Here is a 52,390-nt window from a genome sequence, read left to right on the forward strand (position 1 = left end):
CTATGTCCCCAGATGTTATGGCTAAACGCGCATTTTTAAAGACCGCTCTGTAGGTGTTTCTGTAGACTCATACTTAGCACAACCTTTGGGGAACGGTGGTGTAGTGGTTAGCGCTACGCTGCGCTACGAACCCGGCGACCCAAGTTCGATTCCCGCTCACGGCCAACACCAGTGACGATTATTTGCACCGGTCTCGGGCCTCTCCTAGGGCGACTCAGCCTCAAATGAGTACCTGGTGCGGTGTGTAAACATCGCCACTATGGAGACAAAGGCGGCCGGGCGTGGTGTTGGCCACCCCACCCTCTCGTGTGCCGTGCCGGCCTTCATAGGTGCTCGCTAACAGCACTTGCCCCAACAGCCTGTTAAGGCTATAGGGGAGGTTGGTGTTTCCAGTCTGTTCATGGCCAATTCCATGTAAAGTCTCTTAGGCAGAGAGCACTTGAGTCTGACAGCCCTTTGAAGGATTAACCAAAACCTTTTGGTTTACTCAATTTAGTTGGGCTCAATGGACTTAGAAGTACAGTCCGTTCCTGAAGAACACCGCTTTATAATAAATAACATAGAATATGGGGTAAAGCACAGTCTGCGATAACACGCGAGATGCGTACGCAGGCTGGGCAAAGGCTTGATGCGCGTGGGTTGCATCTAGAAGCATCCAGCAGCATCCCAAATTTGTTCAGTTTCCGACATACGGAAAATTCGGGTTTACGTATCGTGCGCGGGAACGCAACCCCCTTACGTAACTCGGGGACTGCCTGTAAGTAACGAATTGGCCGCGTGCGTTTTGTCCACGTGACAAAGTTGGGCTGCGTCGCGTGGGCGACGGGGTGTCCACACATTAATATATTTATATACATTTTTAAATCCTTTATATTAAGTTCGCTTGCTTGCAAATCTTTCGGTCGTTTTTTAACCCACTTTCCGTGATCCAATCGAGCTGACATTTCCCACACAGACTCGTTGTGCGTGACAATGTTCGTGAAAAGTTTTTTCCAAAATTTTACACTTTTTAGGACAAAAATATTATATTTAATTACCAATTGCTTAATGGTGCCATGCAATCATCTGACCCATAGGTGGCAGCCATCTCAAGCCAGAGAACGAGAGGACTCAAGCCGCCACGCATATAAAGGATTTAGAGTGAAAAACTTTGTTTTTACGGGTTATACTTATTATTTGTGTTACGTGAAACTTTTGCAAGCTGCTCGTATTTTATTATAATAGATTAATAACCGAGCACAGTCTGCGAGCGTGTTAAGCAGTCGGTGGGGGGGGAGGGGGGCTCGTTTCCACTTCCGCATCGGCCCAGCGGGAGTCGCGGCCGCTGTCGGCTCCGTCAGCCCCCCTCCACCGCCGTCTTTATCTCCCCTTTGATTCTTCTTTTAAAAGCGTCGCGTCAGAAGCCCGCCAGGAGCTGTAAACGTTCGCGTTCGCTCGTTTAAAAGCGGCTAAATTTGTTAATAGAGAGAGAGAGAGACGGGGGGGAGGGGGTAACCGACGCTCGTTTGCCGGCCGGCACAAGGCCTCGCACGGCTCCCTCCCCTGAGGCGGTGTCGCCTGGATTCGCGGCCGATATTCGGGCGCCAAAGCCCCGCCGGTGGATCCAGGCGAGGTCGGGGTCGCGGTGCGGCCCCGTAGCCCGTGAGCAGTGCTGACGTGCACATCGTTAAAACAACAGCTCCTCTCGTGAGACGTATTTATTTACGTTTAAAAATAAAGCACGCAGGACTCGCACTTGTTTTGAAAAGAGAAGCTGTACGAAAGCTTTTTCCAGTCAAGAGTGGAATTTCGCTGTGAACTAAAGCATCGAGGATGGCTGTAAGTTTTAATTCATTTGCTACCACCAGCAGACACTTGCACATGTTAAGCCGCCGATATCTTTAATTAAACGTGGATATAAAACAATTAAACAGTGAATAAACGAAGCCTTCTAACGCCACCTTAGTAAAATTACAGGCACTGTGTACTGCGATGCAATTCAAAAGTAATTTGCAAAGTTGGCTCAATGCTTAATAATCCTACCCGTTGACGGTACAGTAATATTTAACGTACACGTGTCTCTCCTAATTAGCACGCCTATTGCCTGTTGTGACATTTAAAATCACCTGTTTCAGGAAATCATTGTTGGCGATTAGATCGCTTTAGTTTTGTACTTTACGCCACGTAGTGCGTGCTTGTGTGTGCGCTTAAACGTGTGGTCCAGGTGTCTTGTGACACTCCACCTCCCCCAAATTAATTGACCGCTAAAATGTGTTTTTTTCATCATATATTTTTGTTATCTAAACCTTTTAAGTTGTAAATAATTAAATGGGGGTAGGGGGTCACAAGACCTCTGGACCACCCTGTACAGCACACGCGGCCTTCGTATCCCACATTTGAAACCTGTCACGCCAGTGTGTTCATTGATGAATGAATTCTTAATTCATCAAGGTGATTCATCACCGCAACATTCATTCACAAACATGTGTCCACGCGAGTCACAAGGGAGGGCAAGATTTGCCCGATGCAAATACCCACAAAGTGCTTTACAATACAGGGCAGTGGAATTGTACAGCTGTGGTTAAAACACACCATCGCATGCCCAGAACCTGTGTAGAAAGAGTTTGTGAAGTTGTTTTTAGGAGGGCAAATACACGAATTGAGGCAGTAATTGAACAGAGGCACGGTAGTCGACAGCACAGATGGCTGCGGGATGTAATGGGAGTTCCTGGCCGTGGGGTCGGCAGAGGAGAGCGAGCTGAGGCAATAAGCCAGCGCGTTAAAGTTCTTTAAGCGGTCACTTCTTTAAAGTAATAGGGGTTTTCCCCTTTTTTTCTGTCAACAAAACTGACACCTTTTGCAAGGAATCATGCTTACATTAACCACAATACTTGTAGTCAAATGCAAAAAAAATCAATACTCTGATAATTTATGCATTGTCTTTGAAACTGATTGGTCCACACCAGAGACAGCTTTCTTTAGAGCCGAGTCTCATATGGTGTTCGACCAGATGACACCAAAAGGCACACAGTTCAAAGACAACGCACTACCAGAGTAATGAGAGCTCGGGGTTAGCAGCTACATTATGGGACCTCCTAATAGGGTTTTTCCCCTTTTTTATGGCCACAAAACTGACACCTTTTGCAAGGAATCATGCTTACACTAACCACAATACTTGCAGTCAAATGCAAACAAACAAAAAAGGTCACCACTTCTTTGTTAAGTTAATAATATTGTTTAGTTTTATGTCGGGTCGCCCATTGAAATAGCATCTCTCAATCGCTGAGGACCCACAGACAAGCTCGAAGGGAGCCAGGTGGTAAGCCAAAGCTCTACAGTCCACCGTGCATTGAGATGTTTTCAGCAAATGAATGAGTGTGCTTGATTGTGTGTTTGTTGCAGCCCAAAGGCAAGCCGGGGACCAAGGGACAAAAGCAGATCGTGGAGGAGAACAAGGAGACGCTGACGTTCTACACGCGTGTCATCATCGGAGCAATTGTGCGTCGAGACCTGCGAACCCGTTGGGTTTCCTTGGCAGCTTTTGAATGCGAGATGCATACAGGCGGTCCCCGACTTAACGAATGAGCGTCCATAAGATTTAAATTTTGACTAAAAGCTTTCGTGACTGCAGGGATTCATATTCTTGGTTCTTTCGGTAAAGTCACGTAGAAGGGAAACAATAAAATAATAAAAAATATAAAACAAAAAAATTATCACGACGTTTCGACTGCAACACCTGATGATGATTGCTGCTTGTGTTGCAGTCGAAACGTCGTGAGAATTTTATTGTTTTATATTTTTATTATTTTATTGTTTCCCTTCTACGTGACTTTACCGAAAGAACCAAGAATATGCATCCATAAGATGTTTATTTTTTAACCATCCGACTTGTGAACATCAACTCGCACTTGCGAACCAAATCGCGGAACTATTTGCTTCAGCTCAGTATTTCTTAATATATTTCTTCTTTTTTATGAGTTTAACAATTGCTTCCATTTTTTTGTTGAACCGTAACACGTTTTATAACACTGACCATATGAGCATTTAAATACGGGAGATTATTATTTCCTGACTTGCGAACCATTCGATCTACAAACGGGTCTCAGGAATGGAACCCGTTCGTAAGCCAGGGGCTGCCCGTATTCGCAATTATACCGATAGATGGAAAAGTAAAATGAATCGTACACACAATCAAATTGGAGACACGTAGAAGTGGGCATTTCTATAATGGATGTGGATTGATAGACGAGACTGGCGATGGAATGGTAGCCAAAGGAGAAACCAGGGAGATGGAGCGATGAAATCTGCTCATGTACAGAAGTAGGATTGCAGCATCACAGTACCGTGACGGATGGTGGCGGGAAGCCTTCATCCAGAAGTGGATAGATCATGGCTGATGTTATATGTGTGATTTATTTGAGGTGTCGTTCTAAATTGTTCAACTTGAATGTAGATCACAAATTGTCAAACAATTCAGGATTTCAATTACCTGTGGCATGAGCGAAATTCGGTGATCTGTAGTTTCATATCCTCGCTACAAACACCTCCGAATAGCTATGTACGGTGTGAAAGAAGTTCAATATACAAACAAACATGTGCATTGACCCAATCTCCTGTCCCATTTCTCTTGCAGGCTATATATGTCTTTGTCCACCTCGTGCTCTTCTATAGTTCTTCAACTTTCTGGTCCTGGGTAAGTAAACGTACATCTATTGCCTGTGTTTACGAATTACACTCGGTTATAATTCCGGTGTGTGTGTGTGCACATGTGGAGCGAGCGTGCAGTGGTTAGTGCACTGAATTTAGAATCCTGTGACAAGGCTCTCCTTGCCGCCTGGACAGAGATCATGTTGGACCTCCCCTAAGTCGACGAGGCCTAAAATCAGTTCCCGGTTTGATAAAATGGACCCTGGGTTGTAAACGGCAGTCATGCATCCATAATGCTGGTTCCACCACCCTATTGTGTCCTGTGCTAGCCTTATTAGGTGCTCACCAACAGATATTTTCTGGCAGTCTGGGGTGCCACGGTGGCGAGATGTTAACTCCCTCGCCTCGTACGCAGGAGGTCGTGGGTTCGATCCCAATCCTGACGCCTGTAGATTTTGAGTTTGCATGTTCACCCCATGGCCGCGTGGATTTTTCTCCGGGTCCTCTGGTTTTTCCCTCCACATTTAGAATCAACATGCGCTTCGAGTATTTGGCTGCTATAAATGTCCACGTGATGATAAGCCACTTTGTTAAGCTGTCATTTGTGATATCCAGGTCGCTTCTGAAAAAGAGCTATATAGCTCAGTGGGCCTTACCTGGTAAAATAAAAAAATTGTTTAGTTTAGTCTGTTCATTGATATTTGTATTTTGTGTGTGTGTGTGTGTATGCAGGCAATGCTTGTGCTGGCACTGTTGGCGCAGGGCGGCTGCAGGTACGTGATGGTCCACATGGCGGTCGCCTCGTACTCGGGGGATGGAGTTCTACTCGACGGAGGCATCGATCTCAACATGGAGCAGGGCCTGGCCGAGTGAGCTGCCCCCCCCCACCCCGTCCGCTCCATTACCCAGTCGGCTTTCACAGTCCATTACCCAGTCGGCTTTTGCTCAATGGCTGGTTGCGTCTTCTCCTCTACTACCCCCAAAGTCTGGAACTCCTTCTCGCTAGTAGTCCTTACTGCTGCCTTGATTCACCAGTTGCAGTCCAGGCTGAAGATTTCCTTTGTTTATTACTCCGCTTGCGTATGATTGACGAGTGACTCCTTCCCCCACCGTGTATCGTCTTCCATGCCGGGGTTTTACAAACTCCAGGCTCGCGACCCACATTCATCGCAGGGAACAAATGAAAATTGGATACATCTGGTAGATTATTCGATTTTAAATCGAGTAATTTAGCTTGGGTCACGACACATGGCTAGAAGAGATGATGACCAGTGGCCGAGACTGGTGATGGAATGAAAGGCAAAGGAAGGAACATTCTCAAGAGGACATCCAATGTGGAGATAGAGCGACGAGGTCTGTTTGGGTGCAGGAGTGTGGGGGATTTTGTAGCATTGTGAGACCGAGGGTTGGTGGAGTTCTGGGTGAGGCTATCATCCAGCAGATAATTACTGATAAATGCAAATTTCCTTTTAGGCTAATAACTAACTATAACTACTTTTATTTTACCAGGCAAGGCCCACTGAGCTATGTAGCTCTTTTTTTTCAGAAGCGATTGGCCACAAATGAAAGCTGAGCGTAGAGGGAAAAACCGGAGGACCAGGAGAAAATCCACACGACCATCTTCAGAGAGACCCAAGTCCAATCAAATGCGACAACGCAAATGAAACAGAACAGACAGGTCACACAAGACAGTTGCAAATTACACAGCGCAGACTACAGACTGCACACAATTATACAGACAGTATAAATGAGAGAAGTGTAACACAGTCATTACAAACAAGACACAAAATACATTACACTACATCATCTCGGTTCATCTTTCCGAGAGATTTGAATCGTGTGCCTAAACCCCAGCAAGCGTTAGGCGGTGTTTACCACGCGATGAACATTTTGCAGTGGTTTTACTTTGGAGAAATTGGCCTCTGCCATGGGCACATGGAAATTCCATCACTGGCTCAGTGCCGCCAACGGAGATGAATATCGCGTCTGTGCTTGAGCCGGGAGACACTTTGATTTTACTCTAAAACCACCAAGACGTGCTGTTTTTTTTGCCAGAAAGTCCAACTGCTGTGGTGCATCCGCGGTTATCAGAATTTGTGTAAGATTAAAATGTCTGGCGTCCATTGCTCGACCGAGCAGTGAAGCGTTTGTGGCGATGAGATGTTAACTACCTCGCCTGGTGTACAGGAGGTCGTGGGTTTGATCCCGACCCTGACGCCTGCTGCTGTATATTTGGAGTTTGCGTGTCTCTCCCCGTGGTTGCGTGGATTTTTTTCTCCGGGTCTTATGGTTATTCCATCCACATTTAAAAACGTGCATTTAGAGAATTTGACTGCTGTACATTTGCACGTGATAAGCCACTTCGTTGAGCTGTCATTTGTTGCCAGGTAGCTTCTGAAAAAGAGCTACGTAGCTCAGTGGGCCTTACCTGGTAAAATAAAAAAAGTGTTTAATAATAAGCGGCGCCAACGTCAGAAGGAGCAGAGCCACTGAGCGAGTGGTTTTTTAGGCGTGGAAATATTCATGTGGATGGGTCTGAGAGTTGGCGAAGCTGCCAGCTCACTATGTGCCCCAGTCGAGCCTCACAGTCATTTGTATGTTATATGAATGATGTATGTTGTATGTATGTTATATGAATGATGTATGTATGTTGTATGTTATATGTATGTTGTGCGGGAGGAGAACTAAACACAAATCATTTTTGTAAACAAATTAGTTTTTCAATCTAGATGATGGTTTAAAAGTGCATGGCTCCAGTGGCTTCCTCATATCAGAAGGGAGAGCGTTCCAGACGGCCGCAGAAGCGCGTCTGAAAGCCCCGCGCGATGCAGTGACCGCCGGGTTTGTTCGATGAGCGGAGTTCACGCAATGGTTTATGCTCCTTGACGAGATCAGCGAGGTCATTGTGGTTCACTTGTGTGGCAGCATTGCTGTAATTGACATTGAGTGCTAATTTCTGTTTCTCTTCTGATGTAGGCACTTGAAGGACGTTATTCTGCTCACAGCGATCGTCCAAGTGCTCAGTTGCATATCAACCTACTTCTGGATGCTTTGGCTATTGGTGAGGCACGTTTGCACGAACACCCGATGCCATTTTCAACTTGGAACCGCTCTCATACGACCTGTATATCTCAAGTCGGATAATAACGTCTGGATATTTCGTCACACTGCGTAGCGATCACTCCTGGCACACTAAGACAATACGGCTTAACGTAGCATAATACATTTCGATTTAAAGCTTTCGTGACTGCAGGGATTCATATTCTTGGTTCTTTCTGTAAAGTCACGTAGAAGGGAAACAATAAAATTATAAAATTAAAATTCTCACGACGTTTCGATTGCAACACAAGCAATCATCATCAGGTGTGAAAACCACAGCAAGAAAATTTTAAAAAAGTGGCGTTTTTTTTCTTAACGTCAGCACCACCGACGTCGTGATAATTTAATTGTTTTATTTTTATTATTTTATTATTTCCCTTCTACGTGACTTTACCGAAAGAAACAAGAATATGTAGAATAATACAGTTTGTCAAATTTAAGTTTTACCTTGATGCGTTGCTCCTCGTAAATATTGAATTCATAATAACGTTACGTTTTGAGCTGCACGACGGGATGACGTCGCGCGGCACACGATGCGTGGCGTCGTGGGATCTTGCCACTCTTGTCTCTGTCGCCGTCTCGTCCTCTACGCTTTCAATCTTCGCCGTGTCTCTTTCTGTTCATCCTCCTCCTCGTGCTCAATCCACGCTGCCGCTCGCTCTCTTCTCGTCCCCTCCACATTAAGCAGTCACCTTCGCTCACTAAGTTTCCGCTCCACACACCTCATTGTTACCCCTAGCTCCCCCCACGACCGTCTTAATCTCCCCCTCATCACCGCCACCGTTCCCTCTTCATGTTCTCACTAGCATAAGTACCCGGCGTTGCCCGGGTGAAAAATATATTTCTTAATAACCTTACATATATACACAGATTTCATTGTTATGTAATGTTAGAACGTTTTCAGAAGATTTTAAATGTATTTTCCCCCCGGGCAACGCTGGGTATATCGAGTTTATACCACAAAGTCGTCGCTTGACACGGGTGGGGTGTCGAGGCCTAGTACCGTGCAGAGCCTCCGGGCTCGCCTAAATTGCCCACCCGGCTGAGGCTGGGTACCGGGGCCGTTACCCCCCCCCCCCCCCCGCGCTACAATAATACTGTCTAATCGCTATAATTTTATTATCTACCGACCCTATAATAGTAATTGCACACATTGGGGTGGCGGGGGAGTGAAGAGGACGTGAAACTTTGATGAATTTACCTCAGAGTCGCGTGTTAATGCGTGCGCATATTTTTAACGGGAATTAAAAATGGCGTCCACCCCGCAGCGAATGCGTCGCTACCCGTTGCCAGGGGCAACCGCCGTGGAAAACCAAACGGACCAATCGCGTCTCGCAAATCCCTCACATTTCGTCCAATGAAACTGCGTATGGTCCGGCGACACACAGACAGACAGATTTGCGATTTTATATATATAGATGACACGGCTCTCACTCATTCTCCCCGTTCATTCATCATCATTTACGGTCATCAATTTCGCTTACACCAAATTCACGCAGCATCACAGATTCTCCCCCATCGCTTCCTCTCATCTATTTCAGTCACCTCATCTCCACCATTACATTCACACGTCGTTGTTGTACCGTTGTTAATTCTTTGCGAAGCGCCTCGGTTAAGGCGCTTAAGGTAAGATGGGATGACGTCCAATTGCGCGGCTTCCAACGTAACGAGATCAGCGCTGAACGAATACCTTTTCGAGGAGAATCCACGCGTGTGCGCGTCGTTTTTCCTCCCTCGTTATTGTTTCAGGCTCCGGCCAGGGCGGGGCAGCTGCTTTGGGTGAACATCCTGGGACCCTGGTTCACGGCGCAGCCGGAGCAGCAGCAGGAAGTGAGCGAGAAGAAGCAGCGCAAGATGGAGCGCAAGCAGATGAAGCGCTTCTGATGCAGCAGCAGCAGCAGCTTCCTCGTCGAAGCAAACGTCTCGTGACACCGCACGAAGCACACGCAGTCACATGCCACGGGTTCACAGAAATACTTTTCCCATTTAGAAGCGGCTGGGTGGCGGCAGGTGTCATGGCGACAGAATGCCGCCACCCCCTTGGGTGCGGTTTCCAAGCCTGGGCCTCGACGTGCCAGGCAAGCGCCACGAGGTGGTGTCGGAAATGAAATGATGATCGCCTTATTGAGCAGATAGCATTGATTGTGTGAAGGAATGTTAACGTTGCGCTGGTAATTACGCTGTTGCCCGTCAAATGCTGTACTAAATTACCAAAACAAAGTAATTCTGGTTCTCTGCGGGATGACGAGGTTTAGAAGCAAAAGGCCTTTATTTAAGAGCTGGGTAAGGCAGTAATGAACTCTTTCCTGTTCCAATGACGTGCACGTACGTCATCAGTTTTTCGCCTCGTTCCGATGACTTACGCGTGCGTCGTCAAAACGGGAAGAAAAAAATAACTTGAACGGTACCAAGGCTTCCACGAGGCCATGCGGGAGGGCGTGGCACAGTTTGGTGGCAGCTATCGTAGAGTGCGGTTGTGTCGCTACAGTTCTCTGCGATGAGTACGTCTTTAACAGCAGCAGCGTCGTGCCTCTAATGGCGGGGAACCTTTTTTCTGCCAAGGGCCATTTGGAAATTTATAGCATCATTTGCGGGCCATACAAAAGTATCAACTTAAATATTAGCCTGTTATATTTGGCCAAACATTTTATTAACTCACCCCGAATGTGATGGCTGGAATTGCCAAATGTTTGAGCGAGCCTTATACGGCCCGCGGGCCGGATGTTCCCTACCCCTAGAATGTAACGCTAACCTCTCGCGCGTTTCGAGATTCGGCGGTGAACGGGACACCCACCCTGCAACTTGCAGACGTCTCGGAACGTGGAAAGGGTTAACGTACCGATGAACGCTTTGAAATGCACGCGAAACCTCGTCGCCTCGGATCGGACTGTTGTTGAATTGGTGCAGCTCTAACAGTAACGGACTGTTTTTTTTAAAGACTTGCTGGATGACGGAATATAAACGAAAACTGATCAATGATTCCAGTGTTCTGTCATCATTGCTCGAAAGGCTGGACATAAAAATCACACTCTGGTGGTTTGCGCGACCAAAATGTTTGCGGTGGAAATTTGTTATGGCCAAGCATCTGTAATTGTGTGTTTTTTGTTACTTTTGCTATGAAAAAGCAAGTAGACTCAATGACTCCCAACAGTCAAGGCTCTGCATTTGCTAAAGCGTTGCCAATTCACGACACGATTTTCACGTTCGCTTTTCTGCTGCCAGTAAGCTCCCGATGAAACCCGATCGCATTTCGACAAAACGAATACCTGGCTGGGGGAAGAAAATGCATCTCAACATCAGGACATTTATAGATTAATTTATTAAAAGTCAAACTGGATAATCGATCACCTATGATCAAAGATTGTCGTCAGTGAGACTCCAACACCTCTTCATTGGCCACTGCCTGATGGAACCGGTCGTGGATATCCTGAAGGCGTTGCCATGTCCCAAGCGCGAATGATCGTGGCCGGCGGTTTGGGAGTTTCAGTGCTTGCGGGCAAATCCAATTTGGTGCACAGGGTGACGAGTCGCGCTGTGGCGACGGCGATGGAGTGAGGGAAAAGGTGTCCGTAGAGGGAGAAAACTCCTTTCTCAAACCGATTAATAGAAATTGAGGTTTTGAGCTTCGATGCCATTTAGCAGAAATATTGATCGTCTCGGGTCGGTTTTTTGGGGGGGATATAGGGGAAGTGCTGGGAGGAGATGCGGACCTTGACAAAGCTGTTCGTGTCGGTGGCATTGAAGGGCAAAGGCTGGTGGGAAGATCAATACAAAATGCAATAATTTTTTTTTCAACTTCTAGCCAAGTGAAACATTTTGTTGGGATCCCGGTCACCCTCACACTTCCGTGATGTTCACGCACAGAACCTGCTGCTGCATCAGCGAGCTTCCGGACTTGCAGCGCCTTGGACACAATAGGAGTACGTGACAATGAAAACTCCTTTTTAGGAAATTTCACCCTCCCCTCCCCCCCAACAAATAAACCAGGGAAGGAAGCGTGTCTTGTACAGACTGATCCAACGTGCAGCCAGCTTCCAATTCAAAACAAAACCCCGAGACCGGGAGCGGTGAATGAGCGATTACATTTTACGATCTGCCCCATTAGTCGTGCGAGGCGAAGCAATCGCATTCAGCAGGGTGTCTCGGGGATTACAGCAGTCAAGCGCCCCCCCTCCCCGCCAGCTACAAAAGTGGTGGAACTCAGAGTGTGCACGCGTGCGTATTTTTGTCATAGGAATGTGGAATTTTCACTGCCAACACTGGGCTGCTGATGGAATGGTGGTGCAATGCACGTCTTTGACCGCAGGGTGGCGCAGTAGAAACACGTGCCTCGCCGCAGGAAAGACTTGCTGCTGGATTAGATTCCCCGACGTGGGCGCCCTTCGTGTGTTTGTGTTCTGCCCCCGCGGTTTCCCTCCGATCGCGAGAAACACAGAACCGTCATTGTTGTTGACCAAACATTTCAACGTAGCGGCACTCCCGAAATTTTTTTTTTTCAAGAGTGACTTTCCTCTAAGTGACTATTATTCGATTTTCGCAGAGAAGATGCACTGAATTTTTGATCCGTCGCCACTGCATTTAGAAAAATTCGATCATTCCGGTTTTGCCCGCACGTCATCTCCCCGTGACGTTCAAGGGGGCTATGGCCAGGAACTGTTCCCTGCAATGGTCACGGAACCAAGATCAAGATCCTCGTCGACACCACCACCACGCCAATGCCGTAGACTCTCCCGCCAGATCCTGCGGCTGCTGCTGCACAGGCAACACGACATCCAAAATCTCCCCCCCACCAGCAGGAAGACTTCTTCACAATTCTGACAAATCGCCCGAAGCTGGTCGTAATCACCAGCGAAACGTCGGACTCGATTGTAAATGTTGTGGGTTTACTCGCCACCACACCGATGGACGTTGAACTTCTTTAGCACCGTACGTAGCCAACCGCGCTAATCGGAGGTTAGGGGGACAAACAAAGCGGTTCTAAATAAATTAGTGCCATATAGCTAATTGCCACGTTTTGTTCACGTGACAAACCATTCCTAATCGGCTGTCGGGCGGTGATGGTGGGTTAACGACACATTTCTATTCCCGCGACTAAACCCAAAAACCTTGATAGCACATCGGATTGCTGCAGTCTAAATATTCTGAGATTATCTTCACGCGTGGTCCCCGGGACTCGTGCGGGTCGGAGCACTCCCAAGTGCAACGAATGAAGAGGCGGCAGTGCACAGAGGAGTTGTATAAATGTCTTTTGTTACAGCTTCAATATCGACTGCAGCGAGATACATGTTAAGCACTTTACATTTCAATAAAGTTCACCGTTAAATACTGTACTGGGTATTGTTGCATGTTGAGTTTTGGGCAGTGTGGGTGGCACTAAGCAAATATCCCCCAAGTGGTGAATATTTGTTGATGTTGCTGTTGTTGGTCTATTGTATCCTGTTGCTATTTTTTTTATCATACAGGGTTAACAAAAATATTTACTTAACATTAAAAAACAACGTTTGGAAAGATCCCAATAGTAAAAACATTTTTGGCAGGTTGTTAATAGTTCTACTTGCTAAGCACATATATAAGCTTTTATACGGCTTGTAGTTGTTTTAAAAAGTGTACAATTGAACAATCGATTATCCCTGGTTAAAATTTCATTTAGAATGCACAGTGACCGCCAAAACGGGGACTTCCTTTTAAAAACATTTAATTCATGGCTTAGATGTAAATTTTTATTGTCTCCCATTTCCAGTTCATGGACGGTTTCCGAATTTGATTCAACGTGTGTTCAGTGTGCGGTCGGATGAAGGACGTTTACCATATTTTAACAGACGTCATTGACACTCCGTCGTACATAATTGTAAAATACTGTAAACAAATTAAAGGCAATTTTTTTTCTATTTTTCTTTCTTCCCCTCCTCCCCCCCGCACCCCCCTCCCTCATTATTGCAAAGGACAGGTTATTTTAAAAAAAGCAGAAAAATAAACCATCATACGGAAAGAGCCCTCTCGTGCGAGTTAAAACGGAGGCTCAAATTTATTTTCTTGGAACGGTACCCTAGTAAAAACTAGTCGGCTGTTAACTAAGAAAAATAATAAACACAAAAACCGCAGTCACGTGAGGACCACATTGAAGATACAAAGCCGTTTGTACAGGCAGACAGATGCTGGAATATTAAAACAAAGAAACGTGGGGGAGTGCTGCTCTCAGACGGAGTGTTGCGATGTCCAGAGCAATGGTCAAAAAGCCAATCTCACGTGGCCACCACCACCGCCGCCACCCAGGTGACCCTGTGAGTGTGCTTCGGACCGTCGGGCTCCTCAGAAGATTTTTCCCTTCTTCTTGTTCTTCTCGATCGTTCTGCGGGCGGGCAACGGTCATAGGAGGGCGCACACAGAGAGGGGGGTGGCTGTTAGGGGTGCGCTACGCTCTGCCATCAAAACTTGACGAGTTTAGTTTTCAGGTTGCAGCGTGCGGAGCGCAAGGCGCGGAGGACTCGGAATCAGAATATTTATTCATACCGGAGGAGGAATGCGATGAGCTATAAAGCTCTTTTTCACCGGTGTTCAGTAGGGGCGGGTCAGACTGATGGTTCCTGCCCAGCCGATGAATGGTGGTTAACTGTGAGCAGCCACTAACAGGTATTGCGATTTTTGGGGGCCCAAAAACAGCAGAATGTACATACATAATTGTACATTATGTTGAGTAACCATGAATAACCCAACCAATAATAGATATCCATTGTCATTTATATGGCTACATTAACCACCCGCCCCGCCTGGTCTTCGTGCACCTAATTGGCTCACAAGTGGCGACATCACATTGATCCCGCCATTTAAGACCAAAACACAATTCTGTCTGTGGCCTGATGAGGCTGGTTGCAATTACCGGCAAAACTTCGTACTCGATTTGGAAATGGGTTTACTCTCAAACACACCGGTGTACTAAACTCGTCACTAATTGGCATTTGTTGTTTACGTGACAAACCTTACCAACGGGTTTAACGACGCATTTATATTTACACAATGTAAGTAAAAGTGTGCTGATGCATGTGTGAATGTGTGTGTGCATGCAGGTGCGCGTGTGCACAAGTGTGAGCATGTGCACGTGTGTGTCAGCGTGCTGGCATTCGTGTGCGAGTGTGCTGGTACATGTGCATGCGAGTGTTAGTACGTGAGTGTGAGCTTGCTGATACGTGTGTGTGCTGGTCTCTCCAACACCAGTGACAATTATCTGAAACGGTCCCGGGCCTCCCCGAGGTCGACTCAGCCTCAAATGAGTACCTGGCACGGTGTGCAAACATCGCCACTGGGAAGACAAAGGCGGCCGGGCGTGGTGCTGGCCACTCACCCACCCACTTTGTGTGCTGTGCCGACCTTCATCGGTGATCGCTAACAGCACTTGCCCAAACAGCCCATTAAGGCTAGATGGGGGATCTTTGTCTTTGGTATGTGTTCAAGTGTGCTGGTATATGTGTACGAGCGTGCTTAAACGTGTGTGTGTGTTGGCCGATACGCGTGTGTGTGTTGGCTGATACGTGTGTGTGTGCGTATGTTGGCTGATACGTGTGTGTGTGTGTGTGAGAGAGAGTGCTGATAGGTATGTATGTGTGTGCGTGCTGGCTGACACGTGTGTGTGTGTGTGTTGGCTGATACGTGTGTGTGTGTCAGAGTGTGCGCTCACTTAGTGTCAACTCTCTGCTGCTCCAGGGCGAGGATCTGTGCCTCCCAGGTGCTCTTCTCGTCCTCAAACTGGCGCCGCCGCTCCTCCATCTCGCGATGTTGCGCCTCCAGGTTGCGTTTCATCTGCTCGTGCCGGCGCTGCAGCTGTGGTTCACGCATGCGTGGGGCACAGTGGATAAGAATCGTCACTAATTGATCGCTCAATGCAAAACACAAAGCCACCGTGAAAAGTACATCGACAAATCAAGGAGAGAGATCAAACAAAGACGCACGCGCGCGCCTGTGTTCATATTCTGTATCGATTCTAAACGCGTTCGTTTGTCAACTTCAGCTTGCAAGGGATTGCAATATACAAGGCCATCTCTCCAGCCGTGAGTCTGTCATGCTCTGCTCACCCCAATCGCTCATTTCGCTCAACTCTGAACAAAGGCCGAAATGTTACCCTCTTAGAAATTCTCACGTTCGAGACACGCCGCGAGTGAAGGATGTTGAGCTTTTTTCTGTAATTGTGCTTACCCACATACGTAAACACGCCTGCAGACGAGATACACAGCGACGGACATCTTTCGAACCCAGTCAGAAAATCTTGCGGGGTGGTGGCGGTGCGTCAAAATCAGTTCTCGTGATGTCGAAGCAGTGAAAAGATGAATGTCAGTTCAAATTTGGATTTTTTGAATGGTTTTATGAGGACCGGTGCGTTATGCCGCCAAAAGCTCCCTTCATACACACAAAGACGAAGAACACCGTACAGCCTTTCAACAGACTCTTTGAGCAAGGCCAGCACCACTGTCGGCTGCCTTCGCCTCCGTAGTGCCAATGTTTACACATTGCAGCAGGTACATCGGTAAGGCCGAGTGGGAATTGGGGGGAGGCCCAGCAGTGCTTGTTCCAAAAATTCGTCACTGTTACGGGTCGTGAACGGGAATCAAACTCGTAGTGCATTGCGTGAACCAACGACACTGCCACTCCCCCACAATGTATACACAGGCGCTTGGCTACGTAAGGTGTGAAAGAAGTTCGACGTACATACAGTCTCTGTTCTCCTACAACGCGTGTTTTCATAACGCGAATTGGATGAATATATTAGGGAACATTTTTTTTCTAACGCAGATGCGAAATGGGTGGAACGCGTTTGAGTGACCAAGCGGTCGTACGTCTGCCTCGGTGTAGCATCGCACAAGGAATTGGGATGCTGCTGGATGCTTCTAGATGCTACCCACGGCGCCTCGGCCTTTGTTCAGCCTGCGCTACGCATCTCACGTGTTATCGCGGACTACATTACCCTACATATATTATTTATTATAACGCCATTTTTCCAAAACGCCGCGTTATAGGACAGATTGTACAGGCGTTTACATACACTCACTCAATAATACGTATATGGCACATTAGGAAGGGACCACTCTTTTAATTATGTCCTTGTACAGCAAGGGAGTAAAGTGTGGTTCTGGGAAATTCCTGATGTGCTGTGCAGTGCATCAATGCATGTGTGTCAGAGGTCGCAATCGGGTACCCGATACCCGTGCCCGGCCGGGTAGCTGGGTATCGGGTAAGGTACCCGTTTGCGACCCTGGTGCGGCCAGGTACGGGTACGGAATCAAAACCCGTTTGCGACCTCTGATGTGTGTACAGCAGCATGTGATGACTGAGTTGGGCCTGTAGGTGGCTGGCAGGGTTAATGATTAATCGGACTTGGACACCAGCCACGTGGTTAATGGCGACTCGGAGGAATTGCTGTGTTTGACACGTGCTGGTGCATTTTACAGAGTGATGGTGCTGTTCTTCACAAGATTGCTATTAACCACAATAAATGTGTCTGCCCTCGATTTGGAGCACCTGCCCACGTCCTTCATTTCGAGTGTGCACACGTACCAACACAAGCGCGCACACACGCGCACACGCACACACGGATACAACAAGTGCCATTATCCGGTGTGTTACCTCCTGCTCCGAGTCCATGAGCTTCTGCTGCTTCTCCTTGACCTTCATGAGGAACACCTGCTCCATTTCCTTCTCCATCTTATGCATCCGGAGTTTGTGTTCGTGCTTCTCCTCCTCCATCTGGGCCATGGGGCTCCTGCAAGCGCCCAGAGAGGTCCAGCGATAACGTACGCGGCGCAAGGGTGCACGATCTGCGCATGTCACCCTCACACAAAGACTAAGACCCCCCCCCACTATAGCTTTTAACAGACTGTTGGGGCAAGTGCTCTTAGCGATCTATGAAGGCACACGAAGGAGGCGGGTGGCCAGCACCACGCCCGACTGCCTTTTTTCTCTCTAGTGCCGATGTTTACACATCACACCAGGTAGTTAATTGAGGCCAGAGTCGACCTAGGGGAGGTTCAGATATTCATCACTGGGTGTTGACCGTGAGCAGGAATCGAACTCGGGTCTTCGGGTTTGTAGCGCAGCGCGCTAACTGCTACACTGCCGCTCCCCACACACACACACGTACACACACACACACACGTACACACACACACGTACACACACGTGTACAAACGCTCGTACACCAGCAGGCACTCTGGCCACCACTAGCTGTAGCCATGGGGGTGGTTTCCAAATGGACAAGACTGGCCCTTAAAGGCAGACAGCCCAAAAAAACGAGCGGGTCTCATGTTACAGACATGCACTGAGGCCGCGTGGAGGGCCGTTCCACATTGGTTGGAAGCTTCGTTAGAGATGACAAAAGACGTATCTGGACGCGAGTGATCTCACTGCAATCACAGTGTCTTGGAAGGTATGGGAGTAACACGGCAGGTACAATATGAGCGTGTGTCCAACTGTAACTTTAACTATTTGTTGTTGTTGTTAAGACATTTTTTTACTTCTCGTTGGACAGCCCAGAACTCATTCTACGTAAGGGGATATTTGCTTCCCGCGTTTTGGAGGCCTGTTGCTCAGAGTGCACCAGTTTTGAAGTGGCTGATGATTAATTGGCTATTTAATAATCGATTATTAATCTTAACCGAGTACACAAATTAATCACGAAGCGTCGTCGATCAGAATGTTGACAGCAACATAAATAATAACTCCTTCCCGTGTCTTCCCGCATAAAAAAACACACACGAGCATTTTTTACAAAACTCTTCGGCCGCACGGCCTTCGTGGAGAGCATCGTATCAGCAGCATTGGTTCAATACAAGCAAGCTCTGGGCAAGTTTCCATACTCAGTGTCTCATCAGCAGTCAGGACTGCGAGAACCAATGCTGGTGAACTGCCCAATGTCCATAAGACAAGGGACCCTTGCCTATTTAATTAGATTTATTTAATAGAATTTGCACGACATTTTATATATATTGCAGGTTCGATTGTTGTTGATCGGGGTTATTTATACAGTCGAATGTGATCGACATTTGAAAGCAAATGAACATGATCACATACACTTGAATCCTAACACAAACAAAGACAAAGGGAAATATGTCCCGTATAGCCTTCACAGACTGTTGGGGAAAGAGTTGTTAGCGAGCACCGATAAAGGCCGGCACGGCACACGAGGGGGTGGGTGCCCAGTACAACGCCCGACCGCCTTTGTCTCCCTCGTGGCAGTATTTACACACCGCACCAGGTACTCATTTGAGGCCGTGCCAACCTGGGGGGAGGGCCCAGGACGGGTTCACATATTCGCCACTCTTATTGTTTGTTGAGCGGGAATTGAACTTGGGTCGCAGAGTTCATAGCGCAGCGCGCTAACCGCCACCCCCTCCACACACACACACCGCCAAGCACACTCCAAGCCAGCCGCACACAGGCAACACACACTCAAAGCCACAAAAGTGGTGGCGGCACACAAGAGTAGGTGCAATCAAACAAAGCACGTCGTCTTTGATTGCAGCCGTCGTAGTGAAGTCTCACGAGGTGGAGAGAAAGACGGAATAAGAAAAAAACATTTGAGTCCTTCAGGAGGACAAAATCATTGATTACCAGTCCAGGAAATCACACTGGAAGAGAAAAACCCCAGGGACTGTACACAAGAGGAAGCGGTGAAAACGTTCCCGCCATGGAACGTTTAAAAGCGCGACGGTCAAATGTGAACCCATTTATTTTGCATATATTCATGTATCTTTAATTTCTTTCGCACTGTACGTAGCCAACTGTGCTACTTGGAGGTGCGGGGGGAAGACAACAAATTAAACATAAAATGCAGTTATAAAGAAATGAGTTCTCAATTAGTTTTTTCAATTTTGCTTTTCAGTAGAGTCAACGATAATATCAATGTGCGGCGATTTGGTGCAATTAATAGAACAAGGGCGGTGGAGCGGTGGCACGGCAGTTAGCGCATTGCGGTACGACTCCGGCGAGGTAAGTTCCAATTCCCGGCCATGGTTAACATCAGTGGCGAGTGATATATGAACTTGTCCTGGGCCTCCCCCCATGCTCTACACCAAACCGGCATGGTGAAGTATATTCAAACCTCTGACTAACAGGGAATGGGGAGCTGAGGTCTTTGGCTCTTCATTATTGTTTAAGACGTGCACAAACTTCACACAGTCTCATTAAACTTTATTTTTATGACCACCACCCCCTGCCTCGTTCATTCAGCTAATTGGGACGCAACTTCTCCATCGTTATGAGGCATTCTCAATCCACTTCTGGCTTTCAGGATCCATGTACAACAGCTGGGAAAATTCATAATATAGGTTTTTGGGTCAGATCGCGTTATTTATAAATGTGTTGTAACCCTCCACCACCCGACACGGCCAAACAGTAAAAAATGTGTCACGTTTTCAAAGGACAAATTAATTGACTTAATGTTTCATGTTTCTGTGTTGGAAAAATGTTCCATTCGACTTCACATTAACTGGGACCTTATTCGTCTGGTTTTCCCCAGTGCCCATTTGTAAAGAACACCAAAGCCTGCTTTAAACCGAGATGCACTTGGCTACATCTGTTTGAGTCTCCGAGCGCTAAAACCGTGACCCGAGTCCTCCCAGGGGTTAATGTTAGTCGTGGTAATGTTAGGTGAAGTTTTAACATCACATGCAGTTCCTGGAGTGACCTTTCAAAATTACGGTAATCACGAAAGACACAGGGTGCCAGCGCCATGGCCCTTGGGCGCTGCTCTGGCACATCGCTGGCAAGTGGTAACTGAACCTGGCCAGGGCTTCCTTTGGGTAAACTCAGCCTTAAACGAGTACCCGGTAGGGTCTGTAGACATCGGCAAAAAGGCGGAGTCAAGACGTGAGTGACTGGGCATAGTGCTGGCTAGAGTATTTCTCTTTTATGCCATGCCAGCAGCCTGAGATACTCTCTGCCAGCACTTGCTCGTACGGTCTTGCACAGCCAAAAGGGGAGATCGTGCGTTTAGTTTTTGTTCCAAACGTCGGCAACACGTTTAGCCTGTCATTACCATAACTCTTGAAAGGTACCACACATTAGGAGAGATAATGATTCCTTGTGGTTTCCCAAGAAGGTTAATTTGTAAGAAATCCAGTGTTAAACGGTGTCAGTGGCATTAAAAAAAAAATACATTTCACACTTACATTCCTGCAATGCCTTCCCCTCTATAAAACACAAAAGGTGACACACAATGCTTGTTGTGGTTAAACTCCAAACACACAAGTCACATTAATAACCCACGCGCCGTTATACGAAACGAGCTAGGTTAGTTGTTGCGACGTTCGGCTGTTCGTGGCAAACAGCGCTGCTTGCACGTTCTGCATTCTCAAAGCCGTCGGAAACATCACCCCGTCGGGTTAATTCCATGGCGAAATCAAGCAAAGATTATGGTGGCATTTTACGCGACGTTTGATCGGTATTGCTCGCTCATCGTCATCATCACCACCACGTCATGCCCATCGTATCAACGCAGGGCAGACCCAATGATGACCACGTGTGGGCCAGAGGTCCCTTGCACAGCTCAGCAATTGTGTTTAAATCGTCAGCTGTGCGCGGGCCCTCTCATAAAACTATATATATTTTTATTTTACCAGCTCTTTAGATAGCATGTTTCTAAATGTAGAGAGAAAAACCGGAGGACCCGGAGAAAAATTAACACGACCATGAGGAGAACATGCAAACTCCAAATATAATGGAGTTGGGTCGGGATCGAACCCACGACCTCCTGCATACCAGGCGAGGTAGTTATAACATCTCACCGCCATAGCTCTGGAACAGATGAGACATTGTCTTCTGGAAATAATTATTCGAAATCAGGTTTGGTCAAATATCTACTGGACTGATCCGGTATGGAATGACCCCATTGTTAAACACACGATTCAATCAACGATTATATTATTCAATGCACATTAAAACGCTGCTGCTTGTCAATGGGAGGGGAGGGGGGGTTATTTTTCAGCAAGGTATAGCAGCATGCCGTGCATTAAATACTCTTGTGACTCTTGTCGGAACAACATGCGGCCACTGAGAGAGAAAATAACCGTCAACAAATGCATCGCGCAGATCGCCGCATTTAAAATAATTGTAAAGATGTCGTAAGACTGTAGCAGGTGACTATCTGAAGCGGGTCAGGTGAGCCTTGGAGGGTAGGTAAGACCAAAGGACAGGTGGGATGAAACAGCAGATGAGGCGAGGGAATGGGTAGTGAAGGTGACGACATCGAAGGTGAAGGCGAGGATGATCGGCAGGTCGTTGTGAGGCTGTTGAGCAATTTGGGCGGAGCGGTGGTGCAGCAGTTGGGTGAGACGAGGGCGAGTGAGAGTGAGTTGGCGGTGGGCGAAGAGAGACACTGAGTAAGCAGGGCAACACGGAGGGGCAGGGGCCGGCAACGCGACGCGAGAGCACCCACTTGCTGAGCTGCCCCTTGGAGCGGTTGTTGTCGACGCCGTTGCAGGCGAGCGCGGCCAACTTGCGGCTGCGGAAGTTCTCGTAGTGGACGTTGTTGGTCACGTCCTTGAGGTCCTGCATGTGCGTCCTAGTGGCAGGGACGCGGTCGGGTGTGGGATGGCAAACAATGAGGCGCGACAAACCGGCAGCCGCCACAGCGAACAAGCGTCACGCTCAACGTCACTCAGAACAGACTATACACACTCTTTGATTCTTTCGGTAAAGTCACGTATAAAGATAAAATAATAAATTAAATAATTATTATTTTATCTTTATACGTGACTTTACCGAAAGAACCAAAGAGTAATTCCTGCAGTCACGAAAGCTCCAAATTTAAGACTATACACAATTACGCAAACAGTATAAACGAGAGGACGTAATACAAATGCAACACAAGTCATTGCAAACAAGACAAAATACACCACGCGACATCGTCTCGGTTCATCATGGTGAGAGATTCTTATCGTTGCGAGCCTAAACCTCGGCAAGCGTTAGGCGGTGATTGTCACGCGATTAACATTTTGCAGTGGTTTAACTTTGGAGAAATTGGCCTCTGCCATGGGAACGTGGAAATTCCATCACTGGCTCATTGCCGCCAATGGAGATGAAAAAGAGCTTTATAGCTCATCGGATTCCTCCAGCATAAATACATATTCTGGTTTTCTATAGGAACCATAGCTTCCTGCTACACGCAATGCGCTCCTTATAATGAAAGCCAAATATATTTCAGTGCAGGACCCTCCTGTAAGAGAGAACAATAATCTAGATTTGTTTATTAAACACAAGGGTAATATCTACACTGCATCGCCAAGACTTACCTAATCAGCATGTTGCGCAGGAGTGTGAAGTCGCAATGATCCGCACTCTCCACTGTTCAGGAATAAAGGCACAGCAGAGAACGGCATATACACAATCCTGGCCAGCTTCACGATGAGTACATTATGGGTTCATGGCGAGGTTTAGGGCAATGTCCAAGACTGCACCTTTATTGGCGACACTGCTGACCGCCGACCGACCCGAGAGACTAATCCCCCAATTGGTCAACGTCGGTCACTGCGCACAAACCGGTTCGGTGGCGTAGAGCGAGGTCGGCATGGACCTCTGGTGTACGAAATAAAATGTCCCCACACCCCACCGCCCACCCTCCCCCCCCCCGCACAATTCCCCATCTTGGTGGCTCCAGCAGTTGTGCCTCCCCGGCCAGTGCTTCCTGGTGTGGTTGCACTGCCTGCACACTCGCCACTGCACTGGCAAACAGAGGTTGTTGTTTTTTTATTATCTCTGTAATCGGTATCTATATATCTTAGCACCTGTTTTATTCCCAGAAAGGGTGAAGCCCATTCTTATTTTTATCCCCCCACCCCCCCCCCCCCCATCGGAGGTTATATTTTTCGCAATTCGGCGCAGCTGTAACTCTGGCAACCGTCGCACAAATCCAGGGGTCACGACCGACGTGCATGTTTGATGCTCTGCCGACACGCCCACACACGCACGCACGCGTTCCCGTGTACGCACGCACGCGCGCATCCCCACACACCGTACCTTCCACGACGCCCCACGGGTACTGGCGGCCCCGCACGCGCTTCCCGTTCACCTCCAGCACCGTGTTGCTCCCCACCACCGCCAGCGGGATGTTGTCCTGCCGTAATCGACAGGGGCGTCGGTTAAATTGCATAAGCGAGCTTTGCCTCCGACCGCTCTGGGGCGTGCCGGGATCACGTCGGGTTCTGTTCGTCCCTGCGGCGGCCTCTTATGAGAGTGTACAACTGTGCAAGCGGGCCAAGAGTACGCGGAAGGCACATTTGTTAAAGAGTTAATAAATGTGCCCTGGTACAATGAGTTAACCCCACTTGTACCAGGGCCGATCCGGGAACCAATCCTAACATCACGGTGTCAACGATAACAAGACGTTCATGCTGTGACCTCACTTATCTTAAATGACAAACCGTGTTGCTTATCTCTCTACAATGTCGATAACAATCTTCCCTTAACACAAGCCCTTTTTCAATCCACTGCTCGATTAAGGCATCCCTTATGCTGTGTCCATCCTGGGGGTGTGTTTTACCGTGTTTCACCAGGCTAGCCGGTGTGGGTTGGTGAATAGAGTGGCCAAGACCGGTTCGTTTCGCCTCATATCATGAGCGAGCAATGTTAGCCATGGCTGGAAATTTTACTTTGGTTGCCGGGTTCAAAGGGCAAAGTGCGAACCACTGCAACCTTTCTCCTTCCACGAAACTTTATTTAAGACAAAGTTTCTAAAACAACCCACTTGTATTTCTTTAGAGCTGCTGTTTGCGTTTAGTTTGTTGCCCTTCCCACCCGCACCCCCGATAAGCACGGTTGGCTACGTACGGTGCGGACGAAGCTCAACATAAATACGTACATACTTAGACCACCACCTCCCGAAGCTCGCCTATATTTCTTCCTTCTAAACGCCAGGCCACAGCCGGTTTGGGAAAGTAGTCATGGGCATTAGGGTGGCAGGATGGGCATGGGCAGAGAACAAAGTAGGGGCCAAGGCCATGCAGCCTCATTCACATATCATTTGCATACTGGCTGTGACCGTGGGGATGGAACGGGAAAGGTGTGGGGTCACAAACTCAGTGATCGCGTGGACGGGGGCGAGCGGCGTCTGCGTAAAGGTTGGGGGGGCGAGCACGCAACGGCCCGGGGCGGCGAACGCTCCACCCCGTCGGCGGTGCGTTAAAATATTCAACACTTTCAAGGAATTAAGGGTGCGTTAAGTTTTTTATCCTTGAAAAAAATAAGTATCTCATGCAGCACTGATGTACTGGTTGATGATTAGTGCACCCGAGTGTTAAACATTTAGCAGGTCGGACAAGGAAGGAAAAATAAGTGTGCGCATATATTATTTAGGAATCGAGCAACGGGCGATAATACTGTTCGTGAAAATTACTCCGGCTGCCTCGTCCGGCCGGGCGACGCTGTGGCGAGAGACCGTGTGACTCATCCCTGTTGGTTCAATACAATTGCCACCACTTTGTGGGAAATGAACGATGATTGGCTTGGCGAGAGACAAAGGGAAATATCTCCCGTATAGCCTTCACAGACTGATGGGGAAAGTGCTGTTAGCGAGCACCTATAAAAGCCGGCACGGCGCACTAGGGGATGAATGGCCAACATCACGCCCGGCCGCCTTTGTCTCCCCAGTGAGCGGGACTCAGGTCGGCGGGGTTGTAGCACGGCGTGCTAAACGCTACACTACCGCTACCCACACCACATGCCCTCTCTCAAGAGGTGGATATAGGTAGGGGGAGGGTGGAGGGGTGGGGTGCAGTCTCCGAATTTCAAACAATTTCATTACATGCAACATTGAATGATCTTCTCTGGTGATTGTGAATAAAATACCAATTTCCAGGGTCTCAATGGTGGGGGTAATCTCCCCATCGCCACCCCCCCCCGACCCTGGATCTGCCACAGGCCCCCTCTCTCACCTGCTTATTAAACGACGACTCAAACACGAGGTTAAAAAGCGACAAGCGTGGATAAATACCTTCACTTTCTTGGCCAGCTTCTCGTCGTCATCTTCCACATCGGGAAACTCGTAGATTTTGATTTTGTGTTCCACAATTTCTTTCATGATCTGCAAACAAAAATAAAAACAAACACCCCCCAGCATAACGAGAGTACGATTAACATCATATCAGATTCTTCACACATCTTCCTAAATCTGATTTTCTTTCACAAAATGTAGGGCATTCATTTGTTAAAATATGACACAGTGTGACACTTCCTATTAAAACAAGTTTTAGTTTTAATAGCAACTAGCAGGAAGACAACAGATGACCAAAATAATGACTTGATAGTAGAAGTTTTTTGGGTAAGATTTAACCCAAAAAACCTCTACTATGGATATTGGTCGCGAAAGCCCACGTGTTATAATGACTTGACCCTGTCAGAGAAATGTGGAATTTACACCACCGGCTCAGAGCTGTACATACGAGGCGAGTGCCTTCCACACACTTGTTTAAATGTGAACCTCAAGTGCATATTTGTATGGCAAATACAGCCCTGTGTAGTTTAATTTTTTTTTACTATCGTAAATGTCTGGTGCGCCAGGCAAGGCATGACGATCGAGACATTCGGAACAAAGCTGGCGGCGGCCGCAGAAAAATAACTGGAAACAAACACGAGTCATCAGTTTCTGATTTAAACACGTTCGGAAAATTTTTAAAGAGCGATTTTGGAACTTTTCCATGAAGCAGAGTTGATATTACTTGATGCCAAGTGTGGCACCATACTGGCAGGTACAGCACGGAGTTGATGTCATATTAGTTACATTACTTCAGGCTTTCTAGATCCATCCGAAATTAACCATTTTATTGCACCGTGCAAAACATCATAGAGGCCAGATTTTTCAAATTTTCCTGATTAATCCCAATATCAGCGATAAACCCCAAAGACATCTCCGATTAGCACGGTTGGCTATGTACGGTGCAAAAGAAGTTCAACATACGTAAATATACACACTCCGCATCCGTGCTGGGGGTTACACATTGTGATGTCAAAGAAAGCTTCCGTGGGTGGCCGAGAGCCGGAATTCGAACCAAAATGTCTCGGCGGTGCCCCGTGCCTGACGGCCAATCCTCACCGTCTTCTTGAACTGCTGGCACTCCTCGGTTGTGAGCGAGTCCGCCTTGGCGATGAGCGGGATGATGTTCACCTTGTCATGCAGTCGCTTCATGAACTCAATATCCAGGGGCTTCAGCCTGCACACGGCAGAGGCGAATACATGGAAGGTGAATTGCTTGCGAGCGCCCATTCCAACAGATCAACCTCATTAATCCACTGCTGGATAAATGCCTCCACATCCCCCCACAAAACCATCGCCATCTCGCACGGCAATGCGACGTAGCGATCCATTTAGAAACAGCAGATGGGCTGGTTTCTTTACAATTACGACTTCAGCTGCTATAAATGTGCTACACCAGTTTCTGCAAATTATGAAAAAAAAATGTTTAACGCCGTGAAAAATCCTGAAAGCAAAATAGGACCGTTGGAGTGTGATGAAAAACAGGGCTTTATTGCGGATTTACGAATAAACAAAAGTCTGGACAAATTACCTCTCGCAGTTCTCAACATTAAATGGTCTAGTGGCTTGGCAGCCGATCAGCACCGAGTGGGCATACTGACTTCCATCGCCGCACTCTTGGCATTTCCTGGCAGTCGTTGCCAAAGTGCACAGCTCGTTGTATGCACGTATATATATGTTGAACATCTTTCGCACTGTACGTAGCCAACCGCGCTGATCATAGGTACGGAGGAAGGAAAACAAACCAAACACAAAAGCAGTTCTAAAGAACGGAGTATTCAATCTTGATTGAAAAGTTCAGAGCTCCAGTGGCTCCCTAATATTTCAAGGAAGAGCATTCCAGACAGGCCCAGAAGCACATTTGAAACGGAGGTTTTTGGGTTAGATTGTGTAAATATAAATGTTTTATTAAACCCGCCACCACCCGGCACAGCCAATAAGGTTTGTCACGTAAACAAAACATGCCAATTCGTTACTATTTGAGCACACTGGTGTGTTGGATAGTAAACCCACGATTTCTACAATCACGAAAGCCTACGTGTGAAATGCACATCTGAAAGCACGCGATGTGGTGACCGTCTTTGTTCGATGGCTAGCCAAAAGCCACCGCTGCGAAGATGATGACCGGAGTTCACGTGATGGTTTATGCTCGCTGTGAAGTCCACGTCAAGAACCTACAAGTGCCCACTACGCCTAAAGTCTTACTCCGATGTTGCCCAAGTAAAAACTCACTCCAGGCTGTGCAAGTGGCTTTGATTCGGGTGGCTTTGATCGATCCCTGATGCAAGCTACGGCGTATGTATCAGAAACTTGGACACACCGACAAAGAAAATGGAACGGCTCAGAAAATGGGCAAAGAAGCACCGACAGACGGATGGTCGGAATTACGCAGCTTGACAAGGGGAGCTCATGAATCCGAATAACAAATGCAAAGCAGGCATCCCACTGACTGACACATTGTGAGCAGGGAAGGATGAGACTGGGGATGTAATGGCAGTCGAAGGAGAGAACACACCCAAGGAGGAGCACCACAACAGAAGCAGCCTGGAGACTAGCTCATCCAGAGGAATGAGATACATCACAGCAATAGCATCGGTGCGCGTACAGATCTTCGTCTAGCAGTGTATAGAAAAGATACGATTATTAAAATGATCATTATCATTTAAAATGGGATTTACAAGCCACTGATGCTCACAAATGCTGTATTTTTTCTTAATCCCAAGGCCACTGCAGTGCCTTGGGCACGCACACTTCACAGGCTGTAAACACTCCTCGCGCACCCGTGGAACATTTATTCACACGAGGAACAAACGTGCTTGCGTAGGCTTGTTTGCCTACATCTGGGACAAGCACCTTTATGGAGCTAAACCGACATCACGAGCCGCAGGCAGGCGAACTAATTGCCAATATTAAATGGCATTCTGTACTTTCCCTCTTCTTTACATCTTGAGGTCATACGTGTACACAGTACATCGTGAACACGATGTGTTGGGAACAGAGGTTGCTTTAAAATACCTCTGCGCCTAGATTTGTGAGTGCCTTGTGTGATGTCAAAATTGCCAAGCTGAGATACCTGAGGTACCAAGGAACGGTTCAGATATCACTCACAACTGATGTTCGCCGTGGCTGGGAATCGAAAAACTAAACTAAAAGTTAACTATATTCTTTGGGTCTTTCGGTAAAGTCACGTAGATATTTTCTTTGAACCTATCTACGTGACTTTACCGAAAGGCCCCAAAGAATATGAATTCCTGCAGCCACGAAAGCTTTAAGTCAAGATAAAGTTAACTATTTTTTATGTTACCAGATAAGGCCCACTGAGCAGCCTGGCCACAAACAATAGCTCAACGAAGTCGCTTAACGCGTGGAAATTTATCGTAGCCAAATACTCTAAACTCATGTTTCTAATTGTGGAGGGAAACCGGGAGGACCTGGAAAAAAATCCACATGACCATGGGGAGAGACATGCAAAAAAACTCCAAATATACAGCGGCAGGCGTCAGGGTCGAGATCGAACTCACGACCTCCTCCATACCAGGCGAGGGAGTCAACATCTCCTAGCCACCGTATCGCCTCTTCACAGGACGTGAGCACACTCCTCGAACTCGGGTAAACGGGTTCATAGCGCAGTGCGCTAACCACGGCGCCACCAGTCTATCCCCGCTATCATTGTGAGTGGGATATAAATGTATTTTGAAATTCCAAACCAATTTTTTTTTATTCAACATCTCATTGGATTAATCTTCGCAACACGAGGCCACGGTGTAAACTATCCAACACCTCTCCCTCTAGGGGGCGACAGGGCATGTTGGTACGAATGTGGTTCCGAGTGGCTCAAGATATAAAGTACAAAAGCGGAAAATGCCTGGGCGTAAGGACTGACGCAACGCAGCAGATCAGCGCTATTTATAAAAGTCAAGTCACAGCGTATCTGTGCTCAAGTGCACATGGGGACGTGTTGATCTGTGACTCGATTACAGAAATTCCAGTCACTTTTCATCGCGCAGCATGAAAGCCACTGCATCACTGCTGCCCCGAAATAGTAGGAGCCATAATACTCCTCCCTACATATTTGGACGCATATATAGGATGGACAACAGGAAAATTAAAAGTGTGTTGTTTGGAAGGATGGAAGGCACCGGAAAGAGAGTAAGACCTAACAGAGTGTGGCTTGACAATTATACAAGAGATTGGTGCAAGAAATACGTTGCCACGACTTTAGCATATTGGCACTAGACAGAGGAAAGTGGAAACAAGTTACGAAATGTGCGGTGGACACCTACGGGACTATCTACCCATGGACCGTGATGATACTCCCCCAACAAAGTGGTCTCTATCTAACCAACCATTCAGGGATGATGCACACTGGGAATGAACGGTAGTAATTAAGACAACTGGGTGGGGCCAAGTGATCAGGAAGTAGTGAGGATCAAAAACTGTCTCTAAAGTGGACAATACAGTGCCCGCGACAAAATTAGCAAGAGTGGTCAAATATTTGCACCACAGCGATGGCCTACATTCTCATTTTGTAGTTAAGAATAAAACTCTTTATACCGATTCTTTTAGGCACACTTTTTTAATATCCCGTTATTCATTTGTATATCCCTTTGTTGACCCATTGCAGGATAAAGGTCATGTGGGGGGGTTGTTTGACTGGTCACCAATGGCCGGTTTAGGGTGTGGCCCCAGCAAAGTCTCCGATATCACTCGCCACTGATGTTAGCCGTGGCTGGAACTGGATCTGTCAAGAGGTTAACCCTTTCCCAATCCGATGACGTGCGTCTACGTCATCAGTTTTTAGAAAAAATACAATAACTTTATCGGTACCGAGGCTCCCACAAGGCCATGTGGCAGAGTTTGTATCCAGCTATCGTAGAGTGCGGTCGTGCCGCCACAGTTTTCTGCGATGAGTACAATGTCTTTAAAAACAGTGGCACTATGCCTCTCTAATTGAAATTAACGCTGAACCGCTTACGCGTTCCGAGATTCAGCGGTGAATAGGACAGCCACCTTGCAACTTGCAGACTTCTTGAAACGGGAAAGGGTTAAACGCTTGATGTGCAAACCACTAAGCTCACGCTCCTCATCTTCATCCACCCATAAACTATTTAATAAACATTGACGACACAAAACAGACGGCTATGATCACACATACACACATACGTACGTTAGAGGGGGAAACTCACAGAAAGTACATCTACAAACGCATAAAGAGACGTTTAACCCCTCCTGCCAGATCCCCAGGGCATCCGTGCAACTTGGAAGGAGTGGCGACAACAGTAGAAGCACGATTCCCCAAATGTGCCCCCCCGCATAAAGCGCACTGGCCTTGCTCTTCCTTCCGTCCTCACCCTTGCACGTGCCTCTCCCTTCCTGCCAGGAAACGCAGCTCGAAAAGGTTTTTCTGCGCGAGACGTTTTGTTCTTGCGTGAACGTTGGCTTGCTTCGTGTTTTTTTTGGTCAAACATTTGGGCACATTGCTTCCCCGTCCTACAGTTTTTTTTACCGTATTCTCCGGATAATGAGACGCTCCAGGAAAAGTAAAAAACGAAAAAAACTCTGGGTTAATTAAAAAAAGTGCGTGTTATAATCTGGAGATTAGTATACACAATGGAGAGCCGTCTTCCAGAAGATAATCATGAACGCGCTGCTTCAACACGGAAGAGAGATGTTAAGTCAGTTCACCGCTGAGCCAGTTATAATAACACAGTAAACGGATCTATTCTTACTACAGGCAGCCCAGTAATTTCTGTACAGCGTTGTAATGATGTGAACAGGTTGCTGTACACCAGAGGACATTAATGAACCTGTCACGTGATTCACAAGAGAAGACCCCGTCACGGCCTACTGATAAAATGCAGCAAATACAAGGCGGTCCCCAAAAGCTAATTTCAACTACCACACTGAGGGATTTCCAGCTCAGTGTGCCAACTACACGGCCGCATCCGTACAGGGCTTAACCGTGTTGTTGGACCAGATGGTTTGTGTGAGAACTGGTCATCTCACCATCGGAAAGGTGTTCCCGTTCAAACAATTATCAAAGGTCAAATCAGTTCCATCATCCTTCTGCGGTCGAATAAATTAGTACAGCGAAGTGCGACGTCAACTTTGATCACAGCATGGAGATTGTGATTTTTCCACCTTCTGGTTCAGGGTCGCCAACGTTTCGATCCAACGAAACCGGAAAACATAGCTGTGAGTTTTCCCAGATCATGCCACTTTAGCGATAATCACATACATTTCAATGACCCCACTATATCAGAAGCAGTAACATAAGCCACCATAAGAACTAATGGTTATGATAATAAATATTTTTTCCCCCCACGCACGAAAAAAATAAGCGGAGCAACTTAAAATATGTCCCAAGTCAGCTGTACGATCGGACGTATAAACTGCCGAGTTTATTTGTAATCAAATAAACACTGCCTGCATATCATTCCAGGAAACCGATGTCACACAAGGCGAGTGTTTAATTGTTCTCTAAAAAAATTCCTTTTCATGTAATAAACAGCAGAGCGGCGAACGTACGCTGCGGAAGACGGCTACGTGGGCGCGTGTACAACTCAGGCCATTGCTGCCAAGTTGGGCAATGCCACGCCGCCAAGTCAGTGGCAGATTAATGTAGCTGTCATAATAGCTCAGTGCATGCTTTAAACAAAACAAAAGATTGTTATTGCAAGGGGGCCCATGTTGCCTTGGCCCAAGCATTCTGCAACACAACAGCATCACCACCACTACGCTCGCTGCTAGAGAAATAAATTAATGTTATTTTAATCACTTGAGATATATGGCTCTTTTTCAGAAGCGACCTGGCCACAAATAATAACTAAGCGGCCTATCACGTGGAAATGTAAAGCAGGCAAATGCTCTAAACGCACGATTCAAAATGTGGTGGGAAAAACTGGAACACCCGGAGAAAAATTCACGTGACCACGTGGAGAAAATACCCCGGTTTATGTTGGGGATGCGTTCCTGAAATGTGCAAAGACTAATATGGAAATGACGTGAATCAAAACAATTTACAGGGAAGGTGGAGACGAAGGCTGAGAGGCGACGGATACGAGAAAGGACGGACGATGCTGTCGGTGGTGGCATTAAAGCGACGACGAATTTGCAAAACGATGTAAAACCGTAAGAAGCAAATCAAGGTATTACTGTACTAAACGCTTTAGTCTAACAACCACATGCATCTGACTTAGACGTTTTTTTATTTATTATAAAAGTAAATTAAAACTCATTCTTCAAGTTCAACACTTTCTGCAAATGGTGGAAAAACCCATCGCAAGTGTGAAATAAGTGCAGGCGGAGAGCATTGTGCATGAAATGTGGCGGTCACATGACGTGTGCAAGGCATGATGATGGGATTTGTGCCTGCTTGCCGTTTGTGAGCAGCACAGCTGTGCGTGTTGTTCGTCTAATGTTATTTTATGTGGTTAGTATTTAAGTGGCGAGCACACTGTGCTTTCAGTGTGGCCACCAGAGGTTGATTCTGAGCCACGGTTAATACCCCACCCCCTCTTCACTAACCCACCAATAAGCATGAAGTAATCGTTCAACAACGCCCAATGACCGAAAAGGTATTCATCCAGTAGTGGATTTAGAAAGGGCTGAAACTATTTGTGGTTTTCATCTGCCTGCGTTGCACTGTGGCAGAGTGCCCTAATAACAAGCCGTGGGTTGCCGTTTAAATTCCCGGTGAGTGGTTGGTCCATGCACATTATCTCCCTTGGATGATAATACAGATAATAAAATAACGTGGTTGAACCAATGGAGACCATGGTTTGCACCATGGGAATGTGGAATGACCACAACTGGAGCTGGGATATGAGTGGAGAAGGGCACTACCCTCCGTGTCTGAGAATGAATAAGTTTTGCCTCGACTTCGTTGTTCCTGCAACTTTTTGCCGAAATTGTAAACGACAGGAGTAATGCGGTCCAGTGGTCAGCAATGCCTGTCCACAGCTACAAGGTTTGCCGCGTCAAATCCACCTGTGTATGCAGCTAACCCTTCGAGGACTAGTCGTTGACACTTGCCGCTCGCTATCACCGCAATTAGTTCGCCTGCTAAGCCCGTGAAGTTTTCAACCAGGCGTAGCAAATCGACTGCGTATCGTGCGCGTGTATTACCCGCCGCGCGGGCTACTGTAAGTGCAGAAACACGACGGTACCACCGCCCCCCCCCCCCCCAGCGACAGGAAATTCCACCGCGCTTGGTATTAGACCCAGCAATGCAAAAGCACTTCCAGCCGGCCCACCGTCTAGGGAATACGAACGGCATTTCGCGCAACTGTGCATCTTCAACGGCCCGTTCCGCGCCTCTCTTCCCAACACGAAAAAGAAAGGCAAAAGAGATCCCGCCCACGCCCTTCCATAGTCTCTAACAGGCTGTTGGGGCAAGTACCATCAGTGAGCACTGTTAAGGCTTCATGAAGTGCTCCTAGCCTGGCACAAGCACCGTGGTGACGTCACTTAATAGTGAACAGCTGCTGTTGTACAATATAGTCGAGAATACAGCACAGAAGTAACTATCGTCCAATCCAACAAAAGTAACATGTACAATTGCATATCTCAGCGTGCACTGTTGCATTGTTATCAGTACACAAAAGCAAAGATCCCCCGTATAGGCTTTCGCAGACTATGAAAGTGCTGTTAGCATGCACCCATGCAGGCCAACATGGCACATGAGGGGGGCGGGTGGTCAACACCACGCTCGGTCACCTTTGTCTCCCCAGTGCTGATGTTTACAGAGTGCACAAGGGTACTTATCTAAGGCAGTCAAGCTCGGGGAGGCCCAGGACTGCTTCGGATTATTCACCACTGATCTCTGGTGGCCATGTTCGTAGCGCAACGCGCAAACCACTGCACGACCCTTTCACAACGGCACACACACGAAATGCTCTCCATGGGCACGTGTGTGTGCCCGACATTCAATCTCCCTCTTTAATCTGGGTAAACTTTAGCCACGTGACGCCTGCAGTTTTATTTCGTTTTCGCTGGTGGTGGGGGGTGGGTCGGTTTTTCAGGAATTCACAGCCTCCATGAGAGATGGCTGACGGCAAATACACCCATGCCCCACGACTCCCAAGCCGTGTTGGGTTTTTCTCACGACCAATTAAAGGTTCGGTGGTCGTACGGCACTGTGGTCACAGGGTGCTCGACTCGATACGTAAATCCTCACGAGTTCAACTAATGTCGGTGGCGAAAGGCGCTTTAGAAATCGAAAAAAGAACAGAACTCAGGCCCCCATAATCCCTTTGGGGATAACAAAACCAGAGGGGTTTTTGGGCTAAATCGCGTAAATATAAATTGTGCCGTTAAACCCACCACCACCCGTAAGGTTTGTCACGTAAAAACATGCCAATTCGTGACTAGTGCATTGGAGAGTAAAACCCACAACATTTACAATTCCAGTTAACGACTTTTCACCGGTAATTTCAACCTGCCTCATCAGGCGACAGCCAGAGCTGTGGACAAATCGTCCTGTTTAACAAAAGCCCTGCCTCCTGCAGGAAGTCAACAGGAGTTATCCAATGGTGAAATGGACCAAGCACTCGTCCTCGGCCACGAACAGCAACATGTACCACCCTATATTACTGCGTGTCTGAGCGGGGAGAGAATTACAAGACGCATAACACTTAAGTATTGGCCACTAAATCTTCATGAAGCTAATGGGGACACACAGGCACTTTGCTTCTTGAAGCCTTCTTGTTGCGAGCAATAAGAGGGCTTGCGGTTCAACCCCAAGGAATCACTGGGGTCGTTTTATGCATCGAATAAGAATATTTATTTAGACTGGAGGCTTGTCGATGAGCTATGAAACTCCTGTTCACAGATGCCCAGTAGGAGCGGGTCATCAAGATCGAGGTGCATGATAGCACCGGTGAAATGCATCAACAGTGTTTGATGGGGTCATATCAAATGAGTTGTCTTTGTACATTTAGATCTTTCGATTTAAAGCTTTCGTGACTGCAGGGATTCATCTTCTTGGTTCTTTCGGTAAAGTCAGGTCTTCAAAAGACGGCTGCTTGCGTTGTGGCCGAAACGTCGTGAGAATTATTTTATTATGTTTTATTTTTATTATGTTATTACTTCCCTTCTACGTGACTTACCGAAAGAACCAAGAAGAAAACATTTAGATGTTGTTACCGAAATGTGCATTGTATCTAGAATGTTGATCTTCGCTCGTCAGCAAGAGTTATTTCGACAATGTGTTGTCTGTAATGCTTGAATGAGGCTGCATGGCCCGCTTCACTTTACATAGACTGCTTTTACAGTAACTAGCCAGACAGGATAAACACGTCACTTAAATAAAATCAACATCCTCCAGCGGGACGCACACATTTCCCGATGATGTCACCTTTCGAGAAATGTAATTGGCATGAAATCCTGTTTCCTGGATCCAAGCAAAAAGGGCTGGGTTTCTTAATAAGTGGTCCCATGGTCGCTGGGATTAGCAGCCAGATTCAATCATTGAGGTTTTTCAAGAGGACCAAGGACCTCCCCCTCCCTCCAATCCACGTAAGTTTAAGTAAATACAACCCTAAGTCTAAACACACGCGTCTACCCATCAGCAGGGTGGCACTGTAGCAGGAGCACTTAGCAACAAACTGGCAGGTTTAAATACTGGTCAGAAGGTGGACTCGGGCCATCATCCATTACGGGGTCAACAAATTAGTAGTAAAAACAATAACTTAAACTTGTAACACACGCAGCAGTATTCGCTCACTCTTGTGGAGAGAGGACTTTTGATCCACAAGCAACCACAAGCAAGCAGTGTTTTAAAACTGCTTTTAGTGTTTAGTTTGTTGTCCTTCCCCCGCACCTCCGATTGGCACGGTTGGCTATCTACGGTGCGAAAGAAGTTCCACACACATACAGAGGAACTCAACAGCGGCTGTCCTATGGAGATACTCATAACCTGTCCTCAAGAATGTGGAATTTCCACCACTTGTTAAGGCTGCCTACACAGAGATGAGCACCCGCCCCCCACACTCGTTGGGAACAGGGATAAGTTTTGACTTTTGTGTTTGAACCCAACAGTCAAGAGCTACTCCACCACACTTTCCTCAAACGCCAGTTTGCAAATCCTCAATAAAGTACTCGTGAAAATCCCTCCGATTCTTCCGCCAAAAGTTCAAATGCAGAGGCAGCCAGATGGCATGGGAAGGGAAGAGGGGCACGGTGCACACACCCACCAGCCTTCACGCGAGTCGGTGCCGGCAAGCCGCAGTCAGGAATCGAACCGAGGCTTCTAGATTCGTAGAGCAATGGGTTAACCACTGTACCCACTACTATTATACCGCACCTTCGATTATAGCAGTTGGCTACGTACGGTGCGAAATAAGTTCAACATACATACATAGTAATATAATTTCGATTTAAAGCTTTCGTGACTTCAGGGATTCATCTTCTTGGTTCTTTCGGTAAAGTCACGTAGAAGGGAAGTAATAAAATAAAAATAAAACATAATAAAATAATTCTCACGACGTTTCGGCCACAACGCAAGCAGCCGTCCTCAGGTGAAACCAGGTCTGTCAAGGCTTGCGTTGTGGCAAAACATGTAAACCAACATTCTCTGATCTATAAAAATAAAAGGGAAATTTGTGAATATGTGTGTCTGTTCGAAATGTTTAGTATACGTCCCAACATGCAAAATTCTTGAAATTTGGCATGTGGGTAGCTTCCAGACTGTTCACCAATCAAAAAGTCTAAAAATAGACTTTTGTATTTTGGGGGAGCACAATAATGTATATAATATTTTGCACGTCACATCTGTGATGTCACCCACATGCGGCAGTGTTACGCAGTGTGCCTGCTGACGTCACGCACCCCTCCCCCCCAACCCTCCGCGTAGGCCGTGTACGAATCCAAGACAAGAATCCAAGTCTTGGGCGAAGCCGGGTCGTGAAGCGAGTTATAATATATTACATATGCATCGCCTTTGAAACCGACTGGACTACAGAGACAGCCTTCTTTTTGGCCTTTTCTCTGTACCAGTGTGAGACCAGAGAATGCCAAAAGGCCAATGGTACAAAGGCAAAGCAAGTATCAAAGCATGAATAGCTCAGGATGAGCAGTTATATCAATGGGACAATTTATTTATCCACAATGTCATTACCCGAGCCGGTAATCAACGACTTTAGTTCGTCGCGCCGTTCGTTAACCACTACACACGCTACCACAACAACCAACCGCACTCACGCACGCGTACGTCCATGTGCACGTACGTGCGAGTGAGCGTCCACACACGTGGACGCTCGCACGCACGTACGTGAACACGCACATACGTGAACACGCACATGCGTGGACGCACGCACACACATGCTTTAACACACACGTACCCATGGCCGGAAGGGAAGATGAAGTAGAGGCAGCAGTGCACGCGGCTGTCAGGCATGAGTCTCCGGTTGACCCGAGCCTCCGCATTGAGGTAGTCCTCACATTTGCTGTCGATGTAGTCGATGATGGACTGCCAGCTGCTCACACACACACAGGTAGACAAAGATACCCCTATTGTCTTACTGACTGATGGGGCCATTAGCGAGCACCTAATAAGGCAACCACGGCGCACACAAGCAGATGGGTGTGACCGGCACGATGCCCGGGCAGGCATGCTGCTACTGTCCGTTTTGTGTCTGCCTGTCATCACTGACCAATCGGAATGCTCCCAGGTGTCAATCAGTCACTGCTGAAGGTCAAACGACCTACGCCGAACACAAGCCCCCCCCCACCTCCGCCTCATGAGCGTCTGGTGATTGAGTGGTGAGTGTCAGGTGAGTGGTTGGTGGGTGTAAGACCAAGACATGCAGTGATGCGGCAGAGCTCATCACCAACATTACTGTGCTACACAAACAAGTCTGCACCACATGCACGTCGGAGGTTCAAGCAAACCTTTGGGACTGTGTATTCGCACCTCCAATTAGCATGGATGGCTACGTACTGTGAGAAAGACTTTCAGCACACATACATACTTTCAATGATAAACTTTGGGACTAGTCTCGTAAAGCAAGATTGACGAACGAAAGGGGCGAGACAAAAGTGCACGTTCAATATGGCTGTAGCCACGTGTCTCGCTCCCACTGTGATGACACAGCTGGGTGGATTAGCGGTCACCACGCTCATCCATCTGTCTAGTTTATGTACAGGGTCGACACAGTTCGATTCCCGCTACAGCTGTTCGGTAACTTGAGCGTGGGGATGCTATCAGCAACTGCTCCCTGCTGCAACTCCGTGCACTAAAGAGAACTCTGTGACAACATTCACAAGAGTGCACAGAGAGTGGCAACGCTCAAGCCTAATATCTCGAAACACCCGAAACGGATAACTGGTTGAGAGCTCCTGTTACCCAGCTGCTCATTGGCAAAAAAAGGACTTAACACGATTAAATTACGCTAATTATGTAAAGTCATCCATAATACAAGTTTATGCTTGAGGCAAGGCTTCGGTGGTACGGCCATGTGATGCGAAGTGAAGAGTCATCAGTGGCCAAGACTGCCGTGCGTATTGAGTCAGAGGGCCGCCGTCCACGCGGACGTCCGAAGAAGCGATGGATGGACCGAATAAAGGAAGACATGAAGACGGTCAACGCATCCCCTGAAGATGCCCTGGACCGAGCCAAATGGAGAAGACAATGCCGAAAAGCGGACCCTGCGCCACAGCGGGAACAACGCTAGGAAGAAGAAGATCCATAATACAAGTTTATTGGATTAGATCGCGTAAATATGTGTCGTTAAACCTGCCACCACCCGACACAGCCAATTAGTAAGGTTTGTCACGTAAACAGAACGTGGCCAATTCGTTACTAGGACAGCACACCGGTTAGAGAGCCAAGCCACAACATTTACCATCTGAGTACGACGTTTCGCCAGTAATTACAACCAGCTTCAATTACTGGCAAAACGTCGTACTCAGATTGTTGTGGCTTTGCTCTCCAACACACCGGTGTGCTGTACCAGTAACGAATTGGCACGTTCTGTTTATGTGACAAACCTTACTAATTGACTGTCGGGTGGTGGCGGGTTTCACAACACATCTATATATTTATGCGATCTAACCCAAAAAATCTGGATTATGGATGATATTGGTAGCGAAAGCTTGCTACGTGTTAAACTATGTAAAGGCATTTTCTGAAACGATAATTCTAGATTGCTTGGCAGGTCGCAGCCAGGATCGCAGAGCGATTCATAAAATACGGAATTGCATTGATAAAGATTCGCTGGTTAGTAGTCTCCCTCTCCCCCTCCGAATGCAGGAACACCGTTGGACGCAGTGTCAAAGTACAGGTAGTCCGAGTTACGATGGTCCGACTTACGATATTTCGATCTTACGATGGCGATACGACCAAATTGTAAAATATTAAAAATTTCGCCCGGCAGGCAAACGCAGCAGCGTACGAGGTACGATACTGTACGTTGCTTTTTATAGCAGATGGGATTGTTTCCTAAAAAAAAACTTTCTATTAAATTGCAGTTCATATAGGTAGGCTAAGAATTTACCTTGTTTTTTTACTTTACATTTGACTTTGCAATACAGTATTGTAATTAATACATACAGTATATAGTTTATACAGTACGGTACTGTAAATTGCTCTGTTTTGCTAAATTATCACCATTCTTTAAGACTCCTGGGTAGGCTAGGCCATCTTCGACTTACGATATTTTTGACTTACGATGGGGTCGTCGTAACGCATCTGCATCGTAAGTAGAGGACTACCTGTACTAATGAGGTGTTTGTCTTTCGCTGGAACTGGGCGATACTCGTGGCACAGGTGGCAAAACCGCGAGCAAGCGGCCCCACAATGTGCCATTGTCGAATGCTACGATTACAGGCAGTTTGGAAAAGTGAAAATACGAATATATTACAAAAGCATTCTCAACAATCGGAACCAAGATGTTGGCAAACACCTGGGGACTGTCTGGAATCTCGACAGGACGTGCGTCACCAATGCCGTGGAGGTGTAGGGGAATGTATGTATGTTGAACTCATGTGACGGAATCTTCACTCTCAAGCGTGTTTGTGTGTGGAATTTTACTGGTCTAGCTCAAGCTACTGTCCGATTAGAATTCTTAATGAGCAAATGATACTTTTATGGACACCCTGTATCGTATGATAATAAAACTGATAACATTGACCCATTGTAGGTCCTAAATTAGTCAACACTTCTTGATTCTAGATTTGAAGCTGAAGACGGAAGCTTGTGTTGCCTCCGAAACGTCGTGATTTTTTTTTTCTATTATTTATTCTATTATTTGTATTATAAATTTTTATTATTTATTTTTGTACCTACGTGACTTTACCGAAAAAACCTAAGAGTATGAACACTTCTTGAGCCCATCCTGCATAGCGTGATTTTCGTTCCAGCATTCTACGTGCCGATGGAAACCCGAGTACCTCCCACGAAACACTCTGTACTTATGCAAGCATAACACAAACTGTACGAAGTCGGTATGCAACCTACTTACCCTACCGCATCGTAAAGGCCAAGCAGCTGGGTGTCTGCCGCACGTGATCTCCCGAGTGCGATCCGCCTCCCAAGCGCTGGGTTGTAGGAGTGCAAAACCACTGCGACCGCGCTGTTGTTTTAGTGCGAGGGTGTGCGCATGTGTGTTTGCATGCACATGTGCGTGCGCGCGTGCGTGTGTATGTATGGAGAGCAGTCGTGTAGCGGTCAGCACTACGAACCCGGCGACCCGAATTCGATTCTCGCCCACGGCCAACATCGGTGACAAATATCTGGATTGCCTTCAGTACTTCCTCAACAGGCAAGGTCAATGAGTCCGATGCCTTCTATGACCTCCTGTCACAGGTGCTGGCTAAATTGTCCTCTTGTTGGGTGACTTTAATGCCCGAGTTGGTCATGATGCTATCACCTGGTCTGGAGTAATTGGAAGGCATGGGCCAGATCAGCTCAATAACAACGGACGGAGGCTGCTCGATGTTTGTGTAGCCCATGGGCTTGTAATTACTAACACGCAGTCCCGACATCGGCGCATCCACACAACATCATGGATATATGCCGGGTCCAAGCAAGAACATTTGCTGGACTACATAGTGACGGAACAGCGGATGCGGGCCCAGGTCCTTAACACCAGGACCTACCGTGGAGCTGGATCTGCCCACTGACCATCGACTTGTCATCTGTAAGATGCACCTGCCATTCTTCCACTCCGATGGTAGGTGTACACCCAGGACCCCATTCAAACCCATTGTGGCATGGTCTCAGCTAGCTGATGAAAAGTTGCAAGGATAGAATTTCATCAACGCTTGCGGCTGGGGTTGGCATAGTCCCCCACTCCACCTGATGTTGAGGCCCACTCTCATCGTCAACAGCATCCTATGTCAGAGAATGAGGAGGCTTACCGCAGCCTTCGCTCGGAGATTTGGAGAGCCGTGGGGCACTGCAAGGATGGTTGGTGGTCACGGGTCGCTGAGGAGATGGAGTCTGCCTCAATGGCCCGCAATCACAAATCGCTATTTAATTCCATAAAAAAGTAACCTGCAGCGCCACACCTATTACCATCATTAGGGGAAATAACAGTGATCCAATCTCCGACCCCCAGGAACAGGTTTGCAGATTTTTTGAGCATTTCTGCGAGGTCCTGGGGGAGGGGAAATCCCTCAGCCTGGAAAACATCGTGGGACAAAGTGGGGATGACCCTGCTGAGGCTGCGGTGCCTCAAATACTGGAAGAAGTCACCCTGTGCGAGTGGCTGGCTGAGGTGCCATCTGTTAAGGAAGTACTGAAGGCGATCCAGAGCCTCAGACCAGAAAAGGCATTGGGCAGAGATGATCTCCCAAGTGAAATGCTGAGGGAGAGAGGCATTTGTGCACAGACTACCCTACATGACATCATAACAACAGTCTGGACCACTGGACGGGTTCCGCAGGATTGGAAGGATGCCCTGGTGGTCACTCTCTTTAAGAAGGGGGACTGCACAGACTGTAACAACTACAGGGGCATCTCACTCCTCAGTGTGCCGGGAAAGGTCCTGGCAAGGATTATTCAACATCGCCTTGCTAGGCACGCTGAGGAGAGGCTTGCGGATCCCCAATGCGGTTTCAGGAAAGGGCGGGTCCTGCACAGATGCCATATTTTCTGTCCGTCTGCTACAGCAGAGATGTAGGGAATGCCAACAAAACCTACATCTCTGCTTTATTGACCTGGTCAAGGCCTATGATACCATCAGTAGGCCTGGGCTCTGAGTTGTTCTTCGTGCTTTCGGAGTCCCTGACCCACTGTTCACGATCATTAAAGACCTTCATGATGGTGAGCGGGCCCGGGTAAAACTACGTGGCCGGGAGTCAGAGCCATTCCCTGTACACCTTGGGGTGTGACAGGGATGTCCTCTGGCTCCCACATTATTTAACATCTATTTCGACCACGTAGGTCAAAGGATGGCTCCCTATTGCTCAACCATGTTATGTATGCCGATTATCTGGTAATTGCTGCTCACTCAGAGGAGGAGTTGGAGGCGCTGCTGCTGAACCTGGAGCTTGCCACTAAGAGGTGGGGACTTACCATCAGCCCCACCAAAACTAAGCACCTGGGGTATGTTGTACCATCGGATACTCCACACCCACAACTCCCAATTAGTGATAGGGCAGTTGTGGAGAGAGTGGAGAGTTTCCCATACCTGGACCGGCTCCGGTTTGACAGCAGAGGCCTCACTCCGAATCAGTCGAGCAGCATTATCTTTTCATCGGTTGCGTAACGCTGTGTGGAAGCTACCGGGTCTGTTGCTCCGCACGAAGCTTCAGGTCTTCTCAGCCACGGTCATTCTCTCCCTTCTCTACGCTTGCGAAACGTGGACCCCCCTAATGGAACACTTTCGCCGGTTAGAAACATTTAGGCTGGCCTGCCTATGATCCATCCTGGGTTTAACCAGGCTGAATTGTGTGAGGAGCTCACAAATCCTTAAAAGATCTGGGCAAAGTCCCATCGGTGAGCACCTCCGGCAGGGAAGGCTGCGTTGGCTGGGTCATGTAGCCCGCATGCCCAGCCACCGCATGCCTAAACAGCTTTTGTTCGGCCGGATCGAGAGGGCTAAACGGGCACGGCATGGGCTAGAGAAGCGATGGAGTTATGTAATACAGGATGATGTGGAGCTGAGTGGACTTGCCGATGACTGGTACCAGCGGTGTCAAGATCGGCCTCTGTGGAGGAGGCTCGTGAAGGACGCTACTGGGCAGTTGGAGGCAGTCGCCCTCCAGCAACAACGGAGGGCGGAGGAGCGATGCTCAGCACAACGAGCGGAGTGCCGGGTGGCTAAAACACAGCAAGTTGGCACAGTAGGGGGCACAGGTGGTGCATCAGCTAGTCATCTTAGTCAGTCGACCCGTGGCACCTGGGTCTGCCCCGTGACCTCCTGCCAGAGGGCGTCCGACACATCACGTGGCCTCAACGTGCACATAGCCTGGCACAAGCGTCATGGTGACGTCACCGCCACTTAGTGGCGAATGGCGATTGTAATTGCATGTGCGTGTGCACGTGCATGCGTATGGAGAGTGGTAGTGTAGCGGTCAGCACTACAAACCCGGCGACCCGAATTCGATTCTCGCCCCACGGTCAACATCGGTGACAAATATCTTAACCGGTCCTGGGCATCCCCTGGGCATCCCTTAAGTACTCGGGAGGCAAAGGCAGTCCGGCGTGGTGCTGGCTACCAACCCCTTCATGTGCCGTGCCGGCCTTCATAGGTGCTACTCGCTAACAGCACTTGCCCCAACAGTCTGTTCCAGGATACACGGGGGATCTTTTTTCTTGCGTGTGGCCGTGTGTGTGCACCGATTATGAATGCAAGCAAACTGAGAAACAAACACAAGCCCCACTACCTACTAATTGGCATTCCATGAGGACCAATTGCCATACATCAGGGTAAGCATGCTGAACCCACATCAGTAAAATACCGAGAGGGAATTGAATCATGCGTCTGTGTGCAGACAGGCGAGGTTGTGCGAGCAAGCAAGTTAAAGGAAAGGTCCGCCAACCTCATGAATATCATTCAGCGCAGCGCTGAGAATTTAAAAGATCAGTTTTACTGTCACGTAATGAACATAACTCTCAGTAGCAGGGCAGGTATAAAAGTGCTGTCCCCTACTGTTGGAACATAGGTCACTTGAAGGGATCTCAATGGTAGCTCTGTGGTATCTGCTTCCATGGGCCGTTGTCTGACACGATGGTTTGCATTGTTCTAAAAGAGTTCCAAATATACGTACATGTACGTATGAACTTCTTTCGGAACGTACGTTTCCAGCCGTACTAATCAGAGGTATGGGAAATGGACCCCTCATCTTATGGCGTGGCAGCAATATCAATAAGATGAAGCTTGAGGAAAAAGGTTTTAAAAATAAATGAGCGGTCCACGCGGTCATTCTGTCCCTCTCTTCCCAGAAACCATTGGTGCATTGTATCAGGCTTGTGGGTTTACCACAATACATTATTTTTTAAAGTAATGAGCGTGGCTTCGCATTGCACAAGCCGCACAACTACCGTGTTTTGTCCGTGGCTCTGTGCGTTAACGGTACCAGCTGCTGTTGTCCACCGCGTCGCCAAAGCCTGGCGTGTCCACTATGGTGAGCGTGAGCTGCACGCCGCCCTCCTTGAGCACCACCTTGGACTGCTCCACCTGCAAGAGACGCGCAGAGATTTGGCCTCACGGAACGTCGCGGCAAGGGGCTGCAAGTGAAACGCACGACGAGGCAGCTCTTACAAACGCAACGCATACCCGGCCACCTTTCCATCCCGATTGTCTCTGTCAAGGGCACCAAAGACAAAAATCCCCCGTATCGCCTATAACAGACTGTTAGGGTAAGTGCTGTCAGCGATCATCTATGAAGGCGGCACTGTGGCACATGAGGGGGCGGTTGGCCAGCACCACGCCGGGCCGTTTTTGTTTCCCAACTGGCCATATTTACACACTGCACCAGGTACCCATTTGAGGCTCAGTCGACCTAGGGGAGGCCCAGGACCGGTTCAAATAATTATCACTGGTGTTGGCCGTGAGCGGGAATCGAACCTGGGTCGCCGGGTTCGTAGCGTGGCACGCTAACCACTTCGCCGCTGCTCCCCATTGGCTCCAAAACCTTTCTCGACCTGTGCGAACCACCGTCAACCCTCAAAATCTATGTTGTGGAACCACCATGCGGTAACAAATGTTGGCCTTTTGTGAAAAACATCGTATCCTCAATAGTTCTGCAGCCCACATCCCACGGCCTTGCGGCCCACCAACGATCGTCTGTGGACCACAAGGTGGAGAATTACAGGTATACGACGTTCATGCCCGCATTGCAATCGGTACTCATTTTAGGCTGAACAGATCTAAGAGAAAGCCCAACGCGGGTTTGAATACTGACCGCCACCATCGGTTTGCTTAATGACCAGAAATGTTCAATTCTCTAACGATGGATATTTTCTCCTTATCCTTTTTTCATATTTAAATACCAATTGTGCTCGAGTTCTGCTTTGGCAGTTACTGTCATTTCACGCCGTCACCACGGCAAGTGTGCGCCTCCCCTCCGAAATGACGTCATTACCCAAGTAGGCGTCAGCCTCAATAGTGCTTGGATGAGGGACCACCATGCACGACAGGTTGCCATAGGACTATATTGTGGACAGCAGAGGCAGTACAAACCACTTCTATGCCCCCACGTCTATGCCCCTCCTCTTCGCCAAATCTGCACTGAACGGAGTGGTGAACAGAGGTCGCAAACGGGTTTTGATTCCTTACCCGTACCCGTACCTGGCCGCACCAGGGTCACAAACGGGTACCCGTACCCTACCCGATACCCGGCCGGGTACGGGTAGCTGGGTATCGGGTAGGGTACGGGTATCGAGTACCCGATTGCGACCTCTGGGATGACGCCATGTTGCAGGCGCGGGTGGGTTGATTCTAGGAACTTGAATTGTGAGAAGAGACAAGACGTTGGAAAATGAGTGACAAACGGTTACTCACCAGTGACTCACGGCCTACCCTTACCCGTACCCGGCCGCACCAGGGTCGCAAACGGGTACCGTACCCGGCCGGGTATGATTATCGGGTACCCGATTGCGGCCTCTGATGGTGAAGTATGGTCTAACGACCCCCATGTTGTTAGACCGTTGGGGAGGCGCTCATCCAGCAGTGGATTGACAGAAGGGCCGTGCGTGTGTTGTGTTGCACGAGGACTGGATGCGGTAACCACGGGCCGCAGTCACCACCACGGCACCCGTGCGGAAAGAGCACCACATGACGTGCGGTGAAATCAACAACAATGTCGCGTCTATCCTAGGGTTTTAAGGCTTTTCTTGCAGCCTATAGGAGCTGTTTGGCACTATGGGACCGTGGTGGTTGATGAGCTGGGGTTAAACACTTGGGGCCTCAGGCATAGCAAAGCTATGTTTGGTTAAAGCCCCTTTACGGTTGACCCAATTCGATGTGACATTTTTAAAAGAGGAAAAATTGTTCTGAAACTGGTCACACTGCTACAAATAGGACTATGTACGAGTCTGCCACGATTAACACTAACGACACATTTGCGGTTGTACTGAGTTGATAATACAGTACTGCACCGTACAGGGAAGCGTAATAAAGCAGCGTTAAACCCGCAGCAACATAATTACTCATTCTGTGACTAAATCACCCGGAATGTGCTCAATCTCATCAGACCTCAGAGGCTAAGAAGAGTTTGAGCCTGGATAGTGCTGGGATGGGCAAGCACCCGGCTCAACACTACGTGGTGAGCAGTCGCGGGCAGTGTGCAGGAAATCCATTGTTGTACTGGATGTCTATGCTCCTCCCCATCCTTCACCAACCCTCACTGACCAGCGTGGTAAAGTTTAGTCATACAACCCCCCACAACCAACACCATGTGGCGATGTCCCCATCCAGCAGTGGATCGACAAGAGGACGATACACGTACAGTTGCTCATCTGACCGAGTGGCCTTGTGGCAAAAGCGCTCTGTGCACGGCGAGTGCGGAGCTCGTTCACTCGCACATCGTCCCTCAAAAAGTTTATAAACTAAGTACCGCCTTGCGAAAAGCCAACATTTTTTTTATGGGGGAGAATGGCCCCGTCATAGAAATGTAGAATCTCCATCTGGCCGAGGGCTGCCAATGTATGTATGGACAGTAGATCATCTATTATCCGCCAGATTTTTTAAAATTCCGGATAATAACTAATAATAATTTAAAATTGCTTATTTTTGCACATGCTTGTATTAAATGTTGTAGTTATGCTTTATTAGTGTTTTAAATTAGTTTACTCTATAAATTGGCATGAACATACAAAGACAAAAATAAATATCCTATTTTTAAAAGTTACTGTATTTACTGTACCGTACTTACCCACTCCGATCACCAAGACTCTGCATGGGTCGATATATAAAAGTACAGTGTTTTTTTGTTTAAGTTGCATGCAGTGTATAATGTAGTGTATTTTATATACTTTTTTGTCACGGGAACATGCTGCCGATCGCCAGACTGGTTTCAACCTTCAGGGTGGTGGAAGCCGGATAACCGCGCGCTTGATAATCGATGATCAAATGTATGATGAACTTCTTTCGCACCATACGTAGCCAACCGTGCGAAATCGGAGGTGCAGGAATTGACCCAAGTGCCCCCCCCCCAACCCCATTGCTCATCGAGCCGAGGCAGACACTGACGTAACTACTGCTATGGTTTTTTTTGTGGTTGTGACATTTACATTAAATTATGCCTGAGGCTCTATTGTGTGAGGGGCGTGTTGTTTTGGCATCACAACATATTTCCTTCCAGAACGCACGGGTTTAAGAATGGTTTCTCTCAGTCTCGTATCTGTCAAAATGCCGGTGTCCTGCTTAGGGATGTTTTGACCGCGTACGCTGCACAAATGTTGCCCTTTTGTTCTTAGGACACACCTTCAGGTATTAACACGGATATGTCGAGGTCTTTGTAAATCCATGGCTAGATGAAGGCCTTCCCGAGCCCTTGGTCAATCTGGCCGTTTCGCATTCTTTTCACAAAGCTGATAAATGCCACTGATGTTGGCCTTGACCGCGGTGGCGAGATGTTAACTCCCTCGCCTGGTATGCAGAAGGTCCCGAGTTCGATCTCAACCCTGACGCCTGTATATTTGGAGTTTGCATGTTTCTCTCCCTGTGGCCGCGTACATTTTTCTCCGGGTCCTCTGGTTTTTCCCCCGCCACATTTAGAATCAACGTGCATTTCCAGTAGAATATTTGACAAATTTCCACCCGGTAAACCACTTCGTGAGCACCATTTGTGGGCAAGTCGCTTCTGAAAAAAATATAGAAGCTAAGGGTGATGAAAAAATGCACTGAGCCCCTAAATTTAAAACAGCAGTCAACAAGCAGTCACCCCATTCGGAATGACCGCCACAGGCTCCACGCCGCCATTGGAGGGCGAGCATCAACCCGATTCTCGTTTGAGCAGGCGACTCTTGATTGACACGTGTGTACAGGGGATTCTGTCTAGCATGGCAATAAGCCTGGCCCATGGGGGGAGGGTAAGGACGATTCTATGGCCAGTAGACATCCACGAAAGTGGCAAAGTTTACTAACAAACTTGCAAGGATGCCCGCCTACTAAACCACAATGCAGAAGTGATGATGATTATTGATAGGAGTGCCATATCCCAAAGTGGTTCTGTTGCTGATCCATAAAACATGTCTGCGCTTTACAGACTTCACCTTGTGCACTTTACGATACGGCTTCTGGGGATTTCTACAGCGACAAGCCACGCTCGGCGGTGGGGACGCATTCCATCGCGATGAGAGAAAACAGCGCAGAGTGCTAACGGTCTGGGAAAATGCTTCCTCGGGCTTCGTGGGAAAATTGAAAAATAATCAAGCTGCACAATGTGGAGCTGTAGAAGCAGTCGCCGTCGATTTGGAGCTATTTTAAAACGGGAATAGCGTAAACACGGGCTCACGCACACACTCACACGACAGCATCAGAGCGTGCGCGCATGACAACTGGCAACAAGGTTCCCATGAACTTGATTCGCCAACCCATGTTGAGGACTCTAACGGACCCGACTGTCTCGTCTCATCGGCACCGAGTTCCACCGCCACCGCTGCGGCTCCTGACCACTTCTCTCCGTCTGCTTCTTCTGCTGTCACTTTGTAATTTCCTCCTGTCGTCAATTTTTCTTGATCAAATCAAGAACGTGCTAACTCTTTATCGATTACAACTTTGATAGTGCTGATTGTTGCTGGCCGCTTGGTGTTTTCGGCCTCTGGGCCCTGTGCTCGGCAACTGTTTTGAAACGTCATGAGACCTCCTTTGCCAGTATTAAATTATGATAATAAGGTTTTCCCCTTTCTGGCAATAAAACAGTTGTTTAAGATGTTAAAACACCAAACTGAAACCTTTGCAAGAATGTCTGCATTAGCCACGTAAACTTGTGGTGAATATGCAAACAAAAAAACATGCTCTGACAGTATGTGCATTTTCTTGTTTCTTTCGGTAAAGTCACGTAGAAGGGAAGTAATAAAATAATAAAAATAAAACATAATAAACAATTCTCACGACGTTTCGGCTACAACGCAAGCAGCCGTCTTCCTTCACCTGAAGACGGCTGCTTGCGTTGTAGCCGAAACGTCGTGAGAATTGTTTTATTATGTTTTATTTTTATTATTTTATTACTTCCCTTCTACGTGACTTTACCGAAAGAAACAAGAAGATGAATCCCTGCAGTCACGAAAGCTTTAAATCGAAAAAGTATGTGCATTGTCTTCGAAACTGATTGGTCCACACCAGAGACAGCTTTCTTTAGAGCCTCGTCTCAAACAAGTACATGTGGTTAATGCAGACATGATTCCTCGCAAAGGTTTCAGTTTGGTGCTTTAACATCTTAACACCTGTTTTAAAATGGTTTAAGAAGTAATAATGGGGCATTGACTTTGACACTGAACTGTAGTCAAGAGTGTACACATAATGGGGGTGTACCCTGCTATTGTTGAGTGCAAGAGGTGTTAACTTACACCACACGAGGTTCTCCCTGCAGGGAAGGGACATCATCAAGCGCCGTCTCGGAAACACGTATTGCCTACAATCCGCGGAGGCAGCTTTGAATACTCTCGTTCAGACGTGCTGTGAGCTGTTGAACAAGACTTTTGGGGGGGTACAGAGCTGTACGTATGGCTCCAGCCAATAACATCAGCCTCCACTGCGGCATTCTACGAAAGGTCTCGGTAACACCCTGCTGATAAGACTCTGAGAAGTTAAAAACAGGTCTAGGGTTTTCCTACGTGAAACAAAACACGAGCGGCCCAACACTGGCTCTGAAGGCTCATTGTCAAAGCGATGAATATTTTTTCTTTTGGCGACGAAACGGATGCCTCCTTACCTGCAGTGATTTATAAGATAGGTCGTAGAGCGACGTGACTAAACAACATGAACTCGCTTACCGGGCCCACAAGGTCACCGTTTACTTAATTGTGCTTATGTACGCTTTTCCAAAGTGGGATATTTTAAGAATGTTAAATATTAATACTGTTGAATTCACACACACGTATAGATGTTTTACAAGCTGAAATTTAGTTGCCTTGAAAAGCCACAGATGGCTACGTCGTAAATACATCAATTTAGGTGCCTGTGTCCATCTGCCGACCCATGAGTCACCACCGCAGGGTTCTCATTTGACCATTATTCACGGTGGTCAACACCGGCTAAGTCGATCTACAGCGAGCAATGGGCCAATGCTCATCTTCATGGATGACCCTTGGGCAGCTGTGAAGAGGCAACGTTTCTTTGGCAAGTACTCACCCCACCTCCCCCCCTCCCACAGGACAACCGAAGTTAAATGGGCGATAAGGTGACAGCGTTGATCAACCAGGAAACTATAAACATCACAACTAAAACAATGGTTCCTACCCGAGTAACTACTTATTATTTTCCTTGTAACTTTGAGGTCGGCAGCGAACCTGATAAGGCTGTCAAGGCCATGATGAAGACCCGCACTTTGTAACTTTGTTTTTGTTCACGCTTGGTGGGCGGGGAAGAGGGATGGGGTGAAGGTCCTAAGGCTGCGGGACATTGCGTTGAGACACTGCTGAAAGACGTTCTGCCCAATGAGCCAGGAGGAGACTGGGGGCAATGGAATGCACCACGGAATGTGGTGTCACATGCCATGCACAAATACTGAAAAGGCCCCCCCCCCACTGCCTCGACCCACAATGCCTCGCCGAGCCCACACAAACAAGTCGATCCATTTCAATTACAGAGACGGCAGAGGACAAATGAACCAATTTTCATAGCAGCAAAAACAACAAAGGTGGCTCCACAGGGCTGGTGGTGATACAATGTGGGATTCAGTTGAGGTGGCGCGGGTGGCTAAGAGGTCAAAACGTTGAACCGGCCATCGCTGAGAACCCGAGTTCGAAGCCAGGTTTCAGCCGCATGTGATGAAACCAGGTCCTGAGTGTAGTCAGTTCGTGGTTTCAGCCATTTTGCTAATGACTGCACGCAAAAAAAATCCCTTACTTAGACTAACTTTAAGCATGAAGGATTTAAAATGTTGGTTTGACTGTAATGCGATGAACATTAATTGTGGTGGCAGGGCGGGTGGGAAAGTGCTGCATTCTACGACTGTGTGGACCAGAAGTCGCTTGAAAGGATCTCAGAGGTAGCTCTGTGATATCCGTCTCTGTGGACCGTTCCTCGCACACAAAGCGTT

General features: G+C 47.7%; 2 protein-coding genes across 3 annotated transcripts; one reads left to right on the forward strand and one right to left on the reverse strand.

Moving 5' to 3' along the window:
- Window positions 1-1,282: 1,282 nt before the first annotated feature.
- TMEM208 (transmembrane protein 208) lies at window positions 1,283-10,704 on the forward strand. The gene is made up of 6 exons (XM_061573246.1): window positions 1,283-1,818; window positions 3,382-3,477; window positions 4,613-4,672; window positions 5,359-5,495; window positions 7,603-7,687; window positions 9,475-10,704. Exons 1-6 carry the CDS (start codon window positions 1,813-1,815, stop codon window positions 9,607-9,609), a joined length of 519 nt encoding a protein of 172 aa, XP_061429230.1. The 5' UTR covers window positions 1,283-1,812; the 3' UTR covers window positions 9,610-10,704.
- A 2,252-nt stretch (window positions 10,705-12,956) lies between these two features.
- Window positions 12,957-45,383, reverse strand: LOC133355832 (septin-7-like). 2 transcript variants are annotated; one of them, XM_061573230.1, is made up of 11 exons: window positions 45,260-45,383; window positions 38,077-38,211; window positions 26,795-26,912; window positions 25,697-25,786; window positions 23,725-23,821; window positions 23,001-23,052; window positions 22,145-22,270; window positions 20,880-20,900; window positions 17,338-17,473; window positions 15,398-15,540; window positions 12,957-14,074 (listed from the first exon to the last, which is right to left on the reverse strand). In XM_061573230.1, the coding sequence occupies exons 2-11, from the start codon at window positions 38,130-38,132 to the stop codon at window positions 14,035-14,037; spliced, it is 879 nt and encodes a 292-aa protein (XP_061429214.1). In that variant the 5' UTR covers window positions 38,133-38,211; window positions 45,260-45,383; the 3' UTR covers window positions 12,957-14,034. The 2 variants fall into 2 exon arrangements, with proteins under 2 accessions (XP_061429214.1, XP_061429215.1); XM_061573231.1 differs by lacking the exon at window positions 20,880-20,900.
- Window positions 45,384-52,390: the final 7,007 nt, after the last annotated feature.

Source organism: Lethenteron reissneri, chromosome 52 (genome assembly GCF_015708825.2).
Source record: "Lethenteron reissneri isolate LAM-NWPU_2019-01 chromosome 52, ASM1570882v1, whole genome shotgun sequence".
Taxonomy (NCBI): Eukaryota; Metazoa; Chordata; class Hyperoartia; order Petromyzontiformes; family Petromyzontidae; genus Lethenteron; species Lethenteron reissneri.

Excerpts from the sequence above, each read along its gene's own strand:
- TMEM208 (XM_061573246.1), top strand. Across the intron at positions 4,673-5,358 it reads CTTCAACTTTCTGGTCCTGG|GCAATGCTTGTGCTGGCACT; the intron begins GTAAGTAAACGT and ends GTGTGTATGCAG. Across the intron at positions 7,688-9,474 it reads TCTGGATGCTTTGGCTATTG|GCTCCGGCCAGGGCGGGGCA; the intron begins GTGAGGCACGTT and ends TTATTGTTTCAG.
- LOC133355832 (XM_061573230.1), bottom strand. The coding sequence starts at position 38,132 with ATGCCTGACAGCCGCGTGCACTGCTGCCTCTACTTCATCTTCCCTTCC. Across the intron at positions 26,913-38,076 it reads ATCTTCCCTTCCGGCCATGG|GCTGAAGCCCCTGGATATTG; the intron begins GTACGTGTGTGT and ends TGCCGTGTGCAG. Across the intron at positions 23,822-25,696 it reads AGCTGGCCAAGAAAGTGAAG|GACAACATCCCGCTGGCGGT; the intron begins GTATTTATCCAC and ends CGATTACGGCAG.